Below are 72,089 nucleotides of genomic sequence, written 5' to 3' on the forward strand. Positions count from 1 at the left end.
GCTTTCTCTTTGGCCCCAATAAGCTATTGATTATTTTATGATTCTGACTTCTGTAATTCAGTCCACAGAATTGTACTTTAAAAAGAGGAAGTCCTCCTATACTTAAGAGAGGAATCAAGACAAACCATTAAGGGAAGATTTTTTGAAATGCTTTATTTAAAAAAAAAAAGACAAACTTTAACTGGGATATACCCTTCATGGAAACATAGTCTTCATATACATGCTTGTATAGAGATGTACAGTATTTATGTGTATCTATACTTACATGTAATACATTATGAAAACCTATACTCTTTTCAAACTTTATTTTTAGTGGCCACTTTCACAAAGTAGCTCTTTGTCTTCCTTATTCTTTCCCAGTCTCTGACTGAAGCCACACCTCTCAGATCCATCAGGTATTTTTGCTGGTTCCAGGTTTGATCTGTTCCAGGTAAGAGCTTTCCAGGGAGGGTCATTGGAGGAGTATTTATGGCATGAAGGATGTCCCCAACCAAGGGTTGCCTGCTTAGTTGATTGGTCAAGGAAAAGGGATGGTAGCTAGAGGCCAGAGCACACTGAAGAGTCATGGAATTCTGAGTGACACATGCTCGACATTTGTTTTTCTTGTTTGTTTACTTCTTTGATATAGGAATGAACTACTGGATTTTTAAGGGTCAATTTGGCTTGGATCCCACAGCATAAAGTTAACTCAGGGTCTCAGTTATCCATGAGTATTATGCACAGAATCTTTTTTATATGTCAGTGGCAATTTTATCCTGAGTTAGGGCATGGAATATCCTGGGAGGCAATCAAGGCTGCAGAAAGGTCTACTTTAGGATTCAAACATCAGCTCCAACGCTTTTTTAGTTGTGTGATGGTTCTGTGTAAAATAACCTAATCGCTCTAAAATTGTTGACGCTGTAAGATAATCTCTTCCTTCTTTCTAAAATGGAATCTGCTCCTGCCTGCCCACTCTGCTGCCTGCCCCCCTCCCGCTGTATTTTTCTCTGGCTGCCACAAATTGCTGGGTGGAATCATATGAATTCTAAATTACTTTTTAAAATTGACATGACTTTGCTGCAAGCCAACTGCTTCATAAGCTGTGTCAGCTAAAGGTCTCCCCACCAGTTAGTCTGAAGAAGTTTTTGCTGTCATATCTGTCCTGTTAATTTAAGCAGAAACTGTAATTAGATGGAAGTGGTCCTGTTCCCACAGAAATGAATGGCAGCATCTGTAGAGAGACAACCGTTCCAAACCCTTTTGGCTACCAGCACTCTACAAGTTAGCAGTATGGAGCGAGGCCCAGATCCAGACTTCTGTCGGTCTAATTTTATATCTGTGGACGCACAACACTAAATCCAATATTTCTAATGCCTTGCTGGGTTGGGTGCAAAGCCAAGCACATTCCAGACTTTTATGTTGGTGTCTCCTCCTGAGAAAGACTGTGTGTGTGTGTATGTGGTGTGTGTGTATGTGGTGTGTGTGTGTATGTGGTGTGTGTGTGTGTATGTGCTCTCCTTTTCTCAAGCACTTTAAGTAGTAGATAAGAAAAGGTGAGATTTTCTAAGTAGCTCAGCACAAAATCAAAAGATAAAAAATTCTAAATCTGTCTTTATAATTGAGTAATGAAATCTCAAAGATACTTCAAATAAAGATGTTTTATTCCCTAGGTAACTTCTCTGATACAGGAACAAACTGCTCGTATCCTGAAAGTCTGGTCGAAGACAGAGCCAAGGACAAGAGCCTTTACGTATTTGGGATTGTTCTTTGGGCTGGGATAACTAAGTAGGCAGGTTTATATTCAGGAATTAAAAATACCTGCATTGAAGTAATTAATATTGTATGACAACTTCAACAGAGAAGGAAAATTGGCCATTGTTCAATAGCTATTTCTCACCCATACACTCGACACTAAAAGTATATAAGAGTGACAGAAAACATGATTTCTCTGACCAGTGAGTTTAAAATTTGGCTGGGGTTTGAAATATACACGCTGTATAAAATACCAAGAATTACCAATAGACAGAGAAAAACTCTCCATGATGAGAGAAACATGGTTCAAAAAATTTCCTTGTTTAAAAACTGGCATAATCTTTTTTTGTATAGCATCATTATCTCAAGTTTTAATGATTTTAGACTATTCTAGTATTTAGGGATTTATAGTTTTTATATGGTGGTAATTAAAGTGTTCATGCAGTTGGGTATTCAGATTTGCTCACATAAATATTTGCTATATTGATTGATTGTTTTCATGATTATGATTTTAATAGAAGCACAATTGTGTAACATCTTTTATTTAACTGTTCTCCCCAGACATCGGTTATTTTTTATGCATTTCCATGTAAAAATTTAAGCTTTATTAATTAGGGATAGGTGACCTGCAATCAACAGGAAATTTCCTTGAAATCCATTGATTTAATGGAATGATTCCTGGGGCAATTCGGAAAGCTTTCAGTAACCAAGCCCTTTGTTTTTTTAAGGGTTATGAAATGACCAGAGTGAGGTTGCCCAATTTGCCACCCGCTTAGCCCGGCAAGCTACCGAGAGTATTTCGCCCGCTCGGCAGAGCCTGGCAAGCTACCTGTGACGTATTCTCTATGACAAACACAGTAACAATAAGTCTCACAATGGAGACGTTACTGGGCCCGCTCGAGTATATGGATGAACAGCGGGAGGACAGTACTGTACTACAGTGCAGCAATTCTTGGGGACTGTGCCATCAAAATCCGTTCTGATTCTGGCCACACTTTGGCGCCACCTAGTGGCAGTGGCTCACACCTCAGCTTAAATATATGTGTAATGATTCAGGGCCCTGTGGTTGATGGGCTTAAGAGAGGCAGTGATTCCAGGAGACTCCTGGAGAACTGGTACCCATTTCATTAACTTGATCTTGGGGCCCTAGGGACTTGGAGATGGAAATTGGCATCTCTTCTTTCTGCTACAGTTAACTGTACAGGTTCTTCTTTCCCTACCATGCAGCCTGTCTCCCACTGGCATCGCTGAGCCTGCATGCATTGGACAGGTGACAGCAGTTGGTCATTACTTTTGTCATCCTCAAATTTCTCTTTTACTACGTAAGTTGTTTTTGCACATTATAAACTTGGAGAGGAGTTATTCCAGAGTCGGTTTTAGCATTTAAGTTTCCTCAAAAGAAGTTAGGATTGAGCTTTAAGGCAAAATATAGTTATCCAAGTGGTACAGCTGGCCTTTCAACAAAGAAAAACTTTTTGTTTTATGTTTGGGGGCCACATTCGACGGTGCTCAGGGAGTCTTCCTGGCTATGGGCTCAGGAATGACCACTGGCAATTGTGCTCAGGGACTGTGTGTGGTGCTGGGGATTTGAACCAGGGTCACAGCCGCAGCAGCCACATGCAGAGTAAATGCTTCCCCCCTGAACTATCTCTCAGGCTCCAGGAAAGACAAACTTTTTGATATTAAATAATATTCTCTTTCTTGTTTTTATGTTTTTGGTTTTGGTTTTTTAAGAAAACATGTTCATATTTTGCCTGTCAAGGTCACGGTCACAGTCCTCCCGTTGTTCATCGATTTGCTTGAGCGGGCCCAGTAACATCTACATCGTGAGACTTGTTGTAACTGTGTTTGGCATATTGAATACGTCACGGGTAGCTTGCCAGGCTCTGCCGTGCGGGCGAGATTTTGCCTGTATTTGAAAAAATTCAAAAAATCTGGGGAGCACTGGATCTAAGTTTGGATGGTAGTAAAAAAAACTCTCTCACTATTTTTAACTTCACTAACACATGCATTAAAAACCACTAACTAGGAGCTTAAGCAACAGTACAGTGGGTAGGGCATTTGCCTTGAACACAGCTGACCTGGGTTGATCCCCGGCATCCCAAGTGGTTCCCCGAGCCATTCTGAGTGCAGAGCCAGGAATAACCCCTGAGCATCATCAGGTGTAATCCAAAAAGAATATATATATATGTATATATATGAGCTGTTCATAGTTTTATAGTTGGAAGTTTTATAATAAACAGTAACACTTCAAGATTTATTCTTATAAAAAACCACTATGTGATTTATTTGAACATGAGAGTTCCAACAGTTAAATTTAATTTCTCAAATTTAAAAAATGGGCTTGCCCTTTATATGAATACAGCAGCTTTGCCTAGAAATTTGATTTTAGTTAAGTCTCAATCAGGCAAACTACAGATCCTCCAGGGATGAAGGCAGGAAATTTAAGTTTAAATCAATCATGTATCCTTTTTTAGCAAAGGCTTACCTTCTGGTTGATTCACTTGTTATTCCCTCTTCCCTTGATGACTTTCCTATTTCCCCCTATGGTTAATGCTTGCTTTTTTATATAGTGAATTTTAATCTTTAAAGTGCCATGCAGTCAAGAATTAATCTCTGGTGGAATGTTTCCATTTTGTTGATGGAGGAGATAGCAGAGGAGATGGAGATAGATTTTCTGGGACTCCAAAGTGGAATGTTTTTAGAACTGGGGTTGGTGAGCTGTCCAAGCCCTAGATACCCTGAGGCAATATTGACACTGCTGTTTGCTTCTGGATTATAGATCCTCTTGAGCCACATTTGTTACTTAGTGTATTTATATGGTGATAGGGAAAGGGATGAAGAGTGAACAGTGGATAGAGTTAAAATGAAGCACTTTCCATTGGTCCAATTATAAAAACTTATATCCAAATAAGAAAACTGCAGATAGACTCAGATGTAAAAGAAAGAAACTGGATGTCGTGTGCTCATCTGTGAAAACAAAAACAGAGACTAAAATATTTACAATGAGCAACGATGCATTGCTCTGTATCTGACACTGAGCTGGATGTTTCTCATAATGTCTACTGAAGGCTGGAGAGATTACAGGGGTTAAGTTGCTTGCTTTGCATTTAGCTGATCTTGGTTCAATCCCTGGCAGTATATATGATTCCCTGAGCACTGCCAGGAGTAACCCCTGAGCACTACCAGGAGTAACCCCTGAACACAGAGTAAGAATAGTTCCTGAGTATCATCAGTGTAGCCCTAAATTTCCTGCCTTTAAAAATAAAAAGCCCAAAACATAATGGCTAATGAATTTTCCCAAAGTGCAGTATTTTAGAAAAGGAGGACTCAAAGAAATAACCTGAGTTATTTATGGTCTGTTATAATTTTGGTAACTCTAAAGCACAAAAATCTGGTCCTTGATTGAATATTCTTTCTGTCATATCAGAGCTTTCCCCCAAAGAAAAGATGATATTATCCTTTTTTGCAGATCCTACATGGTTCTAACGTAACGTAGTCTAGTGGTGTCTCTGATGGAACAATTTGATGAGTCTGAATACAAGATAAGAAATGGTTGAAGAGTGGATTACAGTAAGGGTTCAGAGCATGTAATAGTGGTTATTTTAAGGGCCAGGAAGATTGCTCCATGGTTTTTTAAGCCTGCCTCATGAGCTGGGGGAGAAGGCAGCTGGAATAGAGAAGGAATCACTAAGTCAGTGATGGTTGGAGGAATCACGAGGGATGGAAAATGTGTACTAAAAGTAGATATAGGACCAAATAAGATGTCCTCTCAGTATCTGTATTGCAAACCATAATGCCCAAAAGTAGAGATAGAATAAGTGGGGAACTGTGTGCCATACAGGCAAGGGGGAGAGGTGGGATGTGTGTGTGTGTGTGGTGGAGGGGGGTAATACTGGGGACATTGGTGATAGAAAATGTACTACCACCCCCACTGGCGGGGGATGGGTGTTCAATCATTGTGTGACCGAGACTCAAATATGAAAGCTTTGTAACTGACTCAATTAAAAAAAAAACAGTGGTTCCTAGTCTTGACTTTATATCCACAAGACAACAACAACAGCAACATAAAAACCTAGGTTCTGGCTTGTCCTTCAAGACCATATTATTGAATACAGAAAACACTTGCTCATCTCTGTATATTTTTGTGGCTTTATCTACTCTGGAGAAGTCCATGTTCTATCTTGAACATGAATTTATTTTCTTTCTGTACCTTCATATCTTTCTAAGTAATTTTCAATCAATAAAAACTACCTTGCTTTAACAAACAAACAAACAAACAAACAAAAAAACTAGAGGATTAGGTCTATCCCCAGATACATGCAATTATGGGGGAAGGGTCCAGTCATTAGACTCTTAAAATCTTTCTGGGAGATCCCAGAGTGCAACTAAGGTAGACACAACTGCTTTTGATATAAGAATTCATGTCAATAAACTTTTTTTTCCATTTTGTTTGATGCACTCCTCTCTTATCTCCCAAGCCACATCTCCCCTTTCTCTTGAGAATTGGTGTGAAGGAGAGTGGTCTTCAACCCCCTTGCTTGTTCTTTCCATTTACAATAGAGCATGATAGCTAGAGAGGAGAAGAAAGAAAATTAATAACAACAGGCATGAACAACAAACACTGGCAACAGGTCTACTCCTGACAAAGACTTAGCAGTGCCTAATCATGACATGCCAAAACATTAGCAAGGAAACTACTCATGCATGACTTGCTTGTGCCGCTTTGCCAACAGATATCAACAGGCTCTTGGGAAGAGCTTCCACCCCAGTGCAGGTCTTCAGAGACAGGGGGGCAGTGCCTTTCCTTTAGGGCGATAAGCAAAGAGATATGTATGCACCATTGAAGTATTCCCATGTTCAAAAAGATCCAACCCAGATGCTACTCTCTGAGCTAGGAAAGAGTTGATTAAAATTTAAGCCATCTTCACAGACCAAAAGAGATTTTTATCCCCAAATCTGGTATGCTTGAGCTGCGACTATTTCTACAGTTAGATTATATCCTTGTGGAAATGGGTTTTAACAATTTCCAGGGGTTCTTGGTCAGAGTAATGGCCCCTGTTTTGGAATCTGACAGATAGACAAATTCACACTTGTTGAAACTTAAACCTAGCAGAAGTATAAGCAAATATACAGGCCATATTATTAAGGTTTTAAAAATATATGCACTTTAGTAATAAAAGGAGGGAAACATGACTAAGTAGTGAGGTATTTTTGGTATTTTCCTAAATTATGTATGTGGAAAGAGTAGTTTTAAAACAAGTCAGTTTTGTTCTGAATTCTCTAAACTGGGTGAGAACCCAGATTTACAAGTTGTTCCCTTAACCTTCAGATTATCAAAAAGAATAAGTTTCTAATTTTCCCCCAAATTTTGAGTGGCCTCTCAATGATTAGTGAAAAATATATGAGAAATAAAGGCTTTTAGTAAGTTTAAACACTTGTGACAGAACACCACAAAAATAAAAAATATTCAGCCAAATAACCTATGATAGAGAATTGCATGGATCCACATGCAAGCCAGAAAAATAATATGTTGTGGCCCCCCTAAAGTAAATTTCTTAGAAAGGAAAGAAATTTTCTTATTTATAAATTCTGTAGTCTGTCTTGTAAAAGTAAATAAACACTTGAAGTGCACTGAAGTATTTCTAAGAAGAAAGAAGGAAGGCCCGATAATGGGAAATGCTGAGTCTGAGATGCTGGGGACCTGTCTTTATGCCTCCTAAAACTTTTGTCACTACCTGAATATATTTCCATGTCTTTTCCCCTTTTCTTTCTTCTGTTGAAGAGAATTCACCCATATAGAAGAGAAAAAAGGACTTTAGGATACTAACAGGAGGCTTATGTGATTATGTAGTTTGTGTATTAACTAAGGTATAAGCGGTCCAGTCTCTTTGAAGCACTACATTCTGAGAAGTTTCAGAGGCATTCAGATTTTTTTGCCAGAATTATTTTAGGAACACTGTACAAGGAATATTTTATATTCCCATAGCGTCAAGTCTCTCCACTTCTTTCATATCCTGCAACAGTTAGAGAGCCTCTCACTTTGAACCGAACCCCAGAAATATTTCTGAAAACTTCATACTGTGGTATTTTCTCTCTATGCTCCTCTTCTTTCACAGTTTTTTTCTTTTTGGGCCAAACCTGGTAGTACTCAGGACTTACTCCTGGCTCTGTGCTCAGGAGATCATATCAAATCAGCGGTATGCAAGGCAAGCACCCTACCTAACAGCTGTATTATCTATCCAGCTCCTTTGTCTCAGTTTTTTTAATTGTTGAGCAATTAAGCAATTTATACTTCTTTTAAAAACAGCTTCCTTTCTGCTTTACCTACCTCCTAGATTTTGAGCATTTTATCAACAAAGCAGTTAAAATAGCCCTGCTCACAAGAATCTTTTACCCTTTTCTTCTGTGTCTGGATTCTTTTTCTGTCCACTCATTGTTTAAATTCTCTCTCACAAAGAGCTCAAACTTGTTTGACAAAGGCCAAAATATGCTTAGAGGATGAGCGACAGAGGAGTGGAAAACATTCTTTTAGCAGGTGAAGGGTTGTGTGTGTGTGTGTGTCTGTGTGTGTGTGTGTATTGTGTGTAGGTTGGAAATAGTCACATTAATAGCTTTTATTCCAGGCAGGATAAATTGAACTGAATTTTTATAAATCAAATACTAGTAAGGAATAAGGATACTATTTCTTAATCTAAAATAATTAAAGGACAGTTTGTAAAAACGTTAAAAAGTACTAAAAGACTACACCATGTGAGTCTGATTGTAGGAGGCATTACTTTGAGCCTAGAAGGTGACAGGCATTGAAAGGAAGGAAAACTCAAGTGTCTTGTTTGGTAGGGATCCTCTTTCTTGTTGTATCCTTGTTGCGAGTCTCTTTCTCCTTCAAATCTGTCATGACCATCTCCAGACTGGTCGTAGGTAGGACAAAGTCAGAACAGGTTGAGATGAGGCCACAAAAAGATTAGTGTGTGGCATGTAGGGCTATTTTAGCTCTTTTATAACATGGAATGAATAGGAAAATAAGGCTGAGTGGTCTGCATCATGTAAGAACACCCATATACCAAAGCAACTTAAAAGAAAAGGAAGTTGTTTTCAGTGCGCAGAAAAGATTTAAACATTTTCTCTTTGTTTATGTGTTTTGGGGCCATATCTGGCAGTGCTTAGGGTTTACTCCTGGTTCTGTGCTCATTCCAGCAAGCCCAGAGGACCATATGTGATGTCAGGGATCAAACCTGGTTGACAGTGTAAGTCAAATGGTATATTTTACTCTGACCCCAAGTAATTTCATTTAAGAAAATTTGCTCCTTGGGGTTGGCAGGGTAGTACGGCAGGTAGGGTGCTTGCTTTGCATGTGACTGACCTGGGTTTGATCCTGGGCACCCCATATGATTTCCTGAGTCTGTCAGGAGTAATCCTGAGCATTGAGCCAGGAATAAACCCTAAGCACTGTCAGATGTTATCCCCAAACAAAAACAAAGCAAGAAAATTTGATTCTAGCCACCCTGTAGTATCATTCAGAAATGCCCACGTTTCTGAGATTTCACTAAAAGAAACTCTCTGGGATTGTGCATTATAGAAACATCTAAACAGGATTCATCCCAGCCCTCAAGTGGTAGCAAGATAGTGATGAACCCACACCCTGTTCCTGGGATTCCTGACTGATGAACAACAAATTCAGATTCCTTACTCTGAATTTGTTGTTCATTAGTTGCCACTTAGGTTTCTGACCAATGTCATACCTATTCAAAGTAGACAGACTCCTTGGAAGGACAGAGATTCATATTGCCTGGTCCACCTCCCTCTGCTCATCTGTAGGACCTCCAACTTCATAACCTCTCTCACCCATAACATCTTCACTTCCTTTGCTTGCCAAATCTTCTGCCTTATATGCTGTTCGTATCTTTCTCTTTATTGTCTCTGGAATTTATAACTTGCCCTGCCATTTGAGATACTCAGGGTAAGAATGAAATAATAGTAGTTCACACTACAAGTATTTAAGTGTCTGAATACTTGAAAGTTACAAAATCAAGCTGCTCACAAAGTATTGAACAAATATGTTTCCTTCTCCTTTGATAAATCATACCTTCACAATGGCACAATAAAATAAAATGAGTAGAGCTATGGTTTCTTTGTTACTGAAAGCTGGCAGAATGTCAAAGATAATGAATTTAATTATACTAGCACATGTCTGGGTGTATTGTTGATGGATGGGAAATGCTAGATATGTGATAAAATAAAGATGTACATATTTTATATAGATATAAGCTTTATATGTATATTTAATTTATTTTTTGTGTTTTGAGAAAAATATTATAGTCAAGATTTAAACATGAGTATTCTATCAACAAGAATAATATGAAATATTATTATTATTATAGATAATTATTCATGTTTAAAATTTGATTATATTTTAGCAAAATTATAAAGTAACAGTAATCACTGAAATATTTAATGTGTTTTCAAAAAGGTTATTTTCTTAAATATTTAACTTAATGTATTAAATTAAATGACAAAATGCAAATAATAATTACAACATTGTAATACCTAATTATTGAGATAAAATGAATGCTCTAATTCTTAAAAAGGAACTTAATTTCATTAACCATTCCATCACAATGAGACTATTAGAAACATTGAAAAAATTTTCCTTATATTATGCTGATTGTAGTGTAATATGTATGGTCTAATTGCAAAATAATCTTCAGCTCCTTTGTGTGATTGCTGATTTGTGAGGTGCCTGAAACCACAAACTTCCATCCATGACAGGAAATGGACACTCAGCACTACTAATAAAAGATGCTTTTCTATGCAAGCTCTATTGCATTCTTGCTGAGAAGAAGGCTTATATGTGGTTGTTTTGTCCTGTATTTAAGTGGTCCTGCTGTTCAAGCACATTTGTGTCCCAAAGCAACGTGTGCCAATACAGGCAAACACAGCAGAAGTTCTCTGGTACTGCTCACAAGCATGCTGACTTCTGTGCTTCTTGCACAGGGCCTGAAGGTTTAGGGTTTAAGGTTGTGGTGCATCAACACAGAGCACTGGATCTAGACAGGCATGTCTATGTGTCTATAACTCAGTTTAATCTTCTGAACCTTGTAATATGTTGTACTCACTTAAACTTAGGATTTCATCCCTCTAGTCTAGGTCAAAGTGTGGCCCTATTCTGATTGCTTTACCTTTCCATTTTTAATGTTTTAGACATTTTTCTTTTACAAATAATGCTACCATAAACATCTTTCCATATACTTAAGCACACTAAATCATACTAATTCATCTTATCCCCAGTAAAGACAACCCAGTGTGCAATTCAATGTAATACATGTTCATTGTAATAAAGTTGAAAAATGTCAAACAAAAATTAAACTCAGCCCTGCCATACAGAGAAAAATCAATATTAACAATTTATTTTTTAAATTTGGGGGCTTTGGTGGTGATGGGGGGGAGAGACACACAGGCATATCTAGCAGTGTTTAGGGCTTACTCCTGACCTGTGCTCAATGATTACTCCTGGCAGTGCTTGGGGTACTGTGCCCAATGCCAGAGATCAAACTGGGATCAACAACATACAAGGAAAGTGCTCTATCCCCTATATTATCTCTCTGATTCCCAACATTAATATTTAATTCTAATTTATTTTTTGATTTTGAGGTCATATCCAGTGGTTCTCAGGGCTTAAACTGGCTCTGTACTCAGGGATTGCTCCATGCAGGCTTAGGGGAACAGATGGGGTGGCAGGGATCAAACCTGGGTCAGCTATGTACAAGGCAAGCACCCTACCACTATACTATTGCTCCAACCTTCCAGTATTAACATTTTAATGCATTTCATTGGGACTCATCTTGTTGAATAAGTTTGTAAGCTTATGCACTTTTTTATGATTTAATTTTAAAATTTTTGTTTTATTTTTTTTTATTGAATCACCAAGAGATACACAGTAACAAAGTCATTCATGATTAGAGTTCTGTCATACAATGTTCCATCACCAGTCCCTTCACCAGTATACATTTTCCACCACGAATTTCCCCAGTTTCCCTCCTGCCTCCTCCCTCCAGTATGCCTCTAAAGCAGGCACATTTTTTCTTTCTTTCTCTCTCTCTTCTCTTTCCTTTCTCCCTCTGCCTCTCCCTCTCTCTCTCCTTCTCTTTCTCTTCTTCCTCCTCACTTTCTCTCTCTCTTTTTCTCTTTCTCTCTCTCTACCTCTTTTGGCCATTATGGTTTGCAACACAGTTACTGAAAGGTTATCATGCTTGTCCCTTTACCTACTTTCAGCCCTCAGTTCTTGTCCACAGTGATAATTTCCAACCATCTTTGTCATAGTGATCCTTTCTCTACCCTAACTGCCCTCTCCACACCACCGTCTGTAGCAAGTTTCCAACCATGAACCAGTCTTCTTGGTCCAATGTTCCCACTGTTCTTGGGTATTAGTCTAATTCTATGCTTTTTAAATATATCCCACAAATGAGTTCAATCATTCTATGTATGTCCTTCTCTCTCTTTTCACTCACATGAAACTCTCCATGTCTATCCATTTATAGGCAAATTTCATGACTTCACTTTTCCTGGTGGCTGCTCAATATTCCATTGTGTAGATATACCATAGTTTCCTTATCCAGTCATCTGTTCTTTAGGGCAATTAGGTTGTTTCCAGATGCTGGAAATTGTGAGTAGTGCTTCAATGAACATAGAAGTTCAGATTGTCTTTCAGTAGTGTTTTGAAATCCCTGGGGTATATTCCCAGAAGTGGTATTGCTGGGTCACATGGAAGCTCAATTTCTAGTTTTTTGAGAAATGCCTTAGGTCTGTGATTAAATATTCTATGACATGATTATAACCATCCATTACTTCACATTTAATGTTGTTGGATATTTAACCTTTTCCTAACATCTATACGCACATATAGTGTGTGTACACACACATATATATACACATATATATATTATCTTAGCACTGTCCTCCCATTGTTCATCGATTTGCTCGAGTGAGCACCAGTAACATCTCCATTGTGAGTTGTTACTCTTTTTGACATATGCCACGGGTAACTTGCCAGGCTTTGCTGTGCAGGTGGGATAGTCTAGGTAGCTTGATGGGCTCTCCAAGAGGGGTGGAAAAATAGAACCTGGGTCCGCCACGTGTAAGGCAAACACCCTACCCGCTGTGCATATATACATGTATACATATGCATGTCTGCTGTTACCTTTTGAACATACATTCCTTCCTCCCTTTTCCACTCCCTCCATGCCTTACATTTGCATTTAGGTTTTATTGGAAGCACCAAGGATGGTACATTTGGTTGTCATAGTGCTTCCCTGGGAAGATGAGAGGAGGAGACAAGAGTTCCTGTTGCTGAAAAGTCCACAGTTGTGAGCCTTATATTTCCTCTCTGGAAACATCTTCCCTGAGCACTGCTTCTCTCCTTTCCTAGTGCCTGTTGAATCCTGAATCATAGAAAACCCCTAAGATAGACTCTTCTGTCATTTATGTCAGTCACTGTCACTGTCACTGTCCTCCTGTTGTTCATCGATTTTGCTCGAGCGGGCCCAGTAACATTGTGAGACTTGTTTCTGTGTTTGTCATATTGAATACGTCATGGGTAGCTTGCCAGGATTTGCTGTGTGGTCAAGATACTCTCGGTAGCTTGCCGGGCTCTCTGAGAGGGATAGAGGAATCGAACTCGTTGGGTTCAGCCATGTTAGATGCATGCAAGGCAAACGCCTTACCTGCTGTGCTATTGCTCCAGCCCAGTTATGTCAGTAGGATTGGTAAACTCCTTGCATTCAAATCTTATCTAATAAATTCATTTTTCACTCTTCACAACCTTCCTTTAAATTCTTTTTGGTAATACTCCATTCTCCTTTTGACTATTTCTACAGTGAACCGTGAAAGATGGGAATCTCAGCAAATCTAAATTCTATTTTCTGCTTGGGCAGGAGTTAGCTGTGTGACACTGGGAGTGATCTATCCTCTCTGTTTCCCATGTCTTCATTAGCAAATTAGAGCTAGGTGCAGCTGATGTTTTTACAATATAATGTTTATGGCATTCTTGTTGTGAATAAATCATAAAGTAGTGTGAAAAGTAGAAATTTACCTGAAACATGCCTTTAAAATGACTATAACTCATGGCTTTGTTACCGTGCCAAAGAAAAGGTGGAGTTTGTTGATTAAACTCATTCTAACATGTGTTTTTGGCACTAAAGGAAATAGCACGACCTTCATTCTGTAGTGTAACATTATAACGTGGCAGGCAGCAAGAAGTGGGTGAAAGGAGAGGGGCCAGTGGGTAATGTCTGAGGGAACTTGAAGTGCAGTTGACCTGTCAAGTGTGTTGATAGCTTTGGTCAAGAATTCACATACCTGGAAGTCAGGTACAAAATACCAAAATTTCTTTACTTACAGGCAGAGACTTGGTCGGTTCCTTTCTTCCTGCTTTCATCCATATGCAAGCAAGTGATAACATGTACTAAGTTAAATAATGCATGGTACTTCAACTATTCATACTTTCTATCCTTTGGTTATTGTAATTACATGTAATTTTGTGACGGATTTTCTATTTTTTAAGAAATCGCACTTTTGTACTTGATCCAGCTAACAGGATTTTCTTACATTACTTCATAAAGAGACCATCTTTGAAACTTCTAATGTTATTTCTTATTCATTAGTACATTTGCCTGTGGGGTATGTTCATAAATGGGTTAAAGTTACAAAGTTATGCTTATAAAAGCTCATGGTAATTTGGAGTATCAGGAGGATTTATTAATTTTGAAATCTTAAAAGAGCAAAAGCTAAAATGAGATTGGATTAAGTATATTCTTGCATGCAGTTATTCTAAACACCCTTAAGGACCAAAGACTAACTTACAGAGGACATTATGCAAATGCGAATATATCTCTAAGTGCCTTGTAGGCTTGCTGATGTAATATTTTACATGGTTATTTAAGTATATCAAGTGAAAGGTTTGACCTTGATAGAGTAGAAAGGTGCTTGTTACAAAACAACTCAGTTGTTTTTGAGGCCATTGCAGATCAACATAAAGTGAATGAAATCTAGAATCTCATCATCTGTGTCTTAAACAGCTAAGCACCTTATGAAGAAGACTGCTTCAGAGGAAACCAAAAATCTTTCTGATATGCTCATATGCACTGTTTGTGTTTGTCACCTAAATACTGCATGCACATTGATGCTTCACAGAAACCTTACTGTTACAAGATAAAGAAACTGTTCCCAGACATAACTGATTCTAAGAAAGGAAGTTTAAAAATTGGTTTTTAATTCCCAGGGCTCAATAAGGTTCATTTAATTAGATTTGTTTTGGAGGGTGAGCCCAAGAGAAATGAACATTTTAAAAGAGCTTTCCTACATGAGTCCCAAGATCTGGTTTAGCAACCTGGGTCCTATCATCTGCCATTGAGAGTCTGATGTGATATTTCTGTATTTTTCCTTTTGGTCACACTGTCATCCCAATATGAAATAGTGATAAGGAATAGAAATGCTTCTCTGGAATCTTTGGTTTGTTATTTTGTTGTTTTGTTAGGGAGGGATGATCCCCAAGCAGTATGCAGAGATCCTAGGACCACTCCAAAAACTTGGCCCTGTGTTTCTAGGACCCACTAGTTCAGGAATCCACCATTTTCCAACCCACCAGCGTTTCTTGCGGGACCACGTGATGCTGGGAATTGAATCTGAGGCTTTGAATGTGCTCCAGTCCTTTAAAGTCATCTCCCTGTCCGTGACTCAGATATTTTAGTATAAGCGAGTATAATGACTTGGAGTAGAAATTTGGAACAAAGGGATCATTATGGTACACACTGTTTGACTCACCCATTATTGTAAAAGCTATTTGTAATGCCTGTGCATAGGGTTGGCAGGAAAACATTACAAATAAATTGAGAGTCAATTACCTTTCCTCTGCCTTCTAGAGCTTTCCTCCCCCAAACCCTAAATAATAACTTTCACGATCAGGATCACGATCATCCTGTTGTTCGTCCATTGCCTTGAGCAGGCACCAGTAACATCTCCTTCGTCCTAGCCCTGAGATTTTAAAAAGTGCCATATTCAAGGCTCTATCAGGGTTAGGAGAATGAGACTCATAATTGTTACTGGTATTTGGCATATTGGGTACGCCACAGGGAGTTTGCCAGACTCTGCCATGTGGGCATGTTACATTCGGTAGCCTGCCAAGTTGTCCAGAGCAAGAATGAGATAATAAGATGTCGCGTGGCTGCGAATCTACTGTTCTCTTCCGGGAGCTGGGTTTTATAGTCTCTGGGTCTTGGCCGTTGGTGGGATTACACGGTGCCGGGGGGGCAGTTGGTGGGTGTGACCCCCGCCTACTGGAATATGGAGGATCTGGGTGGAGGATGTTCAGCCCTGATCTGAGCAGGCTTGGAGATCTTGGACCTGAGACCCACATGCCTTTGTTCCTCTGCCGTTACCTTCATGCATATGGAGAGTGGTCTCAGCATGGTTGTGTCTGGTTCTGGGGGTCTTTGACTGCCGGGGTTCTGCTCAGGGCAGGGAGGGAAACTCAACCCGCCCCCTTCCAAGAGGCCCTGGCGAGGACAGCCAGGAGCGGGGGCAGAAGACTCTGCACTGTTCTCTTCTGGGAGCTGGGTTTTATAACTTTTATAATAACTTTTATAATAACTTTATTAAAAATAAATCTCCAGTTGAATACTATTTTATGTAATTGTTTATGTTCCAAAGTTAATTTTATTTGTTTACTTTGGGGGTCCACCCCCAGTTATGCTCAGTGGGTTTCTCTGGGCTCCGTGCTTATGGAACACTCCTGGAAGTGCACAGTGGATTCATATGGCACTGGGGATCGAACCCAGCCCTCCTGCATGCAAAGTATGCTCTCCAGTCCATTGCACTCTCTCTCCTTTGAAAAAACTGCTACTTAAAAATATTTAACCCAGAATTATTTGTTGAACATTTGAGGTTACAGTGTCCTGTGCTTGTCAAAGTCTCAGTAGTTTTGGGAATGCTCTAAAGATTCTCTGCCCTATTCATTAGCCATAGACAAGGAGGAAGCGAAACATAAATCTGAAGGACAAATTTATTTCAGAAGAAATTATCCTGAATATGTGGGAAACCAGGAGGGATGCAAATTTCTCATTTTGAGCTAATTGCAGGCATCCTCATCTTAATAAGCAATGCTGGTATTTCTTTCTGATAGTTAAATGATCACTAAATCCCCAGACGACTGAAATGGGGACAATTGGCAGGTGGAGCAAATAGATGATGGTAGAAGAAAATTGTAATTTCTTCCACTATAATTCTCTACAAGCTGTGTACACTTGCCTCAGTTAAACAAACATTTTTAAAGACAAAGATATTACATTTTCACCCAAACACTGCTGGTAACAACTGCTCACTTTCCCTCTTTTGGAGCTTTCCCAAACAACCAGGAGATTTGCATTTCCTTTAAATAGTCTCAGCGGTATGCTTCCTTCCAAAAATGAAAGAAAATGGAAACCTTGCATTTCCCTGAACGCTGAGTAAAATAGCATGACCATGTTCCAGGTAGCTTAGTGTATAAATCTGCAATTGTTACTATTATTAATTGATTTTTGAGGCAAACTTCCCAAACATTTGAACTTCTACTTGAATAAGCCACCCTTCAAAATGAGGCCACAGTCTGCATATCAATAGAAGGGACCTAGAGTTGACACCCACTTTTCTGTGGACTCTTGAACATGTCCTCGAATTGGGCCTGTGGAGCAAATCCTATATAGGGAGTCATTAAAATATGGGGAAAGTGTATGTGCATAAAAGGTGGACTTTGGGGGACTGGAGAGCTAATTCAGTGCCAGCGGGGAGAGAGGGGAGAACATTTGCTCTGCATGCAGCTGACCTAGGATCAGTCCCTGGTATCACATGTGGTCCACTGCATCCCACCTACTGCAATCTGAGAGGACAAAGTCAGGAGTTAGTCTTGAGAACCTCCAGGAGTGCCATTGACAAGGAGGAAGCAAAACATAATTCTGAAGGACAAAAATAAAAAGGTAGACACACACACCACACACATACACACATACACACACATGTATAGTGGACTTTTATTTCTTTAGAAGTCTAAGGGTTTCCTATTTCATGCACATGTTAAGATAAACGGAATGGGAAGGAATGGGAGTAAAGATAGATGTTCGGCAACTGCACCACCTCCGCTTTGCTGATGACATTGTTTTAATAACACCAAACATCAGCCAAGCGGCACAAATGCTGGCTGACTTTGACCGTGAGTGTGGAAAGGTAGGACTACAGCTGAATCTTACGAAGACAATGTTTATGAGAAACAGCCTCGTTCCTGACGCCCCATTCGCTCTCAACAGAACGACCATCTCCGAATGCAACAGCTATGTGTACCTAGGTCGAGAAGTCAACATGACAAATGACCTGGCACCCGAGCTGCGCAGGAGGAAGAGAGCGGCTTGGAACGCCTTCAAGAATGTCGAAGAAATAGCTAAGAGGACGAAGAACCTCCGGCTCCGGGCACATCTCTTTGATTCCACTGTTCTTCCTGCATTAACATATGCCTCAGAGACCTGGGCCCTACGCAAACAGGGTGAGAACGCTATTCAGGTCTCCCAAAGAAGAATAGAAAGAGCTATGCTTGGAATATCACGTTTCACTCAAATGAGAGAAAGAATCCGGAGTTCTGACATCCATAGACGATCAAGAATCAGGGATGCTGTCTCGTTTGCCAAGGTGTCAAAAATCAGATGGGCTGGTCATGTAATGAGATTTAAAGATGACTGCTGGACTAGAGCTGTTACCGACTGGATTCCACGGGATGTCAAAAGACTGCGTGGCCGCCCACCTACCAGATGATCAGACTTCTTCATCAAGATCATGAATGATCGGTTTGAGGCTCTTCATGTTCCCAGAGCGAACAGATGCCATTGGGCTACACTAGCACGCGACAGGGACAAATGGAGACATTACTGGCATCCGCTCGAGCAAATCGATGATTAACGGGAAGTTAAATGAAGTGATTAAGTTAAGATAAATAGGCTATCTAAAGAGAATGAAAGCAGATATTTAATTTAAATATTTAATTTGCCCACTTGGAATGAAGATTTCTAGTGATCAAAATACAAAGGGGAAGAATGGGTTATGAATAATAATTATATCCTCTCAGGGGTGGAGTGATAGCACAGCGGATAGGGCATTTGCCTTGTGTGTGGCCAGCCAGGCCGAGCTGGGTTCGATTCCTCCACCCCTCTCAGAGAATCTGGCAAGCTACCAAGAGTATCTTGCTGCACAGCAAAGCCTGGCAAGCTGCTTGTGATGCATTTACCAAACACAGTAACAACAAGTCTCACAATGGAGATACTACTGGGCCCACTTGAGCAAGTCGATGAACAATGGGATAACGGTGCTACAGTGCTACAGTGCTATATCCTCCCAACATGTGGATGGGCTTTAATATGGTTCAGTATGGGTTTCAAATGTTAATTCTTACATCAATTCACTATGTATCACTTAATATTTCTGTGCTTCATTTTTCCCATCTGAAAATGGGAAAAGGGCCATAGAAATAGTACAGAGACTAAAGTGCTTGCCTTCCATGCAGCTAACCTCAATTCACACCACGGATGGCTCCCCAGACACCATCATGAGTGATCCCTGAGCCTAGAGCCAGAAGTAAGCCTTGAGCACAGTTGGGTGTACCTTCCATAAAAGTACCAAAAAATGTTAAGGAAAAAATGGAACAACACAATAAAACCAGTTAGTGTATTGTGCTTTGAATAGTGTTGGATTTATTATAAATGCTCAATAAGTATTAGTTATTATTACTACTGTCTTCCTTAGTTTCAAAACATACTTTAAAAGACCACTAAAACATAAGCATTCTGATTAATTTGTGAGGTTATATTGTTCTCACTCAAGTTTCTTTACTCCCTCTGTACATCCCCCCTCAGCTGTCATTCTCACTCCCCAGACACACATTCTCTAACTCTCCAGACTAAGATTCACAGCTTGTATTGCTGTGTGGTAGTTCTCCACGCTGATGAAGTTCCTTTATTTCCTTAGTAAGTTACTCTCCCATGGGTGGCATTCAAACCACTTGAGAAGGTACCCTGATAGCCACACAAATACCATACTTCCTGCATGTTTTTCTGACTTCGCTTATTTCCGGATCTCCTAGAATCTAATGTTGGATATGTAACCTGTAATTACCAACCAGATGGCTAAGAAAACATGGTTTAAAAAAATGAAGGGAAAGCAAGCATAGGGTAAAATTTTTAGAGTAATCTTTGTTTAGAGGGAGGATGGGTGATGACAAAATCATTTTCATTCATAACAAATTATGTGCCTGTATTATTTAAAAATGAGTGTGCCTTAGGTTACATGTGTCCACAACAGCAGAATCCAAAATAAATCTTGAGGCCAACCTATAAGGTCTGATTAAAAGGAGCCTTTTGATTAGTTCACAACACACCCCATCTCAAAGTACTCTACTTTGTGTGTGGGTGTGGTGGGGGGGTGCATCTCCCAAGCAGTACTGAGGAGTCCTGGGGGATCTTCCCAACAATTCTCTGCCAACTGGACTAGTGATCCAGTGCAAATGTGTTGTTGCTTGAGGCCACATCTACTGATAGTTAGGGTGCTGGGTACTGAACTAGTATGTAAGGGCACTAAGGACCTTACCTTTGTGCTGTCTCTTCAACACCATCAAAAACACTTTTCTCTCCATACTTTTAATTTTGTGGAGCTTATGCTATTAGTGTATAGTAAATGGAGATGAAAATCCAATTCAACTCTTTAGTATCTTGTCTGAGCTTTTTAGAATATTCAATGAGAACATTCACTATAATTGAGGGGAAATCAAAAGTTTAAAAACCAGTTGAGAAAAATTTGAAGTGCTGAGATTGCAAAGAAGAGGGTAAATTTTTCAAGATTACAATGACAATCAGTGGTAGAATATAGATCTATTGTTTCCTGAAAAGTGGTTCTGCATAATGGACTGACACAACTACTGGAAAACAATAGGTATCCTTACTCTTAGAGGTGACACCCTAAGAAGTATGTAACTAGGAGCCTAGGTGTCCAGAGCAGCCAGTAGACTCCAGAAGCAATGCTGGGATGAAAAGTTACTCTCTCATGAGTAAGAATGTTGAAAAATTAGATGACTATTACAAACTGAATTGACATCATTTTATGTGGATCTTTTATCTCTAATTCTCAGAATTGGTAATGTGATCCTGAACTTTTCCCATTGAGGTCTTCTGCCTACAGCAAATTGCAACTGTTCTATTTCCTGGAGCAAGAAAATTGGATGGAGTTTGGGACAGAGCTTGATGGTTATTCTTTGATTGCAGCAAACTACCTGGCAATTCTAGATTAAACAAAACTGCAAATCCAATAGTTCACATGACACAGAACTCAGGAACTGGAATCAGAAATGGATCAGGAGACCTCAATGATAAAACCTTTTCTATTTCTGTCTTTCTGGACTTTGTCTATTTCTTCTTTTTGTATGTTGGTCTCAGTTTCTCTTGAAATTCTGACTGTAGAGGGAATAAGGGAAGAAATCAGCTAGCAATGTTAATGCCATAGTTTTTATTTCATGATCTGAAAGGAAGAGAAGTTCTTTCAAAGCCTACCCCTCAGTTCCTAGGGCAAGACTCCAGCTGGTCCTGCTGTGAGGCATGTGTATCTCTTGGACCATTTGGTATGATCAGGGAAAAACATAGATTATTGGCCAAATCTGAGTTTCATGTTGAGTTTTGTGCCCAAAGAGGAAGTGCAGTCCTGGGATTTAGAGAATGACTCTAAATATCTTCTGAAATAAGGGATAAAGTAAATATCTCCTTTGTGCTGTTTCTCAAGGTCTTCTTTCTCCCAGAAAAACAGACCTTGTGGATTGTCTTTAGGACTTTGTCTCTGGTCTGAGCAACAGGTAAGTTTGTGGGTGGGAGGATGATCTCTTTAAGACCCACCTCCAGGACCACATCTTCCATGAAGCCTGCCTTGGGTTGAACTGATTTCTGCTTTCACAGTACCACCACCATGTGTCACGTGGACCTGTTACCACATGCACTGTGCTGGGCTGTAATTGCTTCTCTCCATGCCTGACTTCTCTGCTAGTACAAAATTCCATGAGATTAGGGACTAAGACTTATCTCTGCACACCCAAAGCTGAACAGCGGTGCCCTGGACATAGCAGGGGCTCTACTTCTTAGTGATGGAATGAAAGCAAGCCCAATTAAGCAGCAAACTGTATCTGTGTCTTTGTGTATTCATCAGGGAAAGGAAGGAGTGGAGACACACATACAGAATCTCCATTCTTTCAGCTTTATTTACTGTATCGATGGCTATGAAGAAAAAGCATGAACAACAGAAGGGAAAGAGACAAACTCACAAAGAAAGAAAATGTATTTCCAAGTATTTTTTAAAAATTTTATTAGTGATTTCCAAGTATTTTGGATTAAATTAGCAGTCACTGGTTGGTGAGGAAAAAGAAGCCTATGAGAGAACAGGAGACAGGTACTTGACAGTATTTCTTTCATGCTTTTCCTGTCTCTTGATGCATTGTCTTCCTGTGGAAGTGTCAACATTGTGTGCAGACCGGGAGAAAAGCATCATCTTCAAACTGTAATGAATCTAAAATGAAAACAAGCCACACAGTTGGCCAATAGTGCTTTAAAATTGCACATCAAGAACACTCCCAGTGACAAACACTTTCAAGGCAAACAAACCAAACAGAAATTAAAAAATCTCTGTGGGGTATAAATATGTAATTACACTCACACAGGGAGCATTTTATCAGGTAAACCATCCCACTTTGTTAATTGAAATGCTCCAGCACTGTTGTGTTTTTTTTTTTTGACAAAGCATCTGAATATGCATGGGCTGGTATAGACTTGCTGTGGCACTGCGGCCCTTCCTCGCAGGGTGAACTGCCGCCAAGCCATTTTCCTGTGCAGCTGGGAGGTCATTTCTTAAGCCTTCCTTTTGTTTGTTTGCTTCTGTTTTCATCTAACTGAATGTCACCAGGATGCAGAGTGGTTTGGAATTCTAAATATCTGCTCCAAACACAGCTATTTTAAAAATTAAGACTCTCCTTCCACAGAGCTCCTTTGAAATACATAGATAAGCAAGCATTTTCGATCATTTAGAAATGTGAAGGCAACTGAAGGGTGCTGCTTCAGAAATATGTGTCTGGGGGGTGTGGTGGAAGCATGCGGGGCTAGCGTTCTGCTCCTGCATTCTCCTGTGGGCTCTGCTCTGACCCAATAGTACATGAGTAGGGGGTTGTTCAGACATTGTGGCCTCAGTTTCCTCATCTAAAATGAAGGTTGGGGTAGAATGTCCTGACCCCATGCCAGTCTGTCTTTACCAGGGCACCTCAGAGAGGGACAGATTGAGTTTCACTCCCTGCCCCAAGCAGAACTGCAGCAGCTGAACACCTCCAGAACCCAACCGACACCATGCTCAGGGAGTTTGGGGTGTAGAAATTCAACTCCCAATGAAGAGATTTTATAGCTGAACCAAACTTGGGTAGGGGTTATAGGTCCATAAGAAAGCAGAACACACTCTGTGAATTTTCCAGTCCATAAAATGTATAAATTGATGAATTTCCCAGGGCTACATAACAAACTGACAAATATTTGGAGGGGGTAAACAATCTGTCACATTTCTGGAGTCTGTCTAGAGCCAATCTAATTGACACTTTTGACCCCCACTCAGTCACAGAGAATGACAGGCAAACATAACAGACAAATATGCATGGACTGTCCAAGCCTTAGGTCACTTGGGTAGCCTTCAGTGGTCTCACAGTCCAGCCATTTATTCAATAAAGGATCACTCCTCCATCCCCACTGGACTCCCAGCAAGTGAGCCATTGTTAAGAGATACTAAGACATTAATTAGTGAGCACATCAGCATTCAACAGCTACATGAAGATCATAGGCTGAAGTATTATTTTCTATAGCTATCAGAAGGCACCCATTCTTCTCAGTTTCCTATTTTACTCTGGCCCTTGGAGTCCCTACATCTGAAAGAGCCTTAATCACTTAATCACTTAACTTCCCGTTAGTCGGCGATTTGCTCGAGTGGGCGCCAGTAACGTCTCCATTTGTCCCTGTCGCGTGCTAGTGTTGCCCAATGGCATCTGTTCACTCCGGGAACATGAAGGGCCTCAAACCGATCATTCATGATCTTGACGAAGAAGTCTGACCATCTGGTAGGTGGGCGGCCACGCGGTCTTTTGACATCCCGTGGAATCCAGTCGGTAACAGCTCTAGTCCAGCGGTCATCTTTAAATCTCATTACGTGACCAGCCCATCTGATTTTCGACACCTTGGCAAATGAGACAGCGTCCCTGATTCTTGATCCTCGACGGATGTCAGAACTCCGGATTCTTTCTCTCATTTGAGTGAAACGTGATATTCCAAGCATAGCTCTTTCTATTCTTCTTTGGGAGACCTGAATAGCGTTCTCATCTTGTTTGCATAGGGCCCAGGTCTCTGAGGCATATGTTAATGCAGGAAGAACAGTGGAATCAAAGAGATGTGCCCGGAGCCGGAGGTTCTTCATCCTCTTAGCTATTTCTTCGACATTCTTGAAGGCGTTCCAAGCCACTCTCTTCCTCCTGCACAGCTCGGGTGCCAGGTCATTTGTCATGTTGACCTCTCGACCTAGGTACACATAGCTGTTGCATTCGGAGATGGTCGTTCTGTTGAGAGCGAATGGGGCGTCAGGAACGAGGCTGTTTCTCATAAACATTGTCTTCGTAAGATTCAGCTGTAGTCCTACCTTTCCACACTCACGGTCAAAGTCGGCCAGCATTTGTGCCGCTTGGCTGATGTTTGGTGTTATTAAAACAATGTCATCAGCAAAGCGGAGGTGGTGTAGTTGCCGACCATCTATCTTCACTCCCATTCCTTCCCATTCCAGTCGTCGCATGATGTTCTCGAGGGTGACACTGAAGAGTTTCGGTGAAATGGTATCACCCTGCCGAACCCCTCTCTTTACATCAACGATCACTTCTTTGTAGAATGGTGAGATCCTGGTAGTGAATCCGCAATATAGCTCACGGAGGATCCTGATGTATTGGGCTTGAATGCCCTGATTGGCTAGGGCTTCAATGACCGCTTCCGTCTCAACAGAATCAAAGGCCTTCTTGAAATCAATGAACGTTAAACAGAGCGGCATCTTGAACTCCCGAGAAACCTCAATGAGTTTGGTTATCATGTGGATATGGTCGATGGTGCTGAATCCTTTGCGGAACCTGGCTTGCTCGCATGAAAGAGCCTAAATAGTATTATTCTACAAATTCTTGTAGCTGGCAGATATATATTATCTATTCTAATCTTTCTTGCCAAATTACTCTTTCCCAATTGCACGTTCGCAAACCCTTTGCATTCTAATATCTAAACTATCATACTCAGTGGCATAGCCCATTCTTGGATGTATTTTGTTCAGTGAATGAATTTCCACAAAGTTTGAGGATTGAAATCAGAGACCACATTTCTAAAAATAATGGCTTTAAGGAGACTGCATTCATTGTTTCTCCCATCTTCTGCCATTTTTAGGTATTTCTTGGAATAAAATAATTGCTATAAAACCCAGCTCCCGGAAGAGAACAGTGCAGTCTCCTGCCCCCGCGCCTGGCTGTCCTTGCCGGGGCCCCTTGGAGGGGAGCGGGTTGAGCTTTCCTTCCCACCCCAATCAGGGCTCCGGCAGCCGAAGACCTCCAGAACCAGCCACCACCATGCTGAGACCAATCTCCGCACACATGAAGGTACCGGCAGAGGAACAAAGGCAAGCAGGTCCCGGGGCTGAGATCTCCAAGCCTACTCGGATCCCGGAATCGGGATCCCGGAACCAGCTCCCGGAACCCCGTGGCCGCGAATCAATATCAATAACATTCACAGCATCAAGGGGAATTTGATTTTCAGTCCTGAAGGAGGATGTGAACTGGTATATCACTGTCCACTACATATCTTTGCTCAGGCTTCACAGTTCCAAACTTCATTCTACCATGCTACAAGTCTTACCTTTTTATGAAGGTAAATCTCACCACAAGTGGATCATATCACTATCATTTCTTCTGATTATTTCCCATCTTATTTTTGGGAAAGAGTGGGACTTTGTAATATAGAAAAAAGTTATAACTTGCTAAAGAAGGCCAGAAAGAAGTTTGGTCCTTGAAACTGCTCAGGGGCTGGAGAGATAGCACAGTGGGTAGGGTGTTTGCCTTGCATGCAGCCAACCCAGGTTCAATTCCCAGCATTCCATATGGTCCCCTGAGCACCGCCAGGAGTGACTCCTGAGTGCAGATCCAGGAGTAACCCCTGTGTAATCGCCAGGTATGACCCAAAAAGAAAAAAAAAACTGCTCAGGGCACACATCCAAGGCAGGAATCTGAGGAGATGGGGCAGCTTCACTTTTGAGTTGTTTTCTTTTCCTGAAAAAGTGGTATGTAACCAAGAAATTTCTTCAACATGGAGAGGAAAAGTAAAGTTCTATAAAGTGGTTCTGTCTCTGTCAGCCTGTAGAGGAGGGACATATAGTAAGAGATTAGGTGGACTCTCAATAAATGTTTCTTACTTTTATCTACTTGCTTGTATCCTTATTTTCTGGACGCAATTTCTGCACTTCCGAAATTCCTATCAATTCTTTGAAAATTAATTTTGTGAACTGGTTTATTTATTTTTATTACTGGCTTCTTTGATCTCTAGGACAATTGATGGATATACTCATGTCTGCCAAATTGCCTTGGCTCTGGGTCCAAATCATTATATCCTGGGGGGCTGAAGTGATAGCACAGCAAGTAGGGTGTTTACCTTGCATGCAGCTGATCCGGGTTCAATTCCCAGCATCCCATATGGTCCCCCGAGCACCGCCAGGATAATTCCTGAGTGCAGAGCCAGGAGTAACCTCTGGGCATCGCCAGGTGTGACCCTCTCAAAAAACAAAACAAAACAAATCATTACATCCTGGTTCTTTATTTTCATATACCAAGTAATCACATTATCTCACTCCTCTATGAAATAACTTTTTGTAAACTGGAGATAATTATAGCTGTGTGTACAGATGTGTATATGTTTATACAGGAAGTTACAGCATATATTGATGGAAGTTAATGTATGATTATACAGGTAACATATTTCCTGGCTTAAAGTAGCCATCCAAGTTTGGTCAATATTAACACCATACTTCATTTCCATAATCACCAAGAAGTCCTTATGTATCATTTTCTCTGGGGATGACAGTTGCAGTTCTTGTTTCTTCTTTTTTTTTTTTTTGTCACTATTTCTTCACGTCTTATCTCTTCTGTACTTCTTTGGTGAGACATTCCTGACCTCCCTAGCTTGTAGCTATTTCTCCCAGCTCTGCATGCCTACAAGGCCTTCTTGCTGAATAGCAGAGTTTTCCTCCTGTTGCAGCATTAGTTGTAATGTTACTTGTGCAGTTTTGGCCAGAAAATGTAATCCTTGTCAGTTTATAAGGAGAGATCAAGCATTGGCAATGATCAGTTAAAATTCATGCTATTGTCATGAATAGTAAACACAGGTAGCTATTTGCTATTCCAGTATCCCAGGCTACATGAATTATATACCAATCATCTCACAGCCTTTTATAAAATTGTGACAATATATGTTATATATGTGCATATGTGTGCACACACATAATTAAATATGAGCTGACATAAAATTTGTCTTATTATTTAATTGTATTAAATGTATATGGTATAATTATTAATATACTGCAGTACTTTATTATATCAGTAATTATTATCTTTGGGAAAACCTCCCAAGTAGTGTTCAAAGGGCCTCCATGATCACTGTGACTGTACAGGGCAGTACTTAGGGGACTGTGCAATACTGGCACTCGAAGCCAGGTTTGATTAAAAAAAGGCTATCAATTTGTTTTGAAATTACTTCAGATAACTACTTACTTTTGTGACTTGAAAGTTCACCTTTCATAATCACAATTAAGCCAAGTTTTTTTTTTTTACTACTTTGTAAAATGAATCTGTGCTGCTGCCATGTTGAAACACCCAATGGTCCTGTTCTACCAATTCCAAACTAAATCTCCTAGGAGATGCACAACAAGCAACTAAAATTCATGGAATCACTGGTTTCCACAGCTGAAAACTCCGAATGCCCTTGGGATGTGTGTTGTCCTAATGCCCTCCCAGATGAAGCTCTGGCAGCTGCACTCATGACCATTGCTGCAGTCAAGCCAAGGGTTCAATTGCACCACTTCATGAATGTTCTTTGCAGAGATGCCACTGTAGCACTGTAGCACTGTCCTCCCATTGTTCATTGACTTGCTCTAGGTGGTTGGGATGGTGGTGGGGAGTTGGAGGTAGTGGGAGGAAGGGAAACTGGGACACTGGTGCTGGGAAATTACACTGGTGGACGGATGGGTGTTGGAATATTGTCTGACTGAAATCCAACCATGAACAGCTTGTAATGTTCTATCTCACCATGATTTAATTAAAAAAAGGTAAAATGAATCACCTTTCCTTTAATTTTCCAGTAACATGCTCCTAAGTTCCCACTCAGAATTGCTTTTAATGCCCGTATTTTTACCAACAGTCCTTTTGAAGCAATCTAGGCTTTTTCTAGCATTGACCTCGAAACTTTATCAACCTCTATTGGAACCAGTTTCAGAGCCATTTATACATGCAATTTTAGGTATTTGTTTCAACAATTTCATATTTCATAGTACCACGATCTGTCCTAGTTGGCTCAGATTGCCATAACAAAATTCCACAGAGTGAATTAGAAATAGATATTTATTTTTACACAGTCCTTTGGGCTAGATGTTGATCATCAAGGTGCCAATAATTTTGATATCTGGTGGACCCTTTTTTTAACTTGAAGACAGCTACCTTCTCTTTATTTACTCAATTGCCCTCTTTTTTTGTAAGAAGGAGAGGGAGTAGTGGGGAACAAGAGAAAGAGAGACAATGAGAGGAAAAAAATCTCTTTTTCCCCCTGTAAACACACAAGTTATATTACATTAGAGCAACAGCATTATGACCTCATTAGAATTTATTTCCAAATATAGTCATATTGAGGAAGTAGGCTGTAACGTAAATTTTAGAGTGATAAAATTTAATCTGTAACATGTAATATTAGTCTCAATGTGATATGGCTGCAGAAAACACCAAGCCAGACTTTGGCCATAGGTATATTAGAATAACAGTGTCCCATACTATATGTTTTATATCATTGAGTTATGGGTGCCTTTCCTTAAGATAAGAAGAGAAAAAAACATTAATGGATCATATACTACATTTTATACTCTATTAAATCCTTAGGTGACTCTAAATTGTTGGTGCTGTTTTTTTAAAAACACTGTTGCGCAATCTATTACTAAAGTCAGACAGCTCAGAGAATGTGGAAGAGTGGTGGTGAAAAAGGGTCATGGAAAGAGAAATTGGAGGAAACTTTGAAGATGCTGTGGGTGATCATGCTGAGGAAAGAGAATGTCTATGAGCTCATTCAGTGTGACTCCAGAAGGCAGTAGATAAAAGAATTGATAGAAATTGTAGGAAAGAGAATTTAGATTTATTATTTAAAAAATTATAGTTACCAAAAATATAATAGGTTATTTTTTGAGGGTAGTTCAAGTTGCTTGCTACTGAAAGTGTTTTAAAGCTAGAAATTTCCTTCTCATTAAGTACAATTAAGTATCAAGCGAATTGGAATGAAGAATGGGTTTACAGATTTTCCACTAGTCCGTATTTGAAAAAGTTTTCTGTTATTATGTATACGCAAGAGCAAGTTCTTGTACATGAATTCCAAATACTTTCATCTTTGAGCAGTAGAATAAGAAATGTATTTGATGCATAATTATTGCTAATTGGTTTCTAAATATTTTCATAAATGAAAATTCAGTCAATTCAGTAGGATTCCATTTGAATTGAAGTTATTAGAGGAAAGAAACATTAATTCTTTTTATTTATGACAGCTGGGAACTCTCTCCCAAGAATACCCTTGTAATTACATTTAGAGTTGTTTATCTAGGGCACATCAAAGAATTAAATGCAAGTGGTCATTGCACTAATGAAATGCTTATCTTTCTCTGCTCATCAAGCTGAAGAGCTTTTAGAAATGGCTGCTATTTGGACTCTTCTTCCATTATTAATTAACAGAATGGGTATCAGGGATCCTAAGCCTTATTAAATGAAGTTAGACCTAGATTAGTTTTTCTACACAGTATGTTTGAAAGATAACACTTTTCACCATAGTTATAAGATTAGCATGGATGAAATAACTGCTCTACTTTCCCCAGAAATGTTTATTTTGTAAATAGGAAAATTAAAAAGTTTCTGAGCTCCTGTTTTCTTGGGGAAATGGAAATTGTCAGTGCAATAAGTGTCTCCTATAAACCTGAGATGCAGTTCAGTGAACTATAGTTCTCCTGATGCACTTGCACTTCTTGGTTTATTTTTGAATGTGTTTGAGGCGGACTGTTCTTGGTTGAAGTCTATTTTGAGGCAAGAATACTTTTGGCTGCTTTGGCTATCCCTGCTGTCCAAATAATTTTGGCAGATTAGCTCAATGGGCAAAAATGTAACCTTTTCCCAAGAGCTCCTGGTCTGCTGAAATTTTTCCCAAACTTTTATTTGTCCTTCATACCAAAATAAATATTGGCCTTACTAATAAAGAACACAGTAAACTGTTTCAATGGAGAACACTAGCAAATAAAAGGAAACTTTCAACAAGAGTGGATGTTGATCAGAGGTCACTAGAAAATATGCAAAGGGAATAAAACTTTCAATGACTCAGAATATTTTTTATTATTTACAGCCTTCCACTATGTATGGGACCTAGAAGCCAACTTTGTATTTTTTAGTTATATTATGTAGAAAAATCCCAGCCTCCTTTTTTCATTCTGTACCTCAACCACTTTTCTGTGTCCATCATCCCATTTGTTTATGTGTAAGAAAGCTTCAAACATCTCCTCTAAGAAAACATTCTGCACTGGTGACTCTACATGAGAGCTAGTTATTTTAAACTCCATTTACTTGTCATGTTTTACCTGTTGGGGTGAGCTTCACTTCCCAAACATGCTGCCACAGGCCAGTTTTTGCTTAGAATTCAAACAAATGTTGATTTCACCATGACAGGAGGACTTAGTTAGGGGAGCACATTTGTACGTTTAGTGTTACCAACACATTGTAAACCAAACACAATGTCAGATTTTGACAGCTTCCTTTGAAGAAGCTAACCTTAGACTGAACTTAGAGGGAAAAAATTATACTCAATTGAGTAACCTGATGCTGACTGAATTGATGAGAATATCATTGACATGAATAATTGGAGTGATTCCGGAGGGCTCTATGTTTTTAGTTTCAGAAACTCTCAGGTTAGGTCAAGTGTGCTGGCTGGTAACTGCCCACTCAGGAGGCAGTGAAACCCGATATACAAATACACCTGCAATTTGGTAGACTGCAGGTTTAAGCATTACAAGCAAATTGCTTCTTTAGAATTTCTGGGTGACATTGCTTATGGAATGATGAGTTGAATGAGAAATCAATGATCATGATGTTTGGTGACTATGGACCAGGTCTACAAAGTAAGAAGTTAATTTGTGATTTTTGAGGGGTTCGAGAGTTCCTTTCTTGCTCTATGTTCTCATAAAACATCTTTCTCCTGAACTCTATCTATTAAGGATGTATTTCTGTGAAATTCCAAAATATTTCAATGCATGTTTCTCAAATGGGAAAGAATTGTTAACCCTGAGAAAGGGGAAAGACATGTACTTCTTCTTTCTCCCCAGTGACGCCATCTTTCCTCAACAACTCCTCTTATCTCTTACATTTTATGTACTTTACTAAGCAAAGGGGAACCAAATCTATGAATGTCAAACAGCATGAGAAATTGCTTCTACTGGCCCCAGTTATCCTGTAGCAGACATTAGATATCAAGCTTGATCTTCTTTCAGTGGAGCCGGATGTGGACTTTAAACTCCTTCCTAAACCAGTTCTCTATGTGGGCACTACTCATCCTTTGGTGTTGAACAAGACAAGAAACCTATTTTACACTTCAGTTTTGGGCTAGCAAGTCTTTTGCTTTCCTGGGTTTAGTTGGCCACTTATCTGGTAGGACTAGAGAGGGGAATTAAAGGACAGTTGAGTTTTCCGTTGAGTACTTTTCCTTTTCTTATAGTTTTTGGTTTGGGGGACCAAAACTGATGGTGTTCAGGACTTACTGTGGACTCTGCACTTAGGGATCACTTCTGGAAGGTCTCAGAACCATATGGAATGCTGGGGATCAAACTCAGATTGGCTGCATGCAATCCTACCTACTGTATTCTCCTCGGGCCCTTCTTCTAGCAATTTTTCTGACTCAGTGTTCTGTTTCCTTTTTTAAAAAAACTTTGATCATCATAAATAGGCAATAGTTTTGTATTCTGTTTTTAAGATGAAAAGTATATTTCAATGTTTTAAACACTTTCTACACAGCTTATTTGTAAGTATATTTGATATCATCCCTTTGTTATTTATGAACTATTTTTGTATGTTGAACATTTTAGTTTTCTTCTGATGCTTTGTTTTTAACAAGTAACATGATATGACTATGATGTAATTAACTTTTACATTGAGAGATCTTTTGTTATTTGGGGTTAGTCTTTAGGTTAGGTTTCCAAAATGGGTTATTGGGTTAGGAACAATATAAGATTCTATTGAGTATTCTGCTCCTTTTCAATGGAATACAGTTCTTTATTTTCCTACCGCCTGTGAAACCATTTCATCTATACTCTGTCAATTTCACGTGTATTTTAAATTTTATAGTGGGTAGTGTTCATAGTATTCAAGTTGCTTTTATGACATTTATGGCATTTTCTCTGTGGTGGTGTGTGCTCACCACTCTGTCCTCATTCTATGACTTTTGCTACCAGGTTGTTGAGACTGCCTAGTCTCCAGGAATTTATAGAATTTCCAGTGACTCTAGAATTTGACCTGGGGATTTCTTTGTTACTTTGGTCAGAGATTACAATCCTTAATTGTATTTATAATTAATGGTTTGAGTCTTTGCTTATAACCATCTCTTACCTTGCCTCGGGAAGTTTCAGGCTTGGCAAAGAAATTAGACTAAACACAGAAGTATGGCCAGTATGGCCAGTGGACAATGGTTGGGATTGGTTCTTTGGAGTGCTGTATCAAAAGTATATAATAAAAAAGTGAATAAGAGAGAGCTTATTGAACTGGAGTAGTAGTACAGTGGGAACGGCACTTGCCTTGCATGCTGCTGACCCAGTTCTATTCCTGGAACTACATATGGTCCCTTGAGTCTTGTCAGGAGTGTTCTCTAAGTACAGAGCCAGAATAAATCTCTGAGCACCACTGGATGTTGCCAAAAAACAAAAGAGAGAGAGAATTAACTGAAATGTGAGTAATGTCTTGTGATACAGAATTAAATAGCATTTAATTTAATTCTGAAATCCCAGTGACTGAACTAAGGATGAAAAAAGTGATGCCTGCTCTAAGTGAAAAAATACTATCAAGAAATTAATATAAGTATTCAAAAGCCCCTACTAATCAAATACATTCCACCTTTGGCAGAATGATAAGGGATACCAGATTGGTTGAGAAAATGATTGGTGGGTCATTTTACAACTTAGGGGTGAGGGTGAAGATGTTTTTACTGAACTGGGCTCTCTGATAGCAAAGGAAAATATAGTTAACAGAGTGTGGACATTAAAATCAAGGAAAGTGCAATTACTGAAATTAGTGGGTAGGTCAGAGTAGATCCAGAGGAGATCTGCTATGCAGGGATCTATTAGATAACCAATTACTAAGAGCAGGAATGGCTGCTGCTACCTTATATTCTACCTAGGAAAAATATAACTGATACTTAGAGCATCTTTTTTCCATGTGCAATTTTAACAATGAATAAACACTTATAGTACCTATTACCTGGAAGGCCATGAGAATCAGGGATTCAATTTTTAGATATAAAAATCTAAATCAACCCATCAGGCATATCACCTAAACCAGAAGAATTTGAAAATGGGTGGTAGAAGAAGCAAATTTTGAGTATTAGTGATTAGTCCTAATACCTAATTACTGGGGCTGGAGCGATAGCACAGCGGGTAGGGTGTTTGCCTTGCACGCAGCCAACATGGCCGACCCAAGTTCGATTCCTCCGCCCCTCTCGAAGAGCCTGGCAAGCTACCGAGAGTATCTCGCCAGCATGGCAAGCTACCCGTTTTGTATTCGATATGCCAAACACAGTAACAAGTCTCACGATGGAGACGTTACTGGGCACGCTTGAGAAAATCGATGAACAATGGGAAGACTGTGACCTAATTACTAGTAAGACCTCCTAAGTACCTCATGTAGAGGGCAGAAGAGCCAGGTGAATGTATATGATAAGGGATGGGCTTCTGAAAAGTGAACAATAGTTTGGTTGGATAAAGATGAACATAGAACATGGAACTGGAAAAACTGATTCATGGGAACAGCTATGAGAACTCTATGGTAGTATGAATACCTGAGTTTCATGTGAATAGTCTCCACAGCAGAGGCTCTTAAGCAGGTGAAGAGTTGACCCATCTTATTTATGTCAGTCAACCCTTCTCCTGAGCACAATTAATGGCCTATGAATGTAATAATCATAGTACAAAGAATTGATGCCATTCATGCCAATAACACAGGTCCCTTTCATTAAGTCTAAGATAGCTTCTGCTGCTTCTGAATCCACCACTCAAGGACCAGAAATGAACACTGAGCTGTCAGCCTATAATCACTCCTCAGGGTATCTAGCTAGTCACATGGTGGAAGGTCAACTAACTACATCTAACACTTATTAGTATCAATTCATCATAATTGGAACAGCACATACTTTAGATATAGTTGTATTTTATCTATTTGCACTGTCTCCACTAGCACTGTATCTGATCCATCAACATTGTACATAACACAGATTGGCTGCAGATAATGGATTCTTTTTATAATAATAACAGAAAGAAAAATAAACCCATGAAAATAGATGTATGATCAAAGGATTATCATATTCTACGTCACTCAGAAATAATCTACAGTATTAAATGGTTTGTGATGTCTCAACTAAGGTGCTGATCGACTGTGAGGTGAATCTTACTTTTTTGCAGCATTGTCTTCTGGGAGGGGTGTATGTATTGACCCTTTGGCTGATATATAGTACTTTATCTTCAATAGTTAGAATATACGGAATGTGAAAAAGTAAAGGCATTGCTACTAATCATCACAATCAGTGGCTCCCTGTGGAATTCATGCTTCCTTTTGACCATAATATGTAAATACTATAAATAATATATGTATACATATGCATATAGATACACATATAAACATTTATAATAATACTATGGCCAAGAAGTGACACATATATTCAGGACCCTGGAGATTGCAAACAACTTTCCATTTAAAGCAGGGCATTGCATTTCTGCTAATTTAATCATTAACGTTAGTAAGAAACCAATTATACTGTTCAAGAGTAAGATGTTTTATGAGAAAATGACAAAAAGATACATGTAATCATTGCAATGCCAGTTTGCCATCAGATAGGATGTACAATAATCCCTTTAGCAAGCTTAAGCTTTTACATATTAATGGCAATATTGGAGAGCAGGAAAATGTGTTTTACAGCATCACTGAGGCCCTTATAATAAAGAAATGCCTCTTTGGCTTGGCCCAATTTCTGCTATGTGCTGGGAGAATAATGCTCTTTCGTAGGCTCTTCCCTCCCCACTAGTCGGGGCCTGTGGTGGTTTTCTAAAAAGCAATGCTGTATAGCATTTAATAATGAGGAGGGGAAAAATTCATTTAGAGGTTTGGCAACATCTTTGTGACACTCAGTATGGGTCTCATATAGAGTAGATTTGCCCTGCAGAGAAATGCTGGCAACGCTTTATTCCTAAACATACGATTAACCAGCTGCCAGAGACAATAGAACAGTTAAAACTCCTATTCCAATGACCAAGTTACCATCTATAGGTTTCAGAGCTACTCAAATGTATTTTAAAATGAGCCGCAGGACACAATGCACGTTTCCTCATGTGTGAAACAAAGGGTTTGGGTTAGATTATAGCCTCAGTGATCCTGATTCTGAAGTACAATGCTTCACAATGTAAAGGCAAATAAAGGAGCACAGAAAAGCAACCTGTTGACTAAGGGAAATGAATAAGAAATTAAAGAAAATGAATCAATATCAGGCCCAAATGAAAAGAAAGATTTTTTTTTTGGCAAAGCAATGATGGGTGCTCTTATCCTTTTGAAGATGAATTAAAGAACAGCCTAATGATAGTGGCCTCTGGTTTCATGCTGGAGGAGACATCTGCCTTTTCTCATGAGCTAAAAAATTACAGTGATTGAAATCCTTATGTCAATCAAGAGTGCAAATGTGGAATTCGGTTCATCAACAACAATGAGCAAGAAACAATATAGATAAACTGTACAAATATGACAATGAGTAAAATAGAACCAGGAAAGAATATACAGCACATATTTCAGGCCTAGAAATTGGGATAGTGAGACTGTAGTGCTTAGGGTATAGTCACAGTTGTTGGAACTTTAGGGAGCTCTAAGGCAGTGTTGAGGTGGAAATTACTGCTGAGAGAGGGCAGAAAGGAGTTATGATTAGAGACATTTCCTTCCTTCCTTCCTTCCTTCCTTCCTTCCTTCCTTCCTTCCTTCCTTCCTTCTTCTCTCAATGGTTATTAGAGTTTATTCATGACTGTGCTCAGGAATCACCCCTATGACCATATGTAGTGCCTGGGATCAAACTGAGGTTAGCTACATGCAAGGCAAGAAACTTCTCCCAGACCCAACTTATTTTTCTTGATCCAGATGGTGGTCACATGACATTTTCTTAGTGTTGGTGAAATGTAGTAACTGTTTTCTGTATGTATGTAGTTTCACAAAGACAAAAATCAGAGCAGAAAATATTTTTAAAACAGTGTGTGCATTTCCCAGAACTATCTAATCTTTACAAGTAGTTTTAAAAGATGCAAGACCATAGAAAAGAAAGTGGAATTTTCTGTGCCCTTCTGGGTCCCATCGTCTGACTTCCCTGTAGAAACAGCTACACTAGGAGCTTGGTGTGTACTCTTCCCATCCTTGTTTTTATTGTATACAAATATGTGTTTCCAGAAATACCCAATGCATATATATATACATATATATATTTATATATATATATATATATCACTTGATCACTTGCCTTCCCATTAATCATCGATTTGCTCAATCAGGCACTAGTAATTTGTCCCTGTCAAATGCTAGTGTAGCCAAATGGCGTCTGTTCATTCTAGGAACATGAAGAGCCTCAAACCAATCATTCAGGGTCTTGATGAAGAAGTCTGATGATCTGGTAGGTGGGCAGCCACGCGGTCTTTTGACGTCCTGTGGAATCCAGTCACTAATGGCTCTAGTACAGCAATCATCTCCAAATCTCATTACGTGTCCAGTCCATCTGATTTTTGACGCCTTGGCAAATAAGACAGAGTCCCTGATTCTTGACCATTGACGGAGGTTGGAACTCCGGATTCTTTCTTTCATTTGAGTTAAGTGTGATACTCCAAGCATAGCTCTTTGAATTCCTCTTTTGGAGACCCGAATAGCATTCTCATCCTGTTTTCGTAGAGCCCAGGTCTCTGAGGTGTATGTTAATGCAGGAAGAACAGTGGAATCAAAGAGATGTGCTCGGAGCCGGAGGTTCTTCGTCCTCTTAGCTATTTCTTCAGCGCTCTTGAAGGCGTTCCAAGCCACTCTCTTCCTCCTGTGCAACTCAGGTACCAGGTCATTTGTCATGTTGACTTCTTGACCTTGGTACACATAACTTGAATTCGGAGATGTTCGTCCCGTTGAGAGTGAATGTAGCATCAGGAACAAGACCGTTTCTCATAAACATTGTCTTCGTGAGATTCAGCTGTAGTCCAACCTTTCCACACTCACGGTCAAAGTCGGCCAGCATTTGTGCTGCTTGGCTAATGTTTGGTGTTATTAGAACGATGTCATCAGCAAAGCGGAAGTGGTGTAGTTGCCAACCGTCTATCTTCACTCCCATTCCTTCCCATTCCAGTCGTCGCATGACATTCGCGAGGGTGGCACTGAAGAGTTTTGGTGAAATGGTATCACCCTGCTGAACCCCTCTCTTGACATCGAGGATCACTTCTTTGTAGAATGGTGATATCCTGGTAGTGAATCCATAATACAGCTCAGGGAGGATCCTGATGTATTGAGTTTGAACGCCCTGATTGGCTAGGGCTTCAATGACCGGTTCCGTCTCAACAGAATCAAAGACCTTCTTTAAATCAATGAACGTTAGACAGAGTGCATCTTGAACTCCCGAGAAACCTCAATGAGCTTGGTTATCATGTGGATATGGTCGATAGTGCTGAATCCTTTTCAGAACCTGGCTTGCTTGCATGGTTGTCCTTCATCTAGTGTTCTGCCAGTCCTATTCAGGATGACTCGAGTGAACAGCTTGTAGATGACAGACAATAGGCAGATAAGGCGATAGCTGCCAATGTCATGGATATCTCCCTTCTTTTACAGTAGCACAGTCCTTCTGGTTTTCCATTGGGACGGAACCTTGCATTCAGACAGGTAGCGTGTGAAGAGCAGAGCCAGTGTATTGATGATGACGGCAGTTTCTTCAGGTGTTCAGGTCTGACCTTGTCTGGGCCAGGTGCTATTTGTTTCTTTACTGATGAAATGTCATGTCAGATTTCGGCAGGAAGAATTTTGGGAATGACATATTCATCCTGCGGAATTTGGTATGTGGGCAGATGGACGTGGCTATCAGAGAGATCTGAGTAGAAGTCATGGATAATCTTCTCCATTGCCCCTCTGGAAGATGTGATTAGATCCATCAGGATGTCGGAGGGCAGTCATCTTGGTCTTGTAATTGGTGAAGGACAGGTGGGTATTGCGAATGCTTTTCCCGGCTTCTGTCACATCTACTAGCATTTCTACTCTTCTCTCTTTGAGGTCTTCCTTGATTGCATCTCTGCACTACTTTGCAAGCTCCGACGTTCACTTGTGGTTGCCTGAGGCATGCGCCAAACCATGTTGGCGAATAAGCTCAAGAGTTTTCGAAGACAGTCGTCTTTTTGTGGCTATCTCTCTCTCGGTGTTCCTCGCACAATCATGGAGGTGCTGAACCAGTCAATCTTATTCCTTGTCATTGTCAACGATGGCATCTTCCCATGTTGCAGCAATAGTGCCAAAGAACTCCCAGTTGGTGGTCGTTCTGGGAGTTCTCTTCTTAAACTTTGCAGCCCTTTTTCCCTGCTCTGTGAAGTAGAATTTTGCACAAAGGAGACAGTGGTCCTATCCCATTTGGAATTTTGGGACAACAGTGACATTGGTCAGGCAAAACCGTCGATTGAATATGATGTGGTCAATTTTGTTGTGGAACTGTCCACTGGGAGATTCCCATGTCCAACGTTTAGATTTAGCCTTCTGGAACTGTGAGTTACCATGGATGGTCTTGGTTGACATGATGAACTCAGACAGTCTGTCACCCTGTTCATTCCATTCTAGGCCATGGGTCCTGATGTGGAGTTCATCGGCTGATCTTCTTGGTCTTATCTTGGCATTAAAATCACCAACAATGATATTATATAAGGTCTTCTTTATAGAACTTCTCCAGCTCCATGTAGAACTTCTCAATTTCTCCATCATAATTGGATGTTGGTGCATAGGCAATGAAGATAGAAACTGCCAGCAGTGAGCCACATCTAATCAAGTATAATTGATTAGGGTTGTTCGGCATTCAAATGAATCAATGCTATAGCCAAGTTCGTGTTGATAAGGACACCGAAGACTCCGACGCCTCTTTTTATCACATGTTCCGAGGAACAATTCTTCTCCAGTGTCGAAAACGGCGTGATGTGATTGATGCCTTCTTGTCTCAGTCAGACCAATGATGTTGTACTTGATCTTTCGTGCTTGCACCATCAGGTCCTCAATGGATGCATCTGATGCCAGTGTATGTGCATTGAAAGTACAGACAGTCATTTTTGTCCTTCTTAGTTTTGGCAGCCTAGTTCAGCCTTGAGATTTCATCAGCCTCTCCTTCCTCATCCTTCTCAATGCTGCCGTATTGGTGACTCCTTCAGGGTCAGGGGAATGAGACCCATTGTAATTACTGGTTTTGGCATATCGAATATATGTATATACATAATATATATGTATATATTATATATTTAACTTACTATCAATTATTTGATACATCTCTTTATTCCCCTGTTTTTTAGGGGCTTCTTTAGTGATACTGGGGACACCCAGAGTTTTACCCAGTCATGCCTATGGAGAAGATGTGAGGCTGCGGGTCAAGCCAGGGCACTGTACATGCCAGGCATACACTTCAGTCCCTTGATCTGTCTCCCCAGCCCAGTACTCTTCTTTCTCATGGATAATGAGATTTATCCATGTCACTACAAATAAAAGGGAGTCTGCTTCTCCAAGTTTTGATTTACTCATCAGCAAATATAATGATAATAATGAAACTGGTTTTATTGTTTATTATGAAGCTAAATTGAGGGTTATATAAAATATATACACTATTTATATAAATATATGTATTATATATTTATATATAAATATATTTATGTATATTAATATATATTTATATAAAAAAGGTAAAGGCCCTCCCGTTGATCGTCGATTTGCTCGAGCGGGTCCAGCAACGTCTCCATTGGAGACTTTGTTGTTACTGTGTTTGGCATATCGAATACTCTCGGTAGCTTGCCAGGCTCTCCGAATATATTTATATATAAATATATGTTAAATTTATTTTTATATATTTATTTATATATACATTTATATATAAATATATAGAATCTAGCATGTAGTAAGGGTTATATATGCTTACTTAAATAATCTAGTTAATTGGTTAGTTAACTTATCTAATAGGCTAATCCAATTTAGTTCATACAATTTCCTATTGCAGAGTTCCATCAAACATTCATCCACTTATATATCTTATACATCTTATTATTTTCACTGACAGGCATTTAGGTATTTTAGCATTTAGAATTGTAGGGTAGGAAATTATACATAACTCTATTTTCCTGCCTCAAACATCTACCTGGCATTCCTAAGACCTTCAGGGTGCAGCACACTTTCTGTTTCTGACTTGCACAGGAGTGGAAAAAAAACACCCCAGAACTGAGCAAGGTCACACCTCTGAGTTCAGTGGCAGGTAAGGATTTTCAGGATGCACCTTGAGGATTTAGGGGCAAAAGAAAATCACACAGTACTAAGTACTTTATTTACTTTATTTTCTTGAAATAGATGGGAAAATTTACCTTCATTTTTTTAGATGAGGGAACCACAAGTTGTAAGGGAAGAAATCAGCATTCAAAAAGAAAATAAAATGGGGATATGGTGCCGCCAGCAGGTCAATCTGTACCTGCTGGGCTAGTACATCAGCAGCCTGATCGTGCCTTCAAGCTTCTTGATACCCCAAAATTGCTGCTGTGCCTTTGGCCAGACCCCAATAACTTGGGGCCAAGTTTACCAAGAAATTAAGCAGCCAATAGTTATGTATGGGGGAGTTACACCCACAAACCACCTCTGGTTCAACTATGCAAGCTCATTTATTGGCCTTATTTTAGAAACCCATAAATAAATCAGGGGGGGAAGATTAGTATAGGGCCCATTCAAGAAGAGCCTGCCAGGAGCCATTTGCTTCCACAATCCAAAATTGCTGCCACTCCCCTGACCTGACTCTACCATCTCAGGACAGATCTCAACAAGATGAAATATGCTGAAAATTCGGTATGCAGGTTTGTGACTGAAATTTCCAGGCTTTCTTGGAGTTGGGATGGGCTACCTTCCCCACTTCCCAATACTTCTGGAAGCACTGGCAGTCACCCGTGAACCAACTTCAGTGCCACCACCTAAGTCTACTATCGACATTGCTTCAGAGACCCATAAATAAATCTCAAAAGATGTCAAAATCCGCAGTTAGTCTCAGAACTGCACATGGCTGAACAGACAGGATTAAATCGAGGGGTTGGGGGGGGGGGCTGTTCGACCTGTTGCCTACCCAAACAGAACCCCCAGCAGCTCCTTGCTTCCACAATCCAAAATTGCCACCATGGCCCCAGACCGACTCCATCGTCTCAGGACAGACCTCACCAAGATATAATCTGCTGAAAATTCAGGTATGTGAGTTTTGTGACTGAAATTTCCAGGCATTCTTGTGGTCAGGATGAGCTACCTCTCCCCACCTCCCTCTACTTCTGGAAGCTTTAGCAGTCACATCCACACTCCAAAGTGGCCACACAATAGAAAAACTAGCAATAGCACAATGGTAGGGTGTTTGCCTTGCAAGCTGCCAGCCTGGTCGAGCCGGATTCAATTCCTCCACCCCTCTCAGAGAGCCCGTCAAGCTACTGAGAGTATTTCTCCCGCACAGCAAAGCCTGGCAAGATACCCATGACGTATTTGATATGCCAAACACAGTAACAACAAGTCTTACAATGGAGACGTTACTGGGCCTGCTCCAGCAAATTGATGAACAACAGGAAGACAGTGCTACAGTGCTACTCCAGCCTTACTGTCCTGATAAAAATACCTAATGCCCTGAACAAACACCATGACCTCTTAGCACCTGTATTGCAAACCATAATGCACAAAAGTAAAAGGAGAGAAAGAGAGAGAGAGAGAGAGAGAGAGAGAGAGAGAGAGAGAGAGAAGGAAAGAGGGAGATTGGGTTGGGCTAGGTAGGGGGTGGGTGAGTTGGGTGATGGTGGTGGGGAAGTGTACACTGGTGGAGGGATGGGTGCTGGATCATTGTATTACTGAAACCCAATTATGAACAACATTGTAATGGGCTATCTTATGGATATTCAATTAAAAAATTTTAAAAAGTAATATGGAGTTCATGCCTAATTCAATCAGCTTAATCAATGACTGAAAAAATAGCAGTGCTCCTACATTAAAAAAAGAAAAAAAATGGAAAATAAAAAGGAAGGCTTGAAGGTCAGGAGAAGATGGTATCAGCATTAATAGGGGAAGTAAAGAATGTAACTTGGTGCCATTATCTTGATAATTGCTATAAAGGTTCCTTCAGAAGCTAAAGAGAGAGTGTCCAAACAACCCAGCATTCCTTTTTTTGGGTTTCTAGTTGAGCAAATGAAATATAAACACAGAAAGTCATAATCACCCCCATGTACATTGCAGTGTTATTTATAATATATGGATTATAGAATCAACCAAAGTGGCATTGATGGATAAGGACAAAGTTGTGGTACTTATAGATCCTGGAGTATATTATACAATATTTTGTATAAATGTATGGTTAGCTATAAAGAAGACATTTTATCATATACAACTAAGAGGAAGGAGCTTAAGGAAATTATGGGAAGTGAAGTAAGTCAGGAGAAAATGAGTATTGAAAGATTGCCTGTATGTATAATGTAATAGTATATAATTAATATACAGAACAGACAAAATAAAAAAGAAAAACTAATGACCCTTTCTAATAAAAGTTTGCCCAAGGGAAGAGGATAGGGAGAGACAAGATGTGGGGTACAACACAGACCTAAAAGTCTATGTCTGGCAAAAAATCCCAGTGCCACTTCTGGTTGGACCCAGGCACAAGTCCTCTTCCAGATAACTGAGTGCATTGATCAGCATCTTTGCCCAGCTCTGCCCTTTGCAATGGCCCAAATGCTGCTGGCACTTTTCAGTGGGTGGAGAGCAGGGAGAAATGGTGGGAGAGTAGAAAGGGATATGCTACAGAGACGATTATTGAAATTTGACAGCTGCCACACACACCGTGTCCCTGGCAACACCTGTTGAGTCTGCCACAGTGTCGGCAAGTCAGATGAAGAAAGACAGCTGTAGACACGCCAACAGCAGCAGGATGCTATGCTGGGCTCATGCTCTGCCAGCGGAAGAGGTGCCAAGCTCGCTGGCCCACATTCAAATAGTTGGGTGTCTTCTGGCTTGCCAGGGACTAAGCCCAGGGAATACATTTGCATTAGCACTGCATAGCCACCTCCTCTGCCCCTCTATCCCCTGTAACCCAGAACCTAGTTCTTCTTTCCAGAACATCATCTTCAGGCTGGGTTTCAGAACCTGTGTTTCAGTGGAACATGAGATAAGCCAGATGCTATCCTGCATTGCCTTGAAGGAAGCCCCTCAGCAATGTAAGCAAGCACAAAATCAAAATCACACACACACACACACACACACACATACACATACACACACACACACGATTCCAGGATTTTGAAGATGGCTAGAAAAATAAGCAGGGTAATTTTAATTTGTGTGTCAGTTTGTGTGAAAAGAAAACATAGATGGGAGGAAGGCTTACATTTTTATCTCAGAGAACATTATGCTCAGCCAGACCCTGTCTTTATTTGAGCATCTTGAAATAAGGGGAATTCTCCACTAAACTGGGAGAATTTTACAACTGCAATGAGAGGTTTTAGCAAAGTTTGGTTCTGCCTAAAAAAATTGCTTCCTAGGATGGAGAAGTGTCAGTTATGTCTAATTTCTTATCTTTTCTCAAAACTCCAGGGATGGCCGTGAGGAACCAGAAGCCTCAGATCTGGATGAGGGAATTTCTCTTTGCACAAAGTATAATTACTTCCGATTTAGAATACATATACTTCAGAGCATATGTCATTTCAGCTTCTTTGTGCCAGCATGCAGTAGAGGTGGTGAGAGAGATTAAGTCTTAAGGAAGTGAGAAGCTTCGTGGATTACTCTTTTTGATAGCCTTTCCCCCAGTGGTCTTAATGAGCAACTGGACCTCAAATGACAGAAATTACCTTGTTCTTCTTTCTGGTCTTCTAGTGTTGTTCCCCCCCCCCCCCCCACACACACAACTGCCTTTGTATGTGTGTGCACACATATACGTTGCTTCTTGCAAAGGACTTTTACTTCATATCAGTGACTTTCACTTCATGTTGTAAGAGATTATTAGCATGCTTTTCTCTCTTAATGACTGTAAATCTTTCTTGAGTAACTTTCTGTTGAAACAAGTAATGTCAAAAATTCCTCTTCAAGATTTGAGTCGAAATTTCCTTTGAGGACCTTCCATGGCAGTGCTCAGAGCCAAAGCTATACCAGTAGTGCCTGAGAGGCCATATGGTGCCAGAGTTCAGATCCAGGAACCTATGTTTGCTCCAGCCGTTTGAACTATATTCCTGGACTTCTTGAATCAAAAATTTCTTTTAGGAATTTATCTCCCAGATATACATACATACGTAAATACATACATACACAAGCACTTGTAAAAGGCCATTTGATACCAAAATATTCAAATAATAAATAAAGATGGGAAATTTGAAGGGTCCTTCTGTGGGTATATTTATAAAAAGAGCACAATACAGTAATTAAGGGGCATGAATCAGCTCTATGCATGCAGATAGGCACTAACCTCTGAGGCACACTAAGGGCAAGAAGCAGGTACATGTTATTTGGTAGTAAAATAATTTACAAATGAAACAAAAAATCTATATCAACAGAATTAAGGTTACAAGGTTGGGTAGTGGGCTAAAAGAATGTAATGGATTGTAGTGGAGGGATAAAATAGAAAGGAAATATATGATTATGTGTTAATATGCTAACTTACATAGACTGTCTCTGGAAGGACAGACCAGGAGTACTTAACAATGCATAACCCTAGAATTGCATTACTTTTCTGTGATTATTTTGTATGATTTGAATTTTAGTTTTTACTGTGCCATTTTTAAAAAACATTTAAAAAAGAAAATTAAGAAAATTAATTTATATATCACACAAGTCTGAAGTTGAATACTGTACTCAGAATTTTTAAGTTCTTCTTGCCTTAAGTCATGAATGCGATGTTAATATACAACAAGTTTGGCCACTATTATAGGTTTGTGACTTGATTAGTGGAATTAAACAATCCAGTGACTAATGGGAAAATGTGAGTTGATGTAGATGAAAAGTTTATTCGAAGTATAAATTGAGATTCAGTTCTTTCTTTTTCCTCAGCTACATGCGTCAAGGGCTGGAGCGATAGCACAGCAGTAGAGCATTTGTCTTGCACACGGCCGACACGGCCGACCCAAGTTCAATTCCTCTGCCCCTCTTGGAGAGCCCAGCAAGCTACTGAGAGTATCTCTCCTGCACGGCAAAGCCTGGCAAGCTACCCATGTTGTATTCGATATGCCAAACACGGTAACAAGTCTCACAATGTTACTGGGCCCACTCGAGCAAATTGATGAACAATTAGAGGACAGTGACAATGACATGAGTCAGCTCAGATTAGTTGTTCCTGTCACAAGAAAAGTAAACATCACTTATCATTATTCTGCAATAGCACTTGAATTCCTAGCTTATAAGTTGTACTTAGAGAACATTTGGATACTTTCAAAGTAGTTATTCTAGTCTATATGGAACGATAGCACAGCGGGTAGGGCATTTGCCTTGCACGCGGCCCACCAGGCCAACCCGGGTTCAATTCCTCTGCCCCTCTCGGAGAGCCCGGCAAGCTACCTGGAGAATCTCGCCTGCACAGCAAAGCCTGGCAAGTTACCCGTGATGTATTCGATATGCCAAAAACAGTAACAACAAGTCTCATGATGGAGACATTACCCACTCGAGCAAATCGATGAACAATGGGAGGACAGTGCAGTGCTACATATTCTCAAGATTCCATTTATAATTAATAAATAAAAATATTGATGGAACTTTTCATGAACTCAAGAATATGTATAAGAACTGGAGAAACAGCTCAATGGTTAGTGTGCATGTTTTGATCCCTCAGCATCCCAATGGTCGCCTGAACACCACTAGGGGCAACCCCTGAGCACCACATCAGGAATAGTCTCAGAGCACTGCTGGTGTGGTACCAAATAAAAAGGAAAGCTTGAACTGTTCATCAAACTGCTCATTATTACCTCTCCTCCTTCCTCCCCCAACTTTCCTACAAAGTATCAAAAATATACTCCAAGGTGAGATTTTTTTTTGCAAATAGAGTCCAAAAGAAATTGAAATTTTGAAACTATCTTGATTCAAAGAACTTCAGTTTTTAAATATGAGCCAAGGTTGTTCCTGGGATTCAGAGTCAGAAAACTGAGTTTCTGTCAAATTAGTTCCCTGACTCACCTAGTTTCTCACATAATGGTATTCATCTTGTGGGACCACTTCGAGGACCAAGTGAGCTAGAGCCAGTGGTTAATTCAAAAATGGTAATGTTCTATTTTCCATACAATATTTCAGCCATCTGGGAATAAAAATTAAGTGGGTTCCATTTCAAAGTTCCTTACCAAGTCTGATTTCTCACACCCACAGCACACCTTTAACACAGACTACCCCTTAGAAAGCTGTACTTGACTGAATCCATCCTCGTGTGTACCAGGGCAGAAGCTTGAAAAGTGCATATCACTTTTAATAAGTGATATACACATAAGTATAACATGACAAGTTTATGCTTACATTGTGTTATTTTTATGCAATGTTCTATTACTTAGCATTTCTTTTGTATGCATCATTTTCTGTTGAGAATTGACTCTAAGTAATTGTTTTAAATTAGAAAACAACTTCTAAAACATTATACCTTATTGTTAAGATATTTTTTTTGTGCAGTGAGAGGGGACATGTGGAGTTTGGGTCACATCTTGTGGTACTCAGAGGTCACTCATTGCAGTGGTCAGGGGACTGTATTTGATACTGGAAACTGAACTGAGGTTAGCTAAAGCAAGGCTAGTTAGCGCCTTCATGCCTGTATATCTCTTTAGCTTCTGAAACCACGTTTTTAAAAATATGTTCTTCAAGAGGTAGAAAGTTTGCTTAAAATAAATAATAGAAAAAAATTCATAGTTTTGTAAAAATTATTTCAATTTTCTCCTTAGACTTTATATAAACACTGTAGTTTAAAAAGTTGTTCCAAAGGAAGAAATAAAGCTCTCACTATTCACAGATGATATGATACTATACTTAGAGAAACCGTATAATCTCTACCAAAAAACTCCTAGAAACAATAGACTTGTAAAGTAAAGTTGCAGGCTATAAAATCAGTACCCAAAAGTCCATGGCTTTCCTATACACAAACAGTGAGAGAGAAGAAAGTGACATGAAAAAAACAATCCTGTTCACAATTGTGTCCCAGAAAATCATGTACCTAGGAATCAGCTTAACTAAGGAAGTAAAGGACCTGTACTATTTTTCCATTTTCCCGTGTCCTCTTTGATTTCCTGAAGTAGCATTTTGTAGTTTTCTTTGTTCAGGTCCTTTACTTCCTTAGTTCCCCTGCTCATGGATCGGGATAATTAACATTGTCAAAATGGCAATACTTCCCAAAGCATTGTACAAATTCAATGCGATCCCTATAACGATACCCAATGAAATTCTTCAAAGAAATGGAGCAAACACTCCTGAAATTCATATGGAACAATAAGCCCCGACAAATAGCTAAAGCAATTCTTGGGAAAAAGAAAATGGGAGGAATCAACTTCCCTAACTTCAAACTCTACTACAAAGCAGTAATAAATAAAACAGCATGGTACTAGAACCAAGGCAGAGCTTCAGACCAATGGAACAGGGTTTAATATACTGACATCTCCCCTCTCACATATGATCATCTAATCTTTGAAAAAGGAACAAGAAATGTGAAGTGGAGTAAGAAAAGCCTCTTTAACAAACTGTGCTGGCAAAACTGGATGGCTACATGCAAAAAAAAAATGGGCTCATATCTCTGCCTAACCCATGTACAAAAATAAGATCAAAATGGATTAAAGACCTCAACATCAGACCAGAATCCATAAGGTACAATGAAGACAAAGTTGGCAAAACCCTCCATGACATTGAAGCTAATGGTATCTTCAAAGACAACACTCCACTAGCCAAGCAAGTGAAAACAGAGATAGACAAATGGGACTATCTTAAACTAAAAAGCTTCTGCACCTCAAAAAAAAAACAGTGACCAAAATACAAGGACAGTCTACAGAATGGGAAAGGTTATTCACCAAATATACGTCCAACAAGGGGTTGATATCAAGGATATACGAAGTACTGGTTGAACTCCACAAGAAGAAAACATCCAACCCCACCAAAAAATGGGGTGACGAAATGAACAGAAAATTTCTCAAAGAAGAAATCCAAATGGCAAAAAGGCACATGAGAAAATTCTCTACATCATTAATCATCAGGGAGATGCAAATCAAACCCACAATGAGATATCATCTCACACCACAGAGACTGACCCACATCCAAAAGAACAAAAGCAACTGATGCTTGCACGAATGTGGCGAGAAAGGTACCCTCCTTCAATGCTGGTGGGAATGCCGACTGGTTCAGCCCTTTTGGATAACAGTATGGATGATTCTCAAAAAATTAGAAATTGAGCTCCCATTTGACCCAGCAATACCACTCCTGGGAATATATCCCAGAGAGGCAAAAATGTATAGTCGAAGTGACATCTGCACTTGTTTGTTCATTGCAGCACTCTTTACAATAGCCAGAATCTGAAAAAAACCTGAGTGCCCGAGAACAGATGACTGGTTAAAGAAACTTTGGTACATCTACACAATGGAGTACTATGTAGCTGTTAGAAAAGATGAAGTCATGAAATTTACATACAAGTGGTACTACATGGAAAGTATCATCTAAGCAAAATGAATCAGAAAGAGAGGGACAGACATAGAAAAATTGCATTAATCTGGGGAACATAAAGTAACAAAATAGGAGACTAACACCCAAGAATAGCTGAGATAAATACCTGGAGGTTTACTCTATGGCTTGAAGGCCAGCTGCACATGCTAGGGGAAAAGGTAGCTCAGATAGACAAGGGAGCACCAAATAACGGGTGTTGGGAGGATCCTCCCAGGATGGGAGAAGCATGCTGAAAGTAGACTATAAACCTAACATGATTGCCACCCAATGCCTTTTTTGCAAACCACAACACCCAAAAGGAGAGAGAGAACAAAAGGGAATGCCCTGCCACAGAGACAGGGTGGGATGGGGGTATGGGGGGTGGGAGGAATACTGGGATCTGTGGTGGTGGAAAATGGGCACTGGTGGAGGGATGGGTACTTGATCATTGTAAAATTGAAACCCAAGCACAAAAAAATTGTAAGTCTACAACTGTACCTCATGGTGTTTCACTAATAAAAATTAAAAAGTAAGTTATTCTACATTGAAGACAACGTTGGCAAAACCCTCCATGACATTGAAGCTAATGGTACCTTCAAAGATGCCACGCCACTGTCTGAGCAAGTGAAAACAGAGATAGATAAATGGGACTATCTTAAACTAAGAAGCTTCTGCACCTCCAAAGAAACAGTGACCAAAATACAAAGACAGTCTACAGAATGGGAAAGGATATTCGCCGAATACACATCTGACAAGGGGTTGATATCCAGGATATACAAAATACTGGTTAAATTCCACAAGAAGAAAACATCCAACCCCATCCAAAAATGGGGCAATGAAATGAACAGAAACTTTCTCAAAGAAGAAATCCAAATGGCAAAAAAGCACATGAGAAAATGCTCTACATCATTAATCATCAGGGAGATGCAGATCAAAACCACAATGAGATATCATCTCACACCTCAGAGACTGGTCCACATTCAAAAGAACAAAAGCAACCGATGCTGGCGCGGATGTGGCGAGAAAGGGACACTCCTTCACTGTTGGTGGGAATGTCCACTGGTTCAGCCCTTCTGGAAAACAGTATGGACGATTCTCAAAAAATTAGAAATTGAGCTCCCATTTGACCCAGCAATACCACTCCTGGGAATATATCCCAGAGAGGCAAAAATGTATAGTCGAAGTGACATCTGCACTTGTTTGTTCATTGCAGCACTCTTTACAATAGCCAGAAACTGGAAGAAACCTGAGTGCCCAAGAAAAGATGACTGGTTAAAGAAACTTTGGTACATCTACACAATGGAGTACTATGTAGCTGTTAGAAAAGATGAAGTCATGAAATTTACATACAAGTGGTACAACATGGAAAGTATCATGCTAAGCGAAATGAGTCAGAAAGAGAGGGATAGACATAGAAAGATTGCATTCATCTGGGGGATATAAAGTAACAAAATATGAGATTAATACCCAAGAATAGCTGAGATCAGCACCAGGAGGATTACTCCATAGCTTAGTGGCCAGTCGGGCATTCTAGAGGAAAGGGCAGCTCAGATAGCGAAGGGAACACCAAATAAAGGGTGTTTGGAGGATCCTCCCAGGAGGGGAGATGCATGTCGAAAGTGGACTATGGACTGAACATGTTTGCCACTCAATGCCTCTTTTGCAGACCACAACACCCAAAAGGAGAGAGAGAACACAGGGGATTGCCCTGCCACAGAGGCAGGGGGGATGGGGGGATGGGGGTGGGGGGGTATTATCCATGGTGGTGGAAAATGGGCACTGGTGGAGGGATGGGTATCTGATCATTGTATAATCAAACCCAAGCACAAAAAATTGTAAATCTACAACTGTACCTCATGGTGTTTCACTAATAAAAAATAAATAAATAAATAAATAAAATCTTACAATTCAATGCCAAAGGGAAAAAAAAGTTATTCATAATGATTTGTTATATGCATTCAACACCAATCCCACCACTATTATACCTCCCCCCCCACCATTGTCTTCAATTTTCCCAGCCACCCCTTAAGCCTGTCCCCATTATCAGGCCCTCAATAATTTATTTAATATTATTTGTTCTCAATAATTTTCTAAGAGAATCATCAAAAAATGTTTCCTTAGAAGAAAATTAGTGAAGATTTAAGCCGTTAAGTTCTTTTATAAGAGATTACTAAAATGTTTTTACAGATAAAGACTTCTGAGTGTATATTTTGTTGATCAAGATTGGTTGCCTCTATGCTACATCCTATCCAAAATGGTGTACTCTTACTGGATTATCAGTGTTGTAGTGTGTGAGATGTCACTCTAGGAAGTCCAGAATTTTAGCAGGGTGATACAGCTGGAGTTAAATTTTTAACTGGGTGGCAGCTTTGGGGTGTGCATGACTGTTGGAACTTCTGAAAGTGCAGGGAGATGCGGGACAGGTAGTCCATCCTGACTCTGTGAAAACCCGGAGATTTCAGTCACAAAATATGCATACCTGAATTTTTCAGCAGATTAATTTCTTGGATGAGACTTGTCCCAATCAGTGAGGTCCAGCCGGTAGCATGGCAGCAATAGTGTAGTGTGGGAGCTTTTGGCTGCCAGGTGTCTATTTGGGCAGGCACTGGGATGACCTGCCCTCAACCCTCCAGGATTCCCCAAACAACTCAGTCTTGTGTGGGAGTCCGGGAGAGTCTTCTGAAACTTGTTGATCTCTTTTGAAGTTTATTTATTAGTCTCTTAATCATGGCTAGTAGATGAGCTTACATGGTGCCAGAGATGGTTCATGGGCATAATTGCTGATGTGTCTAGGAGTACAGAAATATAGGGGGAAGTAGCTAATCCTGACACCATGAAAGCCTGGAGATTTCAGTCACAAAAGTCACACACCTGAGTTTTTCAGTAGATTTATTTCTTAGTTGAAGCTCGTCCTATGCAGTGGAGTCCGACCAAGAACATGGTGGCAATTGTGGAGTATAGGAGCTTTTGGCACTGGGATTCTGTTTGGGCAGGCTCTAGGCTGACACACTCCCCTCTGGGGCCCTCAGCCTTGAGCAGGTGTCTGGGAGAGTCTTAATCCTTAGTTTTTAAAAAGCAGAAGTGTAACTATGGAGTATGCACACAGTGCAAATGTGTGTGTGTGTGTGTGTGTGTGTGTGTGTGTGTGTGTGTGTGTGTGTGTTTTAAAGGGTAGGAAGTCTAACTTACTGAACTGCTCCTTCTCCAATGTGAAGCATTTTGCCATGAGTGGCCAGTGAAATATAATGAGTGGTCTTACAATATAAGTCCTTATGTTGTGGCTGCACTCTAATAATAGTGAGATTCATGCTCACCTCTGTATCTTGCACAGTGATATATAAAAAGGAACGAGTAGAAGTTCACAGGTCAGAAATGGTCCTCTTGTGATTTCTTCTGCACCCTCTTTTTATTGTGAACCATACAGGGATGACAGACTGGGATTTAAAGACATAATAAAGAATATGAGACCTTGCAATGGCTGCATTGAGAGATAAGCTCACAGAAAAAAATATAGCAGTTTGTTTAATAAAATAATTAATTTCTGAACTTCTATATACAAGAGGGAAATGAAAATCACTCTGTTGAAAGGACTATAATAATCATGGTTTTTCTGTAGCAAAAAAGTCTATTTTTATATTGCATATTTTTACTCATATATGATTGCCCAGTGACATTTTCCCTTACTGGTTATGAGTCATTAAATGCCTCATCTTGTCATAATACAATAGAACTAAAAGCTATCAACACTAAAATGTATATCAAATTAAGAATTTTCTGTTCACACTCCTCTACTCACATAAATTTTAGTGTGTATAGACTAAATGACAAGTTATAAACTGCATTATTAGCTTCCAACATCTAGAAAATGTATTTAAATGTGTATTTGCAAAGAAAATTAGTGAAAGTCACTCTCACTTGTTAAAGGAAAGAGTTTTCTTCATAAACCTACAAAGGCCATGAATATATCTTGCCATATTTAACATGAAAAAATTATCGAACATCAATCTTTATTTTTATTTAGACAGGGGATTATCTTTTCTAAACTTTTTATCCTCAGCTTCTTAATTTAAAAATCCTTACTTAAAAGGATTTACTTTCAAGTAAATCTTTACTTGAAAGGGCTGAAGTGTTAGCACAGCAGGTAGGGGCATTTGCTTTGCACACGGCCGACCCGGGTGTGATTCCTCCGTCCCTCTCCAAGAGCCCGGCAAGCTACTGAGAGTATCCCGCCCGCATGGCAGAGTCTGGCAAGCTTTCCTTGGTGTATTCCATATGCCAAAAAACAGTAACAACAAGTCTCACAATGGAGCCCTTACTGGTGCCCGCTCAAGCAAATCAGTGAGCAACTGGAGGACAGTACTGTGTGACTTTGTTTCGTTATTTTATTCCTTTTCTCCCTGTACTCAGGAAAACCCTATTTATTTCACAGCATCCTCTCTCTCTTCTCTCTCTCTCTCTCTCTCTCTCTCTCCCTCTTTCATATTGAGGACAAGCACAGGCTCTCAAATATGCAAGAGTCATGTTCTTCTACTAAACTATATTTCTGGCTCAAACCCTTTATTCTTAATTCTTAATTTAAGTTCTTAATTTTGCCTATAGATACTTGTATTCCCCCACCTTTTTTCTTTATTATTTAATGTTTTGGCTTCTTCAATTTAGTAGTATCATCCAGGTCTATTTCTTATCATGTGTTTAAATGCAGATAGAAATACAATTTTAAAGCTGCAGTTATTCTTCAAGTGTTTTGAAATATTATTTCTGAAACGGAATCAAATAGCGCATTTCTTGTGCTTTCTGACTTTGTAATTTCTATAATACATACTACAGCAACACCGTAGGAGGTAAGAAGGCTGAGATCACAGCTTTGAACATTGAGATTCACAGAGAACAGCCCGCTGCAATCTGTATGTGGTTCCATGGCAAAAGTTGTCAGAGCTTATTTGATTGCTACTTCTAGGTACATGGAGTCTCTCTTCAAACAACCACAGGACTCATTGCTTTTATTAATCTGTCTCTGTGGCCAGATTCATAGCTTCTGAGTAAGAAAATATTATCTGAGCAAATATTTAAACAGAGTTCTCTACACTGTTATAATTTATTAAATCATGGGATTCACTTGGCTTCTTCTGAAGTAAAGTGAAATACTCCAAATCAACGCCCTCTGCAGTTTCCCTGGCATCCTTCTCCTGCACATAGTAGAAAGAGCAGGGATTCTCAAGAAGAAAGGTTTTATGGAGCAGAATCCTCCTCTCTTCTTCATGCACCTCTCCCAGAACTTTGTTCTGTGGCAGGAAAGCACTGTGGCTGAATTGGACAAAATAAAAGGTATTTATGTATATCTTATGTGCAGTGGGTAGATGTAAGTGATACCCTTGGGCCCATTGCTGAAGCATGTTCTTTGAATTGAGCCATTATGTATTTTTTTTTCTTGTGTGCCTTCCTTAGTGGCAGAAGTTTCCAATTGTTTGGTGGGATTAGAAATCATGCAGCTACCTCTGTAAGGTGTCTCGTTAGATACTATGACCCCTATCCCAATGAATTAAGAGTGTATTTCCCCACCTCTTCAGCTTTGCTTGCCCCTACTTACTCCACCGCTGAAAGTACAAACTATGAAGAGCAGTAAGTAATATGACTATTAAGAAATGGGGCTGGAGAGATAGCACAGCGGGTAGGGCGTTTGCCTTGCACATGGCCAACCCCGGTTTGATTCCCAGCATCCCATATGGTCCCCTGAGCACCGCCAGGAGTAACTCCTGAGTGCAGAGCCAGGAGTAACCCCTGTGCATCGCCGGTGTAATCCAAAAAGCAAAATAAATAAATAAATAAAATAAAAAAAGAAAAAAAAGAAAAAGTGAGACATTGAAAGAATTGATCTGAATAAATAAATAGCATTGGTATTTTATAAATAACAAACTAGTACGATTTAGCACAAAAGGAGAGGATTAGCCCAAAGCTAATATTTTTGAGGATATTAGAGAACTTGTTCCCCCCTCCCCCCGGTGTGTGTTATATTGGCATGAAGAATTTTAGAAAATATTCATATTTAACCAAAAGAGTAGCTGTTCAAGGAGCAGTGTTTTTCAGCAAGTGCTGTTCATATTGATAAGTGCATGATACATTTATGGAGGCATGAGGAGGGGAAGAGGGGGGAGGAAGAAATGCTAGTCAGCATATGAAGAGTTGGGAATGAATGAAATGGCAAATTGTTGAAACTCCTACTTGGTCCAACCTACGAATGGGAACTTTGGAGCCAGTAAGCCAGATTTCCAGATTCCTTTTATCTTAAGAACTGTGCACCTTCAGCAGGGGTTGAGGTTCAGAATGGAAACACCTGAAATATGGTGGTGGGAAGGTGTAATGGTGGTGGGATTGGTGTTCGAATATTAAATGTAATCAGATATTGTGAATTACTTTATATTTTTATAAAATAGAAAACTCTAAAAAAAGAACTATGCCCCGTATATATTTTATATCCAAGCTTACTGAAAAATGAGTGTTATCAACTCTTCTCAGCTTACTCTCATGTTCTATTAAAGCTTTGTGGAATAAAGTTCTGCAGTCCTACTCTCAGTTTTCACAGAATCAACACTATCAATGTTGCTAGCAGGCAGACAAATCAGTCTATTATTTAATAACTTTAATAAATATTGGGGGATATTAGTGTAATAGGTTGCTTAAGAATCTATTGGAATTGAGTTATGTGGATTTTTCCACTATATTTACTGAGGGACAATTGCAATTTATTATTTTAGATCACAAAGTTTTACTGGGAATTACTGATAAAATACAACTTTTATCTTAAATCTATTTTTATATTATATTTAAAAAACGACATTATGTTAAGAAAAAATCAGCGAGTCCTATCTTGTTATTTCTTTATCACAAAGAAAAGAGAAGTAAAACTTGTATTTAAAAGGCTGCAGAACATTGTGCATTTAAAGTACTCAGCAAGTTATTCCCTAAAGCACTCCATATGATATGTAAATCTTTTGATCTTGCACAAGATGCATGAATACTATAAAGAATAATGAGTACAAGCTTGAAAAATACAATATTGACTGTCAATGTAGTGCACTTAGCCACAATTATTATTTGCATGGCTTTTGCAATATAACTAGAGGGGATACTTCTGTGATGATGTTAAGTACATTGCGGTGCCGGCTAAAGAAGATTTAATTTTATAAGAAAGACTTTTTTTCCCTTTCTCCTTTCACTAGTTATTCTATTCTCAAAACCATTTTCTCAAAATAGAAAGAATCTCTGGGAAAGGTTGAAATCAACTAGAATTTCAAAAGAGAAGCCCTGCACCCCGTTGTTATTAATTACCATATGATGGATAAAATAACTTGGCTTTTAAAAGTATTAGTGTATGATGCCCTACAGAAAGAATATTTAAGTTATGGTAAGCTGTTCCTTATACAAATATTTCTATAAAAATTAGCTTAGCAATCTGAGTGATATATTTTCAAGATTAGTTTGAATAGTTTTATTGGCATTCCCATTTTAGAACAAGTTCTGTTCAACAGAATTTATATGAAACAAATAAGGCACAATCTTTTTTTTTATATTTGATTTAAACATTGAATATTTGAATTCACTTGGTTTTATTCAAAGGAGATATTTTGTTATTGTGATTGGTTGTGTTTACAGTGTGATAAGTGCTAGTTAACTTGGGCCTAAAATCAGAGCTGTTAGCTAACGACAGATGGGTCACTGGGAGAGGCATTGTGCCACATGCTTTGGGAATAAATGATCAACAAATGGGAAGAAAGAAAAATAGATTCTCATAATGTTGAGAATGTCTCATATCTAGATAGGGGTTTGGAATACACAAGAATATGCATTTCTCAAAATTAAATTGAATGATAAACAATATTATGTAACTGTATGAAAATTTTACTTTGTAGCTAAGTATTAATAAACAAATATTGAACTCTACTAATATGTATGTTGAATTGTCTCTGAATTAAATATAATGATCTCTGAAACATAGCACTGTAGCACTGTCCTCCTGTTGTTCATCGATTTGCTCGAGTGGGTACCAGTAACGTCTCCATTGTGAGACTTGTTACTGTTTTTGGCATATCAAATACACCATGGGGAGCTTGCCAGGCTCTGCCCTGGGGGCGGGATACTCTCGGTAGCTTGCCAAGCTCTCCGAGAGGGACAGAGGAATCAAACCCAGATTGGCCTCATGCAAGGCAAACACTCGACCCGCTGTGCTATCTCTGAAACATATTTTTTAAAATGCTAAAATAGTATGAGGGATATATAAATGGATAGATATAAAGTAAATATAGAGACATGCTAACAATGGGATCTAGGTGGTATGTACAAAACATTCACTATATAATCCTTTAAACATCTTTGTATGTTTGAGATTTTCAAAAGAAAAAATATGGGAAGATATATATGAGTATCTTTCACTACTGTAGACTACACATTCACCCTTTGCATTTAATATTTTGAATAAAGATTATGCAGATTGAGACATCCTCTCATTTAACTCACTTATTTAAAGTGTAATGGCAAATAAGACTATCAATAATATTCATATCTAATAAATATCAATAATATAATATATTATAAAATAATGAAATAATATAATAACATCTAGTAAATTTATTTTTTATTTTTTATTTATATTGTTGTTGTTGTTTTTGGCACACCCGGTGATGCACAGGGGTTACTCCTGGCTTTGCACTCAGGAATTCCTTCTGGCGGTGCTTGGGGACCATATGAGATGCTGGGAATCGAACCCGGGTTGGCCATGTGCAAGGCAAATGCCCTACCTGCTGTACTATCACTCCAGCCCCACATCTAGTAAATTTAGATGTAGAAGGATTCAGTCCTCCAGACTAATGGTTTAAAACTTGGCCAGTTGTCTGAAATACAAGAAGGAACTTAAAAAATATATATTTCATGGTCTGATTCAGATTTTCTAATGATGTAATAATAAATCACACACGTGAAAAAACAACACTTCTAACACTTCACAACTTTTTTTTGGTAGGAGTACTGCTATTTATTCAGCCAGTGATTAGCTGATTGAATTGGGCATGAACTCCACCTTAATATTTTTATTTATTTTTTTCTTTTTATATTTATTTATTGAATCACTGTGGGAAAAGTTACTAAGCTTTCAGGTTTAAGTCTCGGTCAAACATTGATCAAACACCTTTCCCTTCACCAGTACTCATTTTTCACCACCAAGAACCCCAGTATACCCCCCCCACTCCCACCCCTCCAAATGCCTGTGAGGCAGATGATTTCTACTTAACTCTTCTCTACCTTGATTACATTCATTATTTCGACAAAAGATGCACCATTATTGTTTAGGATTTCCCCCCAAACAATCAGAATTGCTGAAAAGGCATTGTGAAATATTTTGTTTTCTATAGCTGGTTATGAGAATCATATAATGTCACGCGGCCATGATTTTGGGTTTCTGCGAAGAGCCAGACAATTATGAGATTGGTTTTTGTGTGTCTGGTGTAATGGCCGTGCCGGAGAGCCGCTTGTGGGGGGTAACTCGTGATCTCAGTAGGGCGTGAAGGAGGTGCTGGTACCACCCCCCCCCCCTTCCTATGAGACTGCAGTTGCTCTGTCATCACCGGCTTGTACCTGGTTTTCCTATAAGCTCTGAGTAAACTTGCTGCCAGGGGGCAAAAAGGCAGAAGGGAGCAACACCCTTTCCCTCCTGGGAAGGCGTAGCATCATAGTTTAACGCATGGTCCATTCACTTTTCTTCTGCAAACTGCTGGGCTCTGGACTAAGTCCTTTTGCCTCTGGAGCGATGGCCATGCCAGAGAGCCTCTTGTAGGGGCAACTCATGACCTCGGTAGGGCGTGAAGGACGAGTTGGTACCGCCCCCCTTCCCATGAGACTGCAGTTGCCCCGTCACCACTGGCTCATACCTGGCTTTCCAATAAGCTTTGAGCCGGCGGCCACCTTGTATACAGTCCAGATGCATTTCTGCCAAAAGTCGCTGGGTTTCAAGATTTGTTTCTTTTCTTTTTTTTTTTTCAAGATTTGTTTCTGAGTCTCCAGTATCATGGCTATTAATCAGTTTGATCAGGAGCCGGAGAGGCCGTTTGTAGGCAGCAACTCTGGGTCTCGTTGGGATGGGGAGAAAGAGTCGGCTCCATGTGGTGAGGCCCCGTGTGTCTCGTCACTGCTGGCCCAAACCTGACTGTCCAGTGGCCTCTGGAGGATGGTGGTCACCAGGCCGCCAGGGGGAACAGGCCATGACACGAAACCTAGTCCCACCTGGAGTGACCCAGCGCCAGTAACCTACTGCAGGAACAGGACACATTTTTGCCAAAAGCCTTTGGGTTCCAAGATTCATTTCTGAGTCTCTGGGATCATGGCCATTAAGCAGTTCGATCAGGAACCAGAGAGGCCATGCCTCCAATTATATAGCTGAGCCGGAGGTGGTTTGTGGGTGTGTCTCCCACATACCTAACTTTCGGCCGTTTACTTTCTTGGTAAACTTTGCCCCAAGTTTTTGGGGTCTGGCGAAAGGCACAGCAGCAATTTTGGGGTATCTGAAAGTCTGATGTTGCCATCAGACTGCTTATGCACTCACCTCACAGGTACAGATTGACCTGCTGGCAGTACCATACCCCCTAACACTTCACAACTTTTTAACCATATGTTAAAAGCATATGTTAAAAGCTTCTCTAGTTCAAAAAGTAACATATTAGTTAAGTAAAGAAATGGTTGATAATGATATTTTCAAGAGAAGATATTAAACTTTATTTATATCACATCCAACATTGAATTGCTATTATTCTATTGCTTTTGGCATTGGACCCAGCGATGCTCAGGGGTTACTCCTGCCTCTATACTCAAGAATTACTCCTGGTGGTGCTCAGGGGATCATATGGAATACCAGGGATTGAATGTGGGTTGGCTATGTGCAAGGCAAATGCCCTATTCTCTGTATTATAGCTACGGTGCCAAATACTGACATATTAGCTCCAAAGTCCAGTCATGCCTCTAGCTAGACTCCATCATCTCAGGACAAGTGTCACTGAGAAATTAAGCTGTCAAAAGTTCAGGTATGTGGGTCTTTGTGACTGAAATAATGTGACTATCTTGGTGTCTGCATGGGCTACCTTGGCCCACCTCCTGCACTTTCTTTTCTTTTTTTTAATATTTATTTATTTATTTATTTATTTATTTGTGAAACACCATGAGGTACAGTTATAGACTTATAAATTTTTGTGCTTGGGTTTCAGTTACACAATGATCAAGTACCCATCCCTCCACCAGTGCCCATCCTCCCCCACCACGGGTCCCAGCATCCCTTCCCCCCCCATCCCCCCCATCCCACCCTGCCGCTGTTAACAGGGCATTCCCCCCTATTCTCTCTCTCTTCTTTTGGGTATTGTGCTCTGCAAGAGAGGCATTGAGTGGCAATCATGTTTGGTCCACAGACCACTTTCAGCATGTCTCTCCCACCCTGGGAGGGTCTTCACAGCACCCTTTATTTGGTGCTCTCTTCTCTATCTGAGCTTCCTTTTCACCTAGCACATGTGGCTGGCCTTCAAGTCATGGAGCAAAATTCCTGGTACTAATCTCAGCCATTCCTGTTGCTTTATGTTCCCCAGATGAATGCAATCTTTCTGTGTCTATCCCGCACTTTCTGACTCATTTCGCTTAACATGATACTTTCCATGTAGTACCACTTGTATGTAAATTTCATAACTTCATCTTTTCTAACGGCTACATAGTACTCCATTGTGTAAATGTACCAAAGTTTCTTTAACCAGTCATCTGTCCTCGGGCACTCAGGTTTTTTCCATATTCTGGCTATTGTAAAGAGTGCTGCAATGAACAAACAATTGCAGATGTCACTTCGACTATACCTTTTTGCCTCTCTGGGATATAGTCCCAGGAGTGCTATAGCTGGGTCAAATGGGAGATCAAATTCTAATTTTTTGAGAATCGTCCATACTGTTTTCCAAAAGGGTTGGACCAGCCTGCATTCCCGCCAGCAGTGAAGGAGGGTCCCTTTCTCGCCACATCCGCGCCAGCACCTGTTGCTTTTGTGGATGTGGGCCAGTCTCTGTGGTGTGAAATGATATCTCATTGTTGTTTTGATCTGCATCTCTCTGATGATTAGTGATGTGGAGCATTTTCTCATGTGCCTTTTTGCCATTTGGATTTCTTCTTTGCGAAAGTTTCTGTTCATTTCCTCGCCCCATTTTTTGATGGGGTTGGGTGATTTCTTCTTGTGTAGTTTAACCAGTACCTTGTATATCCTTGATATCAACCCCTTGTCAGTTGTGTATTTGGTGAATATTCTTTCCCATTCTGTAGGCTGTCTTTGTATTTTGGTCACTGTTTCTTTTGCACCTCCTGCACTTTCAGAAATTCCTGCAGTCACGCCCACACCCAAAGCCCCTGCTCAATTAAAAACTTAACTCCAGCTGTACTACCGAGTTAAAAATTCTGGACTTCCTGGAGTGTGTGGCTGCCTTCATGGCTGTGGGACATCTCCAAACTCTACCACACCAATAATCCAGTAATAACACACCAGATTGGATGGGACGTAACATAGAAGGCAAGTTATCTTGACTCACCAAACAGTAACAAAGAAAACTTATCTTGCAACAACATTTTAGTAATCCTTCATACAAGTATTTACTGTCTCCATGGTGGGATACAAAAATTTACGCTAGTTTTCTTCTAAAGAGGGCTGAAGCACTAGCACAGCAGTAGGGCGTTTACCTTGCACGCAGCCAGCCTGGCAGAGCTGGGTTCAATTCCTCCACCCCTCTCGGAGAGCCTGGCAAGCTACTGAGAGTATCTCACCCACATGGCAAAGCCTGGCAAACTACCTGTGGCATATTCAATATGCCAAAGCGAGTAACAACTAGTCTCAATAAAATCGAGACGTTACTGGGCCTGCTCGAGCAAATCGAATGAACAACGGGAGGATAGTGTTTGTTTTCTTCTAAGGAAATTATTTTATGATCATTCTGTTAGCAATTTATTGATAACAAGCAACACAAAATAAATTATTGTTTAATAATAAAATAAAATTTAATGCAATATGCTTTGGGGGCAGGTTTAAGGGGTGGTTGGGAAAATTGGAGACAATGGTGGAGGGAAGATGATAGTGGTGGTAGGATTGGTGCTGGAATATTAAATTCCTGTAACAAACAATCATGAACAACTTTGTAAACCATGTTTATATAAAGTGCAGGTGGGGAAAATTTTTTTCACATATGCAAACCTTATTCTATTTTATGTAAACTCCAAAATACATTAGCATAGAATTTTTGAAGCTTTATTAATAACAGGTAAGACATGATTACCATAATGGGATCCAAATATAAAATAAAATTTAATGCAATATACTTTAGATTCCAGAGTTAAAATTTTGCTTATGTAAATGAGAATAGGCATTTTATTATTAAATGGTCTTAATTTCCATATTTACAAAGGTTAAAATCATATAACAGCCACAAATTAGCTCTTACTGATTTATTTCCTGATCATTTTATTTACCATATCTTTAAGTTTTGATGGAACAAGTAATATGTGCCTAAGGGCTCAGGTTGGGGTTGGGAGGGAAAGTGGGAACATTGGTGGAGGGAAGGTCGCCCTGGTGGTGTTGGAACACAAAATGCCTAAAACAACTGTATTATGAGCAACTTATTAACTCACAATATTTTAATAATAAAATAAAAGATAAGTAAAAATTAAAAAACATTGAATTATTTTGTTTTGGAGTTATATCCACTGGTACACAGAGGTTGCTCACTGCCGTGCTCAGGCATTGAACTTACATTGCTGGGAATCAAACCCCAGCCTCCCTCATACAAAGCACTCAGTTGTCTAAGCTATCTTTTGGCTCCCAAACATTGAATTTTTAGTTTAAAAAAATATCAGACTCAGGGCCAGAGCTATAGTACAGCTGGTAGGGCTTTTGCTTTGCACACAGCTGACATGGGTTCAATCCTAAGAATTCCAGATGGTTACCTGGGTGGCATCAAGTGTGATCCCTGAGCTCAGAGCCAATTGTAATCCCTGAGCACCTCCAGGTAAGAACACAAGACAGAACAAATAATCAGACTCAGAAACCCCATTTAATTGTTCATTCTCTTCTTAATATAAATTTTGGTTAAGTTAAAATTGACTTTCTCATATCACTTCACTTAATCACTTAACTTCCCGTTAGTCATCGATTTGTTCGAGCGGGCGCCAGTAACATCTCCATTTGTCCCTGTCGCGTGCTAGTGTAGCCCAAAGGCATCTGTTCGCTCTGGGAACATGAAGAGCCTCAAACCGATCGTTCATGATCTTGATGAAGAAGTCTGACCATCTGGTAGGTGGGCGGCCACGCGGTCTTTGGACATCCCGTGGAATCCAGTCAGTAACAGCTCTAGTCCAGTGGTCGTCTTTAAATCTCATTACGTGACCAGCCCATCTGATTTTTGACACCTTGGCAAATGAGACAACGTCCCTGATTCTTGATCGTCAACGGATGTAGGAACTCCGGATTTTTTTTTCTCATTTGAGTGAAACGTGATATTCCAAGCATAGCTCTTTCTATTCTTCTTTGGGAGACCTGAATAGCGTTCTCATCTTGTTTGCATAGGGTCCAGGTCTCTGAGGCATATGTTAATGCAGGAAGAACAGTGGAATCAAAGAGATGTGCTCGTAGCTGGAGGTTCTTTGTCCTTTTAGTTATTTCTTCAACGTTCTTGAAGGCGTTCCAAGCCGCTCTCTTCGTCCTGCGCAGCTCGGGTGCCAGGTCATTTGTCATGTTGACTTCTCGACCTAGGTACACATAGCTGTTGCATTCGGAGATGGTCGTTCCGTTGAGAGCAAATGGGGCATCAGGAACGAGGCTGTTTCTCATAAACATTGTCTTTGTAAGATTCAGCTGTAGTCCTACCTTTCCACACTCACGGTCAAAGTTGGCCAGCATTTGTGCCGCTTGGCTGATGTTTGGTGTTATTAAAACAATGTCATCAGCAAAGCGGAGGTGGTGTAATTGCCGACCATCTATCTTTACTCCTATTCCTTCCCATTCCAGTCGTCGCATGATGTTCTCGAGGGTGGCACTGAAGAGTTTCGGTGAAATGGTATGACCCTGCCGAACCCCTCTCTTGACATCAACGATCACTTCTTTGTAGAATGGTGAGATCCTGGTAGTGAATCCGCAATACAGCTCACGGAGGATCCTGATGTATTGGGCTTGAATGCCCTGATTGGCTAGGGCTTCAATGACCGCTTCCGTCTCAACAGAATCAAAGGCCTTCTTTAAATCAATGAACATTAAACAGAGCGGCATCTTGAACTCCCGATAAACCTCAATGAGTTTGGTTATTATGTGGATATGGTCGATGGTGCTGAATCCTTTGCGGAACCCGGCTTGCTCACATGGTTGTCCTTCATCTAGTGTTCTGCCAATCCTATTTAGGATGACTCGAGTGAACAATTTGTAGATGACAGACAATAGGCAGATAGGGCGATAGTTGCCAATGTCATGGATGTCTCCCTTCTTGAACAGTAGTACGGTCCTGCTGGTTTTCCATTGGGACGGAACCTTGCATTCAGACAGGTAGCGAGTGAAGAGCCGAGCCAGTGTATTGATGAGTACTGACGGCAGGTTCTTCAGGTGTTCAGGTCTGACCTTGTCTGGGCCGGGTGCTGTTTGTTTCTTTACCGACGAAATGGCGAGTCGGATTTCGGAAGGGAGAACGTTGGGAACAACATATCCATCCTGTGGAATTTGGTATGTTGGCAAGTGGACATGGCTATCGAAGAGATTTGAGTAGAAGTCATGGATAATCTTCTCCATTGCCGTTCTGGAGCATGTGATGGATCCATCAGGACGTCGGAGGGCAGTCATCTTTGTCTTGTAGTTGGCGAAGGACAGGCGGGCGTTACAATATTTTTCCCAGCTTCTGCCGCATCTACCAGTACTTCTGCTCTTCTCTCTTTGAGGTTTTCCTTGATCGCATCTCTGCACTGCTTTGCGAGTAACTACAACTGGTCTCATTCACCTGACTTTCTCATATAAGCAGAAGATAACAGTTCAGTCACTATCAACAATATTTTCAGTAGCACTGTAGCACTGTCCTCCTGTAGTTCATCAATTTGCTCAAGCGGCCCAGTAACATCTTCATTGTGAGACCTGTTGTTACTGTTTTTGGCATATCGAATATATCACGGGTAGCTTGCCAGGCTTTGCTGTGTGGGCGAAATACTCTCGGTACCTTGCCAGGCTCTCTGAGAGGGGTGGATGAATTGAACTCAGGTCGGCCTAGTTGGCCGCTTGCAAGGCAAACGCCCTACCTGCTGTGCTATTGCTCCAACCCATATTTTCAGTAACTTAATTTTTTAAATTTTTTCTAGCTTTGTTAGAAATAGAAATTTTAATAACAAATTTTTTAGACTTTAAATAAAACTTTTTCTTACTCATTTTTAACCTTAGATTAAGTAAAAAGAGTAAGCATTATGCTTAATTGGGGGAGGGTGATGGGTAGAGGAATGTCTCCCAAATCCTGCTCAGAAGCCCAGGCCCCCACTGGTGATTTTTCAGCCAACTAGGCCAGTGGTGCAATGCAAAGGGCACAAGGAAGTGATACTGCTCAGGCCTTTCAGTGCTAAGAGTTTCCCAAGCTATCCTGTAGTGCTTGGGCACCTCATGGGCCACATCCAGTGATGCTTAGGAGTGGCTCTGCCTGCTGATACTCAGTGACCAACTGTGTGGTATCAGAGATTGAATCTGAGTCAGGTATATGCTCAGGATGCCTCTTATACTCTGTACCATCTCCTGATCCTATACTTATTTTTTTAATGTCTGAAATACAGATCATACACACAGTCATAAATGAATATGTAGTATATCTGTAGAATTGGAAGTTTTTAAGGAAGAGTGGTAATTAGTGGAGAATATAAAAGGTCTCATTAGAGGGGTAATAAAACAAAAAAAACAATTGGAAAATCACTGCACTCAGGTTATAAAGGGATTTTGAAAATGTCAAAGTTGAAATTATTACAAAACAGAAAGGAATTAAGGTAAACCTTTGATGTCTTGGTTTGCTTATTTTTTCTATCTTATCCCAAATGATAAGTTAGTTAATTGTCTCTACCCAAGTGGAACTTAGTACAAATCTGGGATCCTGAGCTTGAATACAGGGTCTGGAATAGGATTAGTACATTAAATATTCATATTATTCAAGTAAGAACTTACCCAACATTAAATTAAATGTTTTAAATTAAAAACCTTCACTCTCCATTAAAAATTCGGTATTTTCTACCAATGACTAGTTTCATATAAATTATTCCATTTAAAAACTGCACAGTATATATTGGTTTCCCTTTCAACAAGATAAACCTTCTGAGCCTTTTCACTCTCTATTTTGTACACTTATTATATATCATTGTAACATTTAAACTTTTTAAAAAAATTCTCCAGGATCTAGCAGTATAGTTTTATTCAAGAGGACAGAGACTAGTGGATAAGTTGCCCAATGCAATTCTGAAAGAGAAAGAGAACTAATTCTGAGTATTCCAAGAAAGACTATTTATTTATTTATGGTATTGTTCGTCATTGCTTATTATTTGATAAAAGCCAATGAATATTGTCAGTATAAAGTCTTTTCAGCCAGTGTATTATTATTTGTAGGCTAGCTCAGTAACTTACCCTCCAAGACTCAAGGAATTTCTTTCAAGATCAAATATTCAGATATAGCACCTTATTCTAAAAAATATTTAATACTGTGGTTTTTAAGAGCTAGAAGGTGCTGACAGAAGGCAAGCCCAAATATATTTTTTCTTACAAAAGTTTCTTTTAATGTCTTTTTCATTTGATGACATATTAGATAAGAGGGTGAAGCAGAAAACACAATACTTTTCCATATTCTGAAATGACAGGCTTTCACTTTACCTTTAAATGGCCTGAGAGGGATTGTGTGTGTGTGTGTGTGTGTGTATGTGTGTGTGTATGTGTGTGTAGACTAGCAAAATTCTTCTTTCACTGTTCAAGTTAGGCCGTTTTTGTTGCTTGGAGAAACTTTTTGTCATTCAAAACCTAAAAGCCTAAACAAAACTATGAATGTCTAAGCAAACTTTTAGTTACATTTTAATGATTCAATAATTAAGTAGTCTCTGACCCAATATCTTAATATTAGCTAATGACAATTGCTTCTAGAAAAAGAATGAAAATATAAGCAGAGAATATTTAATGTAAAAATGTCAATATTAACATTGCCTATTCAAACTTTTGTCATCGTATGAGAGACAAAATTATACATTTGCACTCTGAAATCACTGTTGGCAGGGATCAGGGCTGGGGGACCATATACGGTGCCTGGGAACAAACCCAGGTCATCTGCAGCACCTTTTTTTAAGGATATGTGTGTGGACACATGTACACACACTAATGGTGGTCAAGAATTACTCCTGGCTCTGGCCTCAGGGATCACTTCTGGTGGTGCTCAGGTGACCACATGAGAGATCGAACCCAGGTCTGCTGCATGCAAGACAAACATGCTATCTGCTGTACTATCACTTCAAACCCTGAGGAAGAGTGTGAGGTTGTTTCCACTTGTGATGAGAATCCAGTGTATGTGTACACGCATGCATGCATCTGTGTAGTAGGTAGGGGGTGAGAGCAAGGGGGTGGGGCAGCCATATAACACCATTCAACCTGGCTATTCCTCGCCGGGGCCCCTTGAAGGGGAGTGGGTTGAGCTTTCCTCCCGCCCTGACCAGGGCCCCGGCAGCCGAAGACTTCCAGGACCAGCCACCACCATGCTGAGACCACTCTCCGCACACCTGAAGGTACCGGCATAGGGACAAAGCCACGTGGGTTCCGGGGCCGAGATCTCCAAGCCTACTTGGATTGGAGTTGAGCATCCTCCACCCAGATCCTCCAAATTCCAGTAGGCGGGGGTCACACCCACCAACTGGCCCCCTGGAGCCGTGTAATCCCATCAGCAGCCAAGACTCTGAGACTATAAAAATCAGCTCCTGGAACCGTGCGGCCGCATTTGCGGCCGCGCGACATTTTATTATGACATCTCATTCCTATTTTGACAAACTGGCAGGCTACTGAATGTAGCCTGCCCACATGGCAGAGTCTGGCAAACTCCCCGTGGTGTACCCAATATGCCAAATACCTGTAACAATGATGGGTCTCATTCTCCTAAAGAGCCTTGAATATAACCTCAGGGCCAGGATGAAGGAGACGTTACTGGGGCCTGCTCGAGGCAATCGACGAATAACAGGATGATTTGTGATTGTGATTTGTGAATCTGTGAGGAATAAAAATCAGAGAGAAAAAAGATTGCTTCCCTTCCTGCTTGTTGGCCAGAGACAATGGCTGCCTCTGGTCTTTGCACTAGGATATATACTATGCACTCGTGTGGTCCTCAGGCCAGAGTGAATAGATCTGGACTGCAATTAAACCTTCAGCCTCCCTGGGTCTTCAGCTGATTGGTGGCAGATTGTAGGGCTTTTCATCCTGACGTAATCAGATGAACCAAATCCTAATCAAGCTTTTATTATATTCAGGGTGGTGGCAGAATTCTACCCCACAAACTCATTCAGGAATCTGTCTTTTGTGTCTGTCGTCATTAAGGCATTGTTCTTACCTGAATCATCAGTGATGATATTGTTCTTCAGAGTATAGACACAACTGTATACACATTCTGGCCTATGTGAATAGAAAAACATGTACAGTTGACTGAACTTGAAAGCTAGAACTCCCCACATTTCACACATCTCTTTAGTCTGAACTTAGTCACATGGCCACATTCAGCTACAAAGGTGGCTGGAAATGTACATCCTGGCTGGGCATCCAGACACACACTGTGGAAGGAAGGGAGAGCATATTTTCTCCAGAAACGACCACACATGAAAGACCAGAAGTTTGCTGGTCATTATATGAGACATTTGGATGGAAACCTTATAATGCTTAATTTGGAAGCACTAGCCTCAAAATGCAGAACACACAGACCAACAATGGTTAAAATGTACTGAAGATCATACTGCAGAATAAGAAAAATAGAAGGCAGTTTATTCCAAATGGATATTTTGGGAGAGGCAGTAATGCAGAAAGATAGTAAAAGGCTCAGAGCTTAAACAAACACATTTAAATAGGAGGTGATGTGTTGCAAGACAAATGAAAGTCAGTTGATTTACCATGCCTCTATCCAAATGAAAATAAGGTCACCCCTGATTCTGAGAAGTTCACATAGGAAAGGGAAAGAATTCTAATTAGGATTAAGAACATTATCTCTCTCCAAATGTCTGCAAGGATAGAATACTGGTTCTGTCTTTGGCTACACCTATAATTTTGCAATTTGACTTTTTTTAAAAAGAGGAGACAATTTGGTAAACTGATAACTAATTTAGATAATACTAATTGTATTGGGAGAAAGATGATTAGAAGAGTTATAAAGGAAACCCCAAGTGTGCTCTGCATGGAATATTATTGAAAACATGAATATTGTGTAAAGCTATTATCCTTTCCACAAAAAAATAAATGATTCTTGGATGTGCTTGTGTTATACAAAACAGAAAAAGAGGAGTTACACCAGTGTTTTGATTATTCTTGTATATTCTGGAATATCTCTCTAATTTCCTTCTATAAATGGTGCGTGTTTATATACCAACATGTAATCTAATCTATATTATCAATTTGGTTTATAATCACAAACTATATTTTACATGTGACTTATCACAACCAATTTACTTCCTTCTCAATTAAATGCAAATAGTCTTGGGTATTAGGTAAGGCATCTTTATTTTAGGTAGGCATACAATTTGTTGCTTTGAATCATTGTAAAACTTATATCCCTTTGTGTGGTATGGTTAATGGCACTGAATCAGTTTTTGGTGGACTAGTCAAATACTTGCATACCAGTTTACATAAACATTACATGTTAGTCTTTTACAAGTATGGTGTTCTTTATGGAAGATCTTTTGTATTACTTGAACAAATTACATCTTCTATGTGGTCATGTCAAGTAAATAAGAAAGCTACAATAACTATCTCATGAACACCTAATCAAGCAAAAGGCATATCCTCTACAAGATGCAACAAATATGCTTCCTTTTTTTGTTTTTGGGTCATATCTGGGATGCTCAGGACTTATCCTGGCTCTGCACTCAAGGATAATCCGTGGTTCAGGAGACCAGATAGCATCCTGGGGATTGAACCTGAGTCAGTGCATGCAAGGCAGATGCCCTATTCACTGTACTATTGCTCCAGCCCTCATAGTTTCATTTCTGAAGTCCAAGTGAAATGACCCCTCTAAATTTGCTATTTTCTGTCCATTTCCTCCCCATTTTTATTCTCCTTGTTTAATACCATGAAATGATGTTCTTTGTCACAGCAGGTCAGGTGTTTGCCTTGCACGCAGCCAACATGGCTGACCTGAGTTCAATTCCTCCGCCTCTCTCGGAGAGCTCAACAAGCTACCGAGAGTATCTCTCTCGCCCAGCAAAGCCTGGCAAGCTCCTCATGATGTATTCAATATGCCAAAAACAGTAACAACAAGTCTCACAATTTGTTGTGAGATGTTACTGGTGCCCGCTTGAGCAAATTGATGAACTGGAGGACAGTGCTACAGATGTGCTTTGTGAATCACATCTCTTGAGATCCCTTGCTGGTAGAGTTATGATTAGATTTGGCCACACTTTGGATATTCAGGTGAGAAATAAAGGCTAGAAATTGTTCTTGCTAGTCCCCTTCTCTGGTTTATTCCTGGCACAGCTCACTCCCTTTTAGACTAAATCTCCCACTGTATGATTCTTTGCCCTTTCCTCTTTCATGGCTACTGTAGTCTGATTAATTCTCCTTAATTCTTCATTTTAGAGGTGTTAGTAGCCTTCTCACTGTAGCTAGTGCCAGGACACCCCATCATTTGTTATATTTTCAAAAAAATCAAATATTTATTTTGTTTGAACTACTTTGGTGAATTGTTCCCTGCCACCACCATGACAGGAAAGGTAGTCAATAAATCTTTGTGTTAATCTATGTTCAACAGATTCCAGAAAAGTTATATGTGCTATCTCTGATTTCCTCTGATTATTTTTCTTTCCAACAATCATTGCCCCAACACTACCTTTTGAAAGTCACCAATAATGTTATTAACAATGCAATAGACAGATCTCAGCTGTCATGTAATTGAATATTTCAACAGCATTCAACAGTCTTTCTTCTTGAATTTCTTTTTTTTTCTTTTTCTCTTGGGTCACACTTGGCAGTCCTAAGGATTATTCTGGACTCTGCACTCAATAATCACTCCTGGTAACGCTTGGGGGACCTTGTAGGATGCTGGGGACCAAACCAGGTTGGCTCACTGCAAGGCAAGCACCCTACCTGCTGCACTATCTCTCCAACCCTGAATTTCTTTTCTTTCTTTTTTCTTTTCTTTTCTTTTTTTTAATCTAGGCTTCTTGGACATCATTCTTTACTTTCCCTACCCTCATTTTCCTGTCTTTCTCTTTTGCTGCTTCCTCATAATATTTACCAAGCCTGCTTCCTATTTTTCATGAACACTTAGCATTTCTGAATCTCTGTCACAGTTTGGAGGAATCATAGGTAACGCTTCCAGGCATGAGGCCTAAAATCTTCCTGTTTGCCATTTTCCACATTCTTTTCCTTTCTTCTCTCATAATCAAATGCTTATGATGATCTTGGATACCATTTGTTGAAGCTAGAGAAGCCACAAATAGAAGGGTCAATGGGAAAAACTTATATAAGAAAAACTGTATTTGCATTAAGTTCAAATGATTACTCATTTTTGGTTTTATTTGCTCCAAGCAGGTA

The sequence above is a fragment of the Sorex fumeus genome, unplaced genomic scaffold, assembly GCF_029834395.1.
Source record: "Sorex fumeus unplaced genomic scaffold, SorFum_2.1 ptg000098l, whole genome shotgun sequence".
In the NCBI taxonomy this organism is placed as follows: Eukaryota; Metazoa; Chordata; class Mammalia; order Eulipotyphla; family Soricidae; genus Sorex; species Sorex fumeus.